The sequence below is a fragment of the Bubalus bubalis genome, chromosome 15 (assembly GCF_019923935.1).
Source record: "Bubalus bubalis isolate 160015118507 breed Murrah chromosome 15, NDDB_SH_1, whole genome shotgun sequence".
Lineage (NCBI taxonomy): Eukaryota > Metazoa > Chordata > Mammalia > Artiodactyla > Bovidae > Bubalus > Bubalus bubalis.
This window is the reverse complement of record NC_059171.1, coordinates 8,690,061-8,752,658: the sequence shown is the minus strand read 5'-3', so window position 1 is coordinate 8,752,658 and position 62,598 is coordinate 8,690,061. Positions and strand designations below refer to the sequence as shown.

At 39.6% G+C, this 62,598-nt stretch overlaps 1 protein-coding gene across 4 annotated transcripts; it reads left to right on the top strand.

Annotated features, from left to right (window-relative positions):
- The first annotated feature begins 22,723 nt into the window (after positions 1 to 22,723).
- On the top strand, positions 22,724 to 61,249 carry TMEM64 (transmembrane protein 64). Of its 4 annotated transcripts, XM_044928515.2 has the most exons (4): positions 22,735 to 23,759; positions 42,334 to 42,489; positions 47,712 to 47,810; positions 57,228 to 61,249. In XM_044928515.2, exons 1-4 carry the CDS (start codon positions 22,959 to 22,961, stop codon positions 57,414 to 57,416), a joined length of 1,245 nt encoding a protein of 414 aa, XP_044784450.2. In that variant the 5' UTR covers positions 22,735 to 22,958; the 3' UTR covers positions 57,417 to 61,249. The 4 variants fall into 4 exon arrangements, with proteins under 4 accessions (XP_044784452.2, XP_044784451.2, XP_044784450.2 ...); XM_044928517.2 differs by lacking the exons at positions 47,712 to 47,810; positions 57,228 to 61,249 and adding an exon at positions 33,917 to 33,984 and having other exon boundaries at positions 22,724 to 23,759; positions 42,334 to 42,482; XM_025265008.3 differs by lacking the exon at positions 47,712 to 47,810 and having other exon boundaries at positions 22,742 to 23,759.
- The last annotated feature ends 1,349 nt before the right edge of the window (positions 61,250 to 62,598 follow it).

Below are 62,598 nucleotides of genomic sequence, written 5' to 3'. Positions count from 1 at the left end.
ATCCATGTGTTGATCCTTTGATCATTATGTAGTGTCCTTCTTGTCTCTTTCACAGCTTTGTTTTAAAGTCTTTTATCTGATATGAGTATTGCTACTCCTGCTTTCTTTGGTCTCATTGCATGAAATATCTTTTTCCAGCCCTTCACTTTCAGTCTGTATGTGTGCGTTTTGAGGTCAGTCTCTTGTAGACAACATATATAGGGGTCTTGTTTTTGTATCATTCAGCCAGTCTTTGTCTTTTGGTTGGGGCAGTCAACCCATTTAGTTAAGGTAATTATTGATAAGTATGATCCCATTGCCATTTACTTTATTGTTTGGGCTCGAGTTTATACACTCTTTCTGTGTTCCTGTCTAGAGAAGATCCTCTAGCATTTGTTGGAGAGCTGGTTTGGTGGTGCTGAATTCTCTCAGCTTTCCTTGTCTGTAAAGCTTTTGATTTCTCCTTCATATTTGAATAAAACCTTGCTGGGTACAGAATCTGGGCTCTAGGTTATTTTCTTTCATCACTTTAAGTATGTCCTGCCATTCCTCCTGGCCTGAAGAGTTCTATTGAAAGATCAGCTGTTATCCTTATGGGAATCCCCTTGGTGTTATTTGTTTTTTTCCCTTGCTGCTTTTATATTTGTTCTTTGTGTTTGATCTTTGTTAATTTGATAATATGTGTGTTGGGGTGTTTGCCTTGGGTTTATCCTGTTGGGACTCTCTGGGTTTCTTGGACTTGGGTGATTATTTCCTTCCCATTTTAGGGAAGTTTCAATGAGTATCTCCTCAAGTATTTCTCATGGTCTTTCTTTTTGTCTTCTTCTTCTGGGACTACTATGGTTCGAATGTTGGGGCATTTAACATTGTCCTGTAGGTCTCTGAGAGGTCCTCATTTCTTTGATTCATTTTCTTTTTTCCTCTGATTTATCTATTTCTACCATTCTATCTTCTACTTCACAATCCTATCTTCTGCCTCCGTATTCTACTATTTGTTCCCTGAAGAGTGTTTTTGATCTCATTTATTGCATTATTCATTATATATGACTCTTTTTTATTTCTTCTAGGTCCTTGTCAAACCTTTCTTGCATCTTCTCAATCCTTGTCTCCAGGCTATTTATCTGTGATTCCATTTTGATTTCAAGATTTTGGATCATTTTCACTTCATTATTTGGAATTCTTTATCAGGTAGATTCCCTATCTCTTCCTCTTTTGTTTGGTTTGGTGGGCATTTATCCTGTTCCTTTACCTGCTGAGTATCCCACTGTCTCTCATCCTGTTTATATTGCTGTGTTTGGGGTGGCCTTTCTGTATCCTGGCAGTTTGTGGAGTTCTCTTATTGTGGAGTTTCCTTGCTGTGGGTGGGGTTGTATGGGTGGCTTGTCAAGGTTTCCTGGTTAGGAAGCTTGTCTTGGTGTTCTGGTGGGTAGAGCTGGGTTTCTTCTCTCTGGAGTGCAATGAAGTGTCCAGTAATGAGTTATGAGATGTCAGTGGGTTTGGAGTGACTTTGGGCAGCCTGTATTGAAGCTCAGGGCTGTGTTCCTGTGTTGCTGGAGAATTTGTGTGGTATGTCTTGCTCTGGAACTTGTTGGCCCTTGGGTGGTGCTTGGTTTCAGTGTAGGTATGGAGGCGTTTGATGAGTTCTTGTTGATTAATGTTCCCTGGAGTCAGGAGTTCTCTGGTGTTCTCAGGATTTGGACTTAAGCCTCCTGGTTCTGGTTTTCAGTCTTATTTTACAGTAGCCTCAAGACTTCTCCATCTATACAGCACTGTTGATAAAACATCTAGGTTAAAGATGAAAAGTTTCTCCACAGTGAGGGACACCCAGAGAGGTTCACAGAGTTACATGGAGAAGAGAAGAGGGAGGAGGCAGTTAGAGGTGACCGAATGAGATGAGTGGAATCAAAATAGGAGAGAGCGAGCTAGCCAGAAATCACTTCCTTATGTGTGCCCCACAGTCTGGACTGCTCAGAGATGTTCACGGAGTTATATAGAGAAGAGAAGAGGGAGGAAGGAGACAAAGGTGGCCAGGAGGATAAGGGGGGAATCAAAAGGAGAGAGACAGATCAGTAATCAGTAATCGGACAGCCAGTAATCAGTTCCCTAAGTGTTCTCCACCATCTGGAACACACAAAGAGATTCACAGAGTTGGGTAGAGAAGAGAAGGGGGAGGGAGGAGATAGAGCGACCTGGTGGAGAAAAAGGAGAGTCCAAAGGGGGAGAGAGCAGTCAAGCCAGTAATCCACTCCCAAATAAAAATGGATACTGAAGATTGGGTCCTTAAAGGTACAAAATAGATAACAAATACCAAAAAGCAAAGATTAAAAATCTAGAGTAGAGGTTGGATTTCAAAAATACAATATTAAAGAAAACAACACAACAAAGTCACAAAAATTATAAAAAATATATGTATATGAACTTTGCTTTAAAAAATGGGGTCTCTTTTTTTGCAAAGTAATAGTAGGTTATAAAAATAAAAATTAAAGGAGTAATAGAGGACTTAAATTTTTTTAATTAAAAAAATGATAGTAAAAATATATCTAGACTTTCTCTGGTGTTGTGGGCAGTGTGGGGTCAGTTCATTTTCGGATAGTTCCTTGGTCTGGCTTATATTTCTCAAGGTCTATAGGCCCCTTCCTACGTAGTCGTACGAACTACAGGGTTTTAATCTATTGCACCTGTCACTTCCAAGGCGGGTTCTTAGCTTCTTCTATTTGCTGGTCTCTTCAGTGTCTGATTTCCACCCTGACACAAGGGGGCGGTGGTGGACACTTTTTTAGGCTCGCTTGTTCAGTCGCGCTGTGGGCAGGGAGGGACGCTGCAAACAATAACACTGGTGTGTGCTCCCAGTGTCTCAGCCTCACTGGGCCTGCCCCTGCTCACGGCACATGTGCCCTCCCTGCGCACACTGCTCAGGCTCTAGGTTGCTCTGCCGGCAAACCGTCCAAGGCTGGCCCTGGGTTGCATGCACCTCCAGGTCTAAGCTGCTCAGGTTCAGGCACTCGGGTAGTCCTCAGAGGCGCAGGACTCGGTTGGGCCTGCATTTTGTGCCCTTCCCAGGGTCCAAGCAACTCAGGTGATGAGGTGCTGGTGAGCGCGGTCGCTGCGACTTATCGCCTCGCCCGTCCCTGCCTCTCGGTTTTCTGGGTGTACAACTGATGCACCTTCTCAGGCGGATGTTGACTGTCCAGAACCCCAAGAAGTCTTAGTTAGCAAAGAAGCCTGCTTGCAGTTTGGTAGATAATGCCTCTCTGGGGCTGCGATTGCCCCACTTCTGGCTCTGGCCGCCTGTCACCGGAGGGTCTGCAGCTGGCTGGCTCTGTTCAGTCCTTTGTTCTGTGAACGGGCCTGAGGTGTCTTAGGGTCAGGCTTTTCGCGTGGTAGCTATCCCACAGTCTGGTTTACTAGCCCAAGTTAGTTTCCTCAGATTGCCCTCAGGGCATTAAGGCCCGGTCCTTACTCTAAGCAATGCAGCCCGCACCTCCCTGCCCAGCCCCTGCTTGCTAGTGGTGCAGGTGTCTGCACTGCTTCTCTGCTGGGGGAGTTACCGTTGCACAAGTAATCTGTGTGCTTTAATTATTTATTTATTTTTCCTCCTGATTATGTTTCCCTCTGTGGTTCCAAGGCTCACCACAGACTTGGCAGTGAGAGTGTTTCCTGGTGTTTGGAAACTTCTCTCTTTTTAAGACTCCCTTCACAGGACAGAGCTCTGTCCCTACCTCTTTTGTCTCTCTTTTTGTCTTTTATATTTTTTCCTACCTTCTTCCGAAGACAATGGGCTGCTTTTCTGGGTGCCTGATGTCCAAATAGGAAAAGGAGTATGTCAAGGCTGTATATTGTCACCCTGCTTATTTAACTTATATGCAGAGTACATCATGAGAAACGCTGGGCTGGAAGAAGTACAAGCTGGAATCAAGATTGCCAGGAGAAATATCAATAACCTCAGATATGCAGATGAACACCACCTTATGGCAGAAAGTGAGGAAGAACTAAAGAGCCTGTTGATGAAAGTTAAAGAGGAGAGTGAAAAAGTTGGCTTAAAGCTTAACATTCAGAAAACTAAGCTCATGGCATCTGGTCCCATCACTCATGGCAAATAGATGGGGAAACAGTGGAAACAGTGTCAGACTTTATTTTGGGGGGCTCCAAAATCACTGCAGATGGTGATTGCAGCCATGAAATTAAAAGACGCTACTCCTTGGAAGGAAAGTTATGACCAACCTAGACAGCATATTCAAAAGCAGAGACATTACTTTGCCAACAAAGGTCCACATAGTCAAAGCTATAGGTATAATGCTCAAAGCATTCTTCCAGTTGTGACCACAGGACAAATTGTTGCATTGTTTTAACCTGAAAAATGGTTCCAGTAATGTTAGTGTTAGTCGCTTAGTCGTGTGCAACTCTGCCACCCCATGGACTGTAGTCCACCAGGCTCCTCTGTACATGGGATTTTCCAGGCAAAAATACTGAAGTGGATTGCCACTTCCTTCTCCAGGGGATCTTCCCAACCCAGGGATCAAACCCAGCTCTCCTTCATTGCAGGCAGATTCTTTACCATCTGGGACATGAGGGAAGGCCCAAATATTAAAGGTGGATTTTATAAACTGGGATGTGAGGAGGAATTATGAGCAATAATTCCTTCACTTAAGAAAAATTCTCTTTGTTAAACAGTTTTAAACCTTAAATTGGAGATTTTCACTGGTTAGAAGGGAATGTTATTTCATCAACTTGTAATAACAAATATACAAAAACAGGAGTCCAGATCCACAATAATCCTAACTTCTAATCTTTTGTATTCCATTTTAAAGGAGATAGATAGGTCCGATTATTTTGCGCAAACCAACAAAATTTAACCATAGTATTTTATTTTAAACACCAGTTTTTCTTATACATGGCTAGTATTAGTTCTTGTACTTATTGATAGTTATTAACTAAATTCAAGACCTATTCACCTTTATTTAACCAATTATTGAAGAACTGTTTTCCAAAGAACAGAGGAATTAGCAACATATTAAGTGTTCATATGATTTCTTGGTACTTAATAGTTATTGCTAAAACATATAGAATGTTTGCCCTTCAAGTTCTTTTTTCTTGTTATAATTTTTTGAATTGAAGTGTACTGGATTTACAATGTTGGGCCAATTTCTGTTGTACAGCAAAGTTAGTGTTATACACATATATGGATTCTTTTTATGTATATATTTTCCTTTATGATCTATCACAGGATATTGAATACAGGTACCTATGCTATACAGTAGGACCTTGCTGTTATCCATCCTATATATAATAGTTTAATCTGCTAATCCCACACTCCCAAGTCCTTTCTTCCCCTACCCCTCTCCCCTTTGGCAACCAAAAGTTTGTTCCCTAGGAGTCTGTTTGTTTTGTAGATAGGTTCATTTGTAGCCAAATTTAGATCCCATATATAAGTAACATCATACAGTATTTGTCCTTCTCTTGACTTACTTCACTAGTATGATAATCCTCTAGTCATCTCTATGTTGCTGCAAATGGCATTATTTCATTCTTCTTCGTGGCTGAGTAGTATTCCCTTGTGTATATTCATCAAAGATATTGACCTGTAATTTTCTTTTTGAGTGGTGTCTTTTTCTGGTTTTGGTGTCAGAGTGATGATGGCTTCATAGAATGTCATTGGGAGTTTTCCCTCCTCTTCAATGTTTTGGAAGAGTTTGAAAAGTATTGGTATGACTTCTATGTTTGGTAGAATTTGCCTTTGAAGCCATCTGGAACTGGACTTTTGTTTATAGGGGTTTATTATTATTATTATTGCTATAGATTCTATTTCACTTATAGTGATCAGTCTGCTCAAATCATCTATGATTCAGTTTTGATGGGCTTTATCGTTCTAGAAAGTTGTCCATTTCTTCTAGATTGTCAATTCTGTTGGCATATAATTGATCATAGTAATCTCTTAGGGTTTTTTGTATTTCTGTGGTATCAGTTGAGAGTTCTCCTTTTTAAATTCTTATTTGATTTGGATTCCCTCTTTTCTTGTTGGTGAGCCTGGTCTGAGGTTTGCCAAATTTATTTACCATTTCAAAGAACCAGGTCTTGGTTTTATTGATTTTATTCTATATTTTTAAATCTCTATTTCATTTATTTCCTCCCTGATCTTTATCATTTCCTTCCTTCTACTGTCTTTAAGTTTTGTTTGTTCTTTTTCTGAATCTTTTAGATGGTAGGTTTGGTTGTTAAATTGAGACCTTTTCTTGTGTTTTTCTTGAGGCCTGTAGTGTTATGAACTTCCCTCTAAGAATTTCTTTTGCTGCATGCATAGATTTTTTTGGTTGTGTTTTCATTGTATTTCTCTGATGGTATTTTTAATTTCCTTTTTGATTTCCTTGTTGGCTCATTGGAATTTTAGTAGCATGTTGTTTAGTCTCCAAAACAGGCATTTTTTCACCTCATTTCCTGTGGTTAATTTCTAATTTCATACCATTTTGGTTAGAGGGGAGAAGGAAATGACAACCCACTCCAGTATTCTTGCCTGGAGAATCCTGTGGAGAGAGGAGCCTGGTGGGCTACTGTGCATGGGGTTGCACAGAGTCAGACACGACTGAAGCGACCTAGCATACATGCATGCATTGGAGAAAGAAATGGCAACCCACTCCAGTATTCTACCAGGGACAGAGGAGCCTGGTGGGCTGCTGTCCATAGGGTCACACAGAGTCGGACATGACTGAAGCGACTCAGTATGCATGCATGGTAAGAGGAGAGGCTTGAAATTTCTTAAATTTGTTGAGGTTAGTTCTGTGCCCAAGTATGTGGTCAATCCTAGAGAATGTTCCCTTTATCCTTGAAAAGATTTGTATTCTGGTTTTTTAAAATGTAATATCCTGAAAATATCAATTAAATCTAACTGTTCTATTATATCATTTAATATCTGTTTCCATATTAATTCGCTGTCTGGAAGATCCTGTCCATTGATGTGTTCAGTTTCAGTTGCTCCATCGCCTCCAAACTCTTTGAGATCCCATGAACTGCAAGATGCCAGGCCTCCCTGTCCATCACCAAACTGCCAGAGTCTACCCAAACCCATGTCCATTGAGTTGGTGATGCCATCTAACCATCTCATCCTCTGTTGTCCCCTTTTCCTCCTACCCTCAATCTTTCCCAGCATCAGGGTCTTTTCAAATGAGTCAGCTCTTCACATCAGGTGGCCAAAATATTGGAGTTTCAGCTTCAACATCAGTCCTTCCATGAACACCCAGGACTCATCTCCTTTAGGATGGACTGGTTGGATCTCCTTGCAGTCCAACGGACTCTCAAGAGTCTTATCCAACACCACAGTTCAAAAGCATCAATTCTTCGGTGCTCAGCTTTCTTCACAGTCCAACTCTCGCATCCATACATGACCACTGGAAAAACCATAGCCTTGACTAGACGAACCTTTGTTGGCAAAGTAATGTCTCTGCTTTTGAATATGCTATCTAGGTTGGTCAAACTTTCCTTCCAAGGAATAAGCATCTTTTAATTTCACGGCTACAATCACCATCTGCAGTGATTTTGGAGCCAAAAAAAAAAAATAATAATAATAATGTTTGACACCGTTTCCTCTGTTTCCCCATCTATTTGTCATCAAGTGGTGGGACCAGATGCCATGATCTCAGTTTTCTGAATGTTGAGCTTTAAGTCAACTTTTTCACTCTCCTCTCACTTTCATCAAGAGGCTCTTTAGTTCTTCTTCACTTTCTGCCATAAGGGTGGTGTCATCTGCATATCTGAGGTTATTGATATTTCTCCCGGCAGTCTTGATTCCAGCTTGTACTTCTTCCAGCCCAGCGTTTCTCATGATGTACTCTGCATATAAGTTAAATAAGCAGGGTGACAATATACAGCCTTGACATACTCCTTTTCCTATTTGGAACCAGTCCATTTTTCCATGTCAGTGCTAACTTTTTGCTTCCTGACCTGTATACAGGTTTCTCAAGAAGGCAGGTCAGGTGGTCTGGTATTCCCATCTCTTTCAGAATTGTCCACAGTTTATTGTGATCCACACAGTCAAAGGCTTTGGCATAGTCAATAAAGCAGAAATAGATGTTTTTCTGGAACTCTCTTGCTTTTTCCATGATCCAGCGGATGTTGGCAATTTTATCTCTGGTTCCTCTGCCTTTTCTAAAACCAGCTTAAACATCTGGAAGTTCACGGTTCACATATTACTGAAGCCTGGCTTGGAGAATTTTGAGCATTACTTTTTTTTTTTTTTCTTTTTTTTTTTTCTTTTTAAACCTTTACATAACTGTATTAGTTTTGCCAATTATCAAAATGAATCCGCCACAGGTATACATGTGTTCCCCATCCCGAAACCCCCCTCCCTCCTCCCTCCCCATTCCATCCTTCTGGTTGTCCCAGTGCACCAGCCCCAAGCATCCAGTATCGTGCATCGAACCTGGACTGGCAACTCGTTTCATACATGATATTTTACATGTTTCAATGCCATTCTCCCAATCTTCCCACCCTCTCCCTCTCTCACAGAGTCCATAAGACTGTTCTATACATCAGTGTCTCTTTTGCTGTCTCGTACACAGGGTTATTGTTACCATCTTTCTAAATTCCATATATATGCGTTAGTATACTGTATTGGTGTTTTTCTTTCTGGCTTACTTCACTCTGTATATAGGCTCCAGTTTCATCCACCTCATGAGAACTGATTCAAATGTATTCTTTTAATGGCTGAGTAATACTCCATTGTGTATATGTACCACAGCTTTCTTATCCATTCATCTGCTGATGGACATCTAGGTTGCTTCCATGTTCTGGCTATTATAAACAGTGCCTGCGATGAACATTGGGGTACACGTGTCTCTTTTCCCTTCTGGTTTCCTCAGTGTGTATGCCCAGCAGTGGGATTGCTGGATCATAAGGCAGGTCTATTTCCAGTTTTTTAAGGAATCTCCACACTGTTCTCCATAGTGCTATACTAGTTTGCATTCCCACCAACAGTGTAAGAGGGTTCCCTTTTCTCCACACCCTCTCCAGCATTTATTACTTGTAGACTTTTGGATCGCAGCCATTCTGACTGGCGTGAAATGGTACCTCGTAGTGGTTTTGATTTGCATTTCTCTGATAATGAGTGATGTTGAGCATCTTTTCATGTGTTTGTTAGCCATCTGTATGTCTTCTTTGGAGAAATGTCTATTAGTTCTTTGGCCCATTTTTTGATTGGGTCATTTATTTTTCTGGAGTTGAGCTGTAGGAGTTGCTTGTATATTCTCGAGATTAGTGTTTGTCAGTTACTTCATTTTCTATTATCTTCTCCCATTCTGAAGGCTGTCTTTTGACCTGCTTATAGTTTCCTTTGATGTGCAGAAGCTTTTAAGGTTAATTAGGTCCCATTTGTTTATTTTTGCTTTTATTTCCAATATTCTGGGAGGTGGGGTCATAGAGGATCCTGCTGTGATGTATGTCGAGAGTGTTTTGCCTATGTTCTCCTCTAGGAGTTTTATAGTTTCTGGTCTTATGTTTAGATCTTTAATCCATTTTGAGTTTTATTTTTGTGTATGGTGTTAGAAAGTGTTCTAGTTTCATTCTTTTACAAGTGGTTGACCAGATTTCCCAGCACCACTTGTTAAACAGATTGTCTTTAATCCATTGTAAATTCTTGCCTCCTTTGTCAAAGATAAGGTGTCCATATGTGCGTGGATTTATCTCTGGGCTTTCTATTTTGTTCCATTGATCTATATTTCTGTCTTTGTGCCAGTACCATACTGCCTTGATAACTGTGGCTTTGTAGTAGAGCCTGAAGTCAGGTAGGTTGATTCCTCCAGTTCCATTCTTCTTTCTCAAGATCGCTTTAGCTATTCGAGGTTTTTTGTATTTCCATACAAATTGTGAAATTATTTGTTCTAGCTCTGTGAAGAATACCGTTGGTAGCTTGATAGGGATTGCATTGAATCTATAGATTGCTTTGGGTAGTATACTCATTTTCACTATATTGATTCTTCCAATCCATGAACATGGTATATTTCTCCATCTGTTAGTGTCCTCTTTGATTTCTTTCACCAGTGTTTTATAGTTTTCTATATATAGGTCTTTAGTTTCTTTAGGTAGATATATTCCTAAGTATTTTATTCTTTCCGTTGCAATGGTGAATGGAATTGTTTCCTTAATTTCTCTTTCTGTTTTCTCATTATTAGTGTATAGGAATGCAAGGGATTTCTGGGTGTTGATTTTATATCCTGCAACTTTACTATAGTCATTGATTAGTTCTAGTAATTTTATGGTGGGGTCTTTAGGGTTTTCTATGTAGAGGATCATGTCATCTGCAAACAGTGAGAGCTTGACTTCTTCTTTTCCAATTTGGATTCCTTTTATTTCTTTTTCTGTTCTGATTGCTGTGGCCAAAACTTCCAAAACTATGTTGAATAGTAATGGTGAAAGTGGGCACCCTTGTCTTGTTCCTGACTTTAGAGGAAATGCTTTCAATTTTTCACCATTGAGGATAATGTTTGCTGTGGGTTTGTCATATATAGCTTTGATTATGTTGAGGTATGTTCCTTCTATTCCTGCTTTCTGGAGAGTTTTTATCATAAATGGATGTTGAATTTTGTCAAAGGCTTTCTCTGCATCTATTGAGATAATCATATGGTTTTTATTTTTCAATTTGTTAATGTGGTGTATTACATTGACTGATTTGCGGATATTGAAGAATCCTTGCATCCCTGGGATAAAGCCCACTTGGTCATGGTGTATGATCTTTTTAATGTGTTGTTGGATTCTGATTGCTAGAATTTTGTTAAGGATTTTTGCATCTATGTTCATCAGTGATATTGGCCTGTAGTTTTCCTTTTTTGTGGGATCTTTGTCAGGTTTTGGTATTAGGGTGATGGTGGCCTCATAGAATGAGTTTGGAAGTTTACCATCCTCTGCAATTTTCTGGAAGAGTTTGAGCAGGATAGGTGTTAGCTCTTCTCTAAATTTTTGGTAGAATTCAGCTGTGAAACCGTCTGGACCTGGGCTTTTGTTTGCTGGAAGATTTTTGATTACAGTTTCCATTTCCGTGCTTGTGATGGGTCTGTTAAGATTTTATATTTCTTCCTGGTCGAGTTTTGGAAAGTTGTACTTTTCTAAGAATTTGTCCATTTCTTCCTCGTTGTCCATTTTATTGGCATATAATTGTTGATAGTAGTCTCTTATGATCCTTTGTATTTCTGTGTTGTCTGTTGTGATCTCCCCATTTTGATTTCTAATTTTATTGATTTGATTTTTCTCCCTTTGTTTCTTGATGAGTCTGGCTAATGGTTTGTCAATTTTATTTATCCTTTCCAAGAACCAGCTTTTGGCTTTGTTGATTTTTGCTATGGTCTCTTTTGTTTCTTTTGCATTTATTTCTGCTCTAATTTTTAAGATTTCTTTCCTTCTGCTAACCCTGGGGTTCTTCATTTCTTCCTTTTCTAGTTGCTTTAGGTGTAGAGTTAGGTTATTATTTGACTTTTTTCTTGTTTCTTGAGGTGTGCCTGTATTGCTATGAACTTTCCCCTTAGTACTGCTTTTACCATGTCCCACAGGTTTTGGGTTGTTGTGTTTTCATTTTCATTCATTTCTATGCAAATTTTGATTTCTTTTTTGATTTCTTCTGTGATTTGTTGGTTATTCAGCAGCGTTGTTGTTCAGCCTCCAAATGTTGGATTTTTTAATAGTTTTTCTCCTGTAATTGAGACCTAGTCTTACTGCATTGTGGCCAGAAAAGATGCTTGGAATGATTTCAATTTTTTTGAATTTACCAAGGCTAGCTTTATGGCCCAGGATGTGATCTATCCTGGAGAAGGTTCCATGTGCGCTTGAGAAGAAGGTGAAATTCATTGTTTTGGGATGAAATGTCCTATAGATATCAATTAGGTCTAACTGGTCTATTGTATCATTTAAAGTTTGTGTTTCCTTGTTAATTTTCTGTTTAGTTGATCTATCCATAGGTGTGAGTGGGGTATTAAAGTCTCCCACTATTATTGTGTTATTGTTAATTTCTTCTTTCATACTTGTTAGCATTTGTCTTACATACTGCGGTGCTCCCATGTTGGGTGCATATATCTTTATAATTGTTATATCTTCTTCTTGGATTGATCCTTTGATCATTATGTAGTGACCATATTTGTCTCTTTTCACAGTCTTTGTTTTAAAGTCTATTTTATCTGATATGAGTATTGCTACTCCTGCTTTCTTTTGGTCCCTATTTGCATGGAAAATCTTTTTCCAGCCCTTCACTTTCAGTCTGTATGCGTCCCCTGTTTTGAGGTGGGTCTCTTGTAGACAACATATGTAGGGGTCTTGTTTTTGTATCCATTCAGCCAGTCTTTGTCTTTTGGTTGGGGCATTCAACCCATTTACGTTTAAGGTAATTACTGATAAGTATGATCCCGTTGCCATTTACTTTATTGTTTTGAGTTCGAATTTATACACCATTTTTGTGTTTCCTGTCTAGAGAATATCCTTAAGTATTTGTTGGAGAGCTGGTTTGGTGGTGCAGAATTCTCTCAGCTTTTGCTTGTCTGAAAAGCTTTTGATTTCTCCTTCATACTTGAATGAGATCCTTGCTGGGTACAATAATCTGGGCTGTAGGTTATTTTCTTTCATCATTTTAAGTATGTCTTGCCATTCCCTCCTGGCTTGAAGAGTTTCTATTGAAAGATCAGCTGTTATCCTTATGGGTATTCCCTTGTGTGTTATTTGTTGTTTTTCCCTTGCTGCTTTTAATATTTGTTCTTTGTGTTTGATCTTTGTTAATTTGATTAATATGTGTCTTGGGGTGTTTTGCCTTGGGTTTATCCTGTTTGGGACTCTCTGGGTTTCTTGGACTTGGGTGATTATTTCCTTCCCCATTTTAGGGAAGTTTTCAATGAGTATCTCCTCAAGTATTTTCTCATGGTCTTTCTTTTTGTCTTCTTCTTCTGGGACCCCTATGATTCGAATGTTGTAGCATTTAATATTGTCCTGGAGGTCTCTGAGATTGTCCTCATTTCTTTTAATTCATTTTTCTTTAGTCCTCTCTGATTTATTTATTTCTACCATTCTATCTTCTAATTCACTAATCCTATCTTCTGCCTCTGTTATTCTACTATTTGTTGCCTCCAGAGTGTTTTTAATTTCACTTATTGCATTATTCATTATATATTGACTCTTTTTTATTTCTTCTAAGTCCTTGTTAAACCTTTCTTGCATCTTCTCAATCCTTGCCTCCAGGCTATTTATCTGTGATTCCATTTTAATTTCAAGATTTTGGATCAATTTCACTATCATTATTCAGAATTCTTTATCAGGTAGATTCCCTATCTCTTCCTCTTTTGTTTGGTTTGGTGGGCATTTATCCTGTTCCTTTATCTGCTGGGTATTCTTCTGTCTCTTCATCTTGTTTAAATTGCTGAGTTTGGGGTGTCCTTTCTGTATTCTGGCAGTTTGTGGAGTTCTCTTTATTGTGGCGTTTCCTCGCTGTGTGTGGGTTTGTACAGGTGGCTTGTCAAGGTTTCCTGGTTAGGGAAGCTTGTCTTGGTGTTCTGGTGGATGGAGCTGTATTTCTTCTCTCTGGAGTGTAATGAAATGCCCAGTAATGAGTTATGAGATGTCTATGGTTTTGGGGTTACTTTGGGCAGCCTGTATCTTGAAGCTCAGGGCTGTGTTCCTCTGTTGCTGGAGAATTTGCTTGGTATGTCTTGCCCTGGAACTTGTTGGCCCTTGTGTGGTGCTTGGTTTCAGTGTCGGTATGGAGGCGTTTGATGAGCTCCTGTCAATTAATGTCCCTTGGAGTCAGGAGTTCCCTGGAGTCAGGGTTTGGACTTAAGCCTCCTACTTCCAGTTATCGGTCTTATTTTTACAGTAGTTTCAAAACTTCTCCTTCTATACAGCACCATTGATAAAACATCTACGTTAAAGATGAAAAGTTTCTCTACTGTGAGGGTCACTCAGAGAGGTTCACAGCATTACATGGAGAAGAGAAGAGGGAGGAGGGAGTTAGAGGTGACCCAAATGAGATGAGGTGGAATCAATAGTGGAGAGAGTGGGCTAGCCAGTAGTCACTTCCTTATGTGCACTCCACAACTGGACCACTCAAAGATGTTCACGGAGATATACAGAGAAGAGAAGAAGGAGGCAGGAGACAGAGGTGGCCAGAAGGATAAAAGGGGGAAATGAAAAGGAGGGAGACAGATCCACCCAGTAATCAGTTCCCTAAGTGTTCTCCACCGTCTGGAACACATAGAAATTCACAGAGTTGGGTAGAGTAGAGAGGGGTTAGGGAGGAGATACAGGTGACCTGGTGGAGAAAATGGAGAGTCCAAAGGGAGAGGGAGCAATCAAGCCAGTAATCTCGTACCCTAGTGAAAAATGGGTCCTGAAGATTGGGTTCTTAAAGGTACAAAATTGGTAACAAATACATAAAAGCAAAAAATAAAAATCTAGAGTAGAGTTTGGAATTTCAAAAATGCGATGTTAATGAAATGAAGAAGGAAAAGAAAGAGAGAAAAAACGAACAATGAAAAACAAACAAGGTCGCAAAAATTATGAAGAAACTACAGGTACAAAATTGATAACTAATACCAAAAAGCAAAAATTAAAAATCTAGAGTAGAGTTTGGAATTTCAAAAATACAACGTTAAAAAAAAAAAAGAAGAAGAAAAATAAAGAGAGAAAACAAACAAACCAACAAAAACAATGTCGCAAAAATTATAAAGAAAATACAGGTACAAAATTGATATCAAATACCAAAAAGCATAAATTAAAAATCTTGAGTACAGTTTGGAATTGCAGATATACAATGTTATATAAAAGAAGAAGAGAAAGAAACAGAGGGAAAAAAAAGAAAAAGAAAGTCACAGAAATTATAAAAAAAAAACTATAGGTAGAAAATTGATAACATATACCAAAAGGCTAAAATTAAAAATCTAGAGTAGAGTTTGGAATTTCAAAAATACAATGTTAAAAAAAAGAGGAAGAAGAAAAATAAAGAGAGAAAACAAACAAACCAACAAAACAATGTCGCAAAAATTATAAAGAAAATACAGGTACAAAATTGATATCAAATACCAAAAAGCATAAATTAAAAATCTTGAGTAGAGTTTGGAATTGCAGATATATGATGTTATATAAAAGAAGAAGAGAAAGAAACAGAGGGAAAAAAAAGTCACAGAAATTATGAAAAAAAACTATAGGTACAAAATTGATAACATATACCAAAAGGCTAAAATTAAAAATCTAGAGTAGAGTTTGGAATTTCAAAAATACAATGTTAAAGAAAAGAAGAAAAAAAAAAAAACACGGTCAAAAATTATAAAATATATATATGAAGTTTGCTGAAGAAGAAAAAAAAATAGGGTCTTTTTTTTTTTTTTTTTGCAAAGTAATAGTTATAAAAGTGAAAATTAAAGGACAATAGAGGACTTAAAATTAAAAAAAAAAAGAAAGATTGATCGTAAAAATAGTAAAAATATATCTAGGTCTTTCTCTGGTTTTGTTGAATATTGTGGGTTCAGTTCATTTTAGGCTAGTTCCTTAGTCCGACTTATATTTCTCAAGATCTATAGGCCCCTTCCTATGTAATCCGTAGTAACCACAGGGTTTTAATCTATGGCCTGTAGCTTCCAAGGCGTTTCCCTCTGTTATAGCTTCTTCTGTTTGCTGGTCTCTTCAGTGTCTGGTTCCCGCCCTGACACAAAGGGGACAGTTGAGGACACTATTTTTTTTTTTTTTTTTTTATTTAGGCTCACTTGTTCAGCTGTGCTGTGGGGAGGGAGGGAGGGGTGCTGCAAACAGATGACACTGGCGTGCGCTCGCAGTGCCTCAGCCACACTGGGTCTGCCCCCGCTCACGGTGCGTGTAGCCTCCCTGCCCACACTGCTCGGGCTCTAGGTTGTTCCGCCGGGAACAATCATAGGCCGGCCCTGGGCTGAGCTCCCAGGTCCAAGCCGCTCAGGTTCAGGCACTCGGGTAGTCCTCAGAGGCGCAGACTCGTTTGCGCCTGCGTTTTGTGCTCTTCCCAGATCCGAGCAGCTCAGGTGATGAGGTGTTCAGCGGGCGCCAATGCTGCGACTTATCGCCTCCCCGCCACTCGGTTATCTGGGTGTAAAACCGGCGCACCTTCTCAGGCAGATGTTGACCGTCCAGACCCCCAAGAAATTTTAGTTAGCAAAGAAGCCTGCTTACAGTTTTATAGATAGTGTCTCTCTGGGGCTGCGATTGCCCCCTTCCGGCACTGGCTGCCTGTCACCGGAGGGGGAAGGTCTGCAGCCGGCTATCTCTGTTCAGTCCTTTGTTCTGTGCGCGGGCCTGGCGGTGTCTTAGGTTAGGGCTGGCTTTTCGCGTGGTAGATATCCCACAGTCTGGTTTGCTAGCCCAAATTATTTCGCTCAGATAGCGCTCAGAACATTCGGCCCGATTCTTACTCTAAGGGACACAGCCCGCACCGCACTTCCCTGCCCAGCCCCCGCTTGCTAATGCTGTGTGCAGGCGTCTGCGCTGCTTCTCCGCTGGGGGAGTTACCGTAGGGCTCACAATCTGCAATTTTTAATTGTTTATTTTCTTTTTTTTCCTCCCTTTTATGTTGCCCTCTGTGCTTCCAAAGCTCGGCACAGATTCGGCTGTGAGAAGGTTTCCTGGTCTTTGGAAACTTCTCTCTTTTTAAGACTCCCTTCCCGGGACGGAACTCCGTCCCTCCCTCTTTTGTCTCTTTTTTTGTCTTTTATATTTTTTCCTACCTCCTTTCGAAGAGTTGGGCTGCTTTTCTGGGTGCCTGATGTCCTCTGCCGGCATTCAGAAGTTGTTTTGTGGAATTTACTCGACATTTAAATGCTCTTTTGATGAATTTGTGGGGGAGAAAGTGTTCTCCCCGTCCTACTCCTCCGCCATCTTGGCTCCTCCCCCTGAGCATTACTTTATTAGTGTGTGAGATGAGTGCAACTGCAGGGGAGTTTGAACATTCTTCAACACTGCTTTCTTTGGGATTGGAATGAAAACTGACCTTTTCCATTCCTGTGGCCACTGCTGAGTTTTCTAAATTTGCTGACATATTGAGTGCAGCACTTTCACAGCATCATCTTTTAGGATTTGAAATAACTCAACTGGAATTCCATCACCTCCACTAGCTTTGTTTGTAGCGATGCTTCCTAAGGCCCACTTGACTTCACATTCCAGGATATCTGGCTCTAGGTGAGGGTGAGTGATCACACCATCATGATTATTGGGTCATGAAGATCTTTTTTGTACAGTTCTTCTGTGTATTCTTGCCACCTCTTCTTAATATATTCTACTTCTGTTAGGTCCATACCATTTCTGTCCTTTATCGAGCCCATCTTTGCATGAAATTTTCCCTTGGCATCTCTAATTTTCTTGAAGAGATCTCTAGTCTTTCTCATTCTATTGTTTTCCTCTATTTCTTTGCATTGATCGCTGAGGAAGGCTTTCTTATCTCTCTTTGCTATTCTTTGGAACTCTGCATTCAAATGAGTATATCTTTCCTTTTCTTCTTTGCTTTTCATTTTCCTTTTCTCCTTTGCTTTTCACTTCTCTTCTTTTCACAGCTATTTGTAAGGCCTCCTCAGACAGCCATTTTGCTTTTTTGCATTTCTTTTTCTTGGGGACGGTCTTGATTCCTGTCTCCTGTACAATGTCACGAACCTCTGTCCATAGTTCATCAGGCACTCTGTCTATCAGATCTAGTCCCTTAAATCTATTTCTCCCTTCCACTGTATAATTGTAAGGGATTTGATTTAGGTCATACCCGAATGGACTAGTGGTTTTCCCCAGTTTCTTCAATTTAAGTCTGAATTTAGCCATAAGGAGTTCATGATCTGAGCCACAGTCAGCTCCTGGTCTTGTTTTTGCTCTGTATAGAGCTTCTCCATCTTTGGCTGCAAAGAATATAATCAATCTGATTTTGGTGTTGCCCATCTGGTGTTGTCCATGTGTGGAGTCTTCTCTTGTGTTGTTGGAAGAGGGTGTTTGCTATGACCAGTGCGTTGTCTTGGCTGAACTCTATTAGCCTTTTCCTTGTTTCATTCTGTACTCCAAGGACATATTTGCTTGTTACTCCAGGTGTTTCTTGACTTCCCACTTTTGCATTCCAGTCCTCTATTATGAAACGGACATTTTTTGGGGGTGTTATTTCTAGAAGGTCTTGTAGGTCTTCATAGAACCGTTCAACTTCAGCTTCTTCAGCATTACTGGTCAGGGCATAGACTTGAATTACTGTGATATTAAATGGTTTGCCTTGGAAATGAACAGAGATCATTCTGTTGCTTTTGAGATTTCATCCACATACTGCATTTCAGATTCTTTTGTTGACTATGATGGCTACTCCATTTCTTCCAAGGAATTCTTGCCCGCAGTAGTAGATATAATGGTCACCTGAGTTAAATTCACCCATTCTAGTCCATTTTAGTTTGCTGATTCCTAAAATGTCAGTGTTCACTTTGCTGTCTCGTTTGACCACTTGCAATTTACCTTCATTCATGGACCTATGAATCAATATTGCAGGTTCCTATGTAATATTGCTCTTTACAGCATTGGACCTTACTTCCATCACCAGTCACATCCACAACTGGGTGTTGTTTTTGCTTTGGCTCCATCTCTTCCTTCTTTCTGGAGTTAGTTCTCCACTGATCTAGCAGCCATAATGAAGTGTCTAATCAAAGGAGTATTACAAGGGATGAAGCATCAGGAAACTATTACCAGAGTTGGGAAAGAGCTAGAAACTAAAAGGCCACTCAACAAAACCTTTGGACATGGAAGAATTCAGTTACTAAGAAAACATAGTGAAGCTGGGTTGGACAGAGATAAATACCTTGATCACCTCTCACTCTACTATCTTCCAGTCTTCTGGTGCCTCTTATTGGTCAAACCTAACTGGAAACCCAGAGTACAATGAAGATTGAGTGATGGCAAACTCCAGAAGTCAACCCCTGAGATTCACATCAAGGCAGGAAAGAGTAGAGAATGAATCCAGATAGTGGACCAGCAACAAATAACCAGCAGACAAGCACAGTCCCTACCATCTCCTTCATTCACTTAAACAGTATTTTGCATACCAGGGGCTGTTCTCAGGATATAGGGGATCATAAGACAGGAAAAGATGCTCATTTTCATGGTGTTTTCATTCTCCTTGGGAAGACAGATGCTAACACATTATCCACACAAGACTATCTCAAATGGTAGATGCAATGAAGGAAAGGAGTATTATGACTAACATATACGAGGTGATGGCATAAGAGCTTAAAGTGAATACTAAGAAGAAAGGAATAATAAGAAAGCTTTTTAAGAGGAAGGGGAAGAATACTGACACAAGCGAGATCAGCCAAGAAAGACTGTAAGCTTCTGAGGTTGAAACCAGTTTGCTTTATTTAAGAGAGAGATAGGAGGCCATTGTGACTGAAGGAAGGGTTGTAGGAGAGGAAGTAGAATGTAGGCAAAGGCTAGATCATAATGGTCTTTGTAGGTCAGGCAAGGAGTTGGGTGTTTTTGCGAAAGCAACAGAAAGGTTTTAGGCAGAGGGTGGGAAGTTAGGGTGTTTGCAGGTTAAGACATATCTAATTTCCATTTGTAAAATATAACTTTCATAATTTCACAATTTATTGAAAAATAAATTGTAGTGGGACAAGAATGGAAATATCCCATTATAGTTTACATTGCCCTGACCAGAGTTCCCATCTTCAGAAGTGGTATTTCCAAAGTGGTGGCACTGTCTGGATCACGATGGGCACCTGATACAAGAGTGGCTCAACCACAGGCTTGTTGGCAGCCCATGACATGGCTTAGAGCTATGAACTCTTGCAACTGAATTGTGCTCCTATGAAATGCAGATTATAGGATAAGAAAAGGGTTAACTAGCACTCAGTAGAGTGAGAACTGATCAAAGAGGCAGAGAAAAACAGAGATACAATGGGAATAAAAGAACAGCTTTTCTTTAGAGGTGCTTCAGTTCCTAATAGCTGCTCACATATGTACATAAATACTCCTGCTTCCAACCCTTTTAATTAAAGTGGCTTTTTGGTCTCTCTTTCTTGCATGCAAAATAATTTAATGAGTACAGTACTGTCCCCAAGGTTTCACTCTTCTCATTCACTAAGAAGTGACAAAGATTTACTCTGAGACAAACAACAACAAAACCCCTCAAATCTCAGTTACTTAAAACAACCAAAGTTGCCTTCTCACTGACTTTAAATAGCCCATCACAAGGTAGATGCAACACTATTCTGCATTATCCTTCCAAGACCAAGATTAATACAGCAAATACTCTGGAACATTGTTGATTGCCATGGCAAAGAGGAAAAGAGTTCTGGAAGGTCTTGGATCAACAATTAAATGTTGTATTCATAATTCAAGGGCAGAATGAGTCATGTATCTCATCCCAACCACAAGGAGGCTGGGAAATGCAATTTTACCATGAACCTGAAAGACAACAGAAGATATTTGGCACATCCACCACCATTGACTCACCCAAACCATGGCTTAACTGCTGTCTATATACCAATGTCAAAATTTCTAGGAGAGATGCCCCATTTTCTCTCTTTATCCACATTGTCAACCATCTACCAACATGCCACAACTGGATGATATCATAGACATTTCCAGTTTCACCTTTCTCACAACTTTCTGTACTTTCACCTTTCTCAGAAACTTTCTGTACTTTTTCTCTTGGTCATTGGCTCCATTATCTATCCACTACCTCAAATAGAAAACCCAGGTATTAGCTTTGACTCTTTCTCTCTCCTAACACCCAATCGGTGGCCAAGCCTATAGCTTCTAATTTATCCCCATTCTACTAACTCCATGACCATTACCTTACTTTAGTCCATCATGGATTCTTGCCCAAACAATTCTGTTAGCCTCCTGTCTGGCTTTCTTATCCTCCCTGTAAACTGTAACTTATTCATTCAGAAAAACATATAGAGTACTTACTGTTTCTTTACTTATTAAGATTAAATAAGTAATGGGCCTATGTTAAATAAATTCAGTCTAAAGAGGGAAACAGTGATGCAAACAAAAAATCTCAGCATAATGGACAAATATAATAAGTAGAAAGGAGAGTGAGAATGGGAACGAAACAACAAACTGGGTGTGACTGGGTAATGGGAAGGTAGTGTTGGAAGTTTCTAGAGAGGAAGTATAACTTTAGCTAAACAAGGAAGCTGCTCCTCCAGGTGAACTACAGGAATTAAAAAAGGTGAAGCAGCTTGTGCCTGATACCTTTGAAAAACTTTAACTGACTCTGGCCAAACCCAATGGCTTGAGAGGAATGACATGAAAGAGAAAGCAGGTACCTAATCAGTAGGTCTCAAAGTGTCCTGGTGGCTATTTGGCGGGTAATTGGAAGATCGTCCACTGAGACAAGAAACTCAAAAGAAACAGCAAATCTATGGGGAACAACACTTTAAACTATGAGATACCTTCTCGGGGCTGTATACTGATTCCAGGAATAGTGCCAAGGTTCTTCATTATTTTATTTAATCCTCACAACAGTTTTATGAGGTAAAATTGTACTATCATGTTCATTTTGCAGTTTAAAAACAAACACTGAGATTCAGGGGTTAATGACTTGACCAGTTCAGATCAGATCAGATCAGTCGCTCAGTCGTGTCCGACTCTTTGCGACCCCATGAATCGCAGCACGCCAGGCCTCCCTGTCCATCATCAACTCCCGGAGTTCACTGAGACTCATGTCCATCGAGTCAGCGATGCCATCCAGCCATCTCATCCTCTGTCATCCCCTTCTCCTCTTGCCCCCAATCCCTCCCAGCCTCAGAGTCTTTTCCAATGAGTCAACTCTTCGCATGAAGTGGCCAAAGTACTGGAGTTTCAGCTTTAGCATCATTCCTTGACCAGTTACTACGTCCTTTTTGCACCAGAGCTATGCTGAGTTTGAGATACCTACAGAAATTCCATCTAGGTGTGTCCACAAGCTGGAGTGCAAGGGAGGGACAGGAAGAGATAGACTTGGGGGTTATACCAAGTGGAATCAAATCTATGAGCTCAAATGAGAGGGCTCGGTGAGCTCTAAATAGAAGGAAAGAGCGCCTGAGGAACACTAACCTTAGAGTCTAGGCAAAAAGAAGAAAGGAAAGCAGCATGAGAAGGAGTCATCTGGTACGGCTAATCCTTAAGAATGTTCTTCGGTGTATCTTTTCGAGAAGTCGCTAGCCCAGGTGTCTGGCGCTCAATTAAAGACTTCTGGGTCAGAAGTGGCATTCTGTCGAGGTTGGGCTTTTATACCTAATTCCTTAAGTTCCTTAAGTACCAAACGACTACCTGAAACCTGCACGGAGATTTCACTAGCTGGGGAGGTAAAAATGAGCAAATCCTCCTTAACGCAGATGAAGAACTCTTTTCCCTCTAATATCACCACAGTGGCTGTGGATATAAACGATCAGAGGTTACTGCAGAAACAGCCAACAGGTATTGGGCGAGAATCCAAGCGGCTGGCTGACTGGGACCCGGCCTGTCACTGCCTTGACAGGCAGGCACGCATGCGCCTCCTAGGAAGGCCGGGAAGGCCCCTGCAGGGTTCCTCGCGCATTACCCAACTCTCCACCTCACTGCAGCCCCTGTCCTTCTCTGGCACCCCCATAGTCTCTGCGATTTCTCTCCTCCCAGAGGCTCCTTCAGCGCCTCAGCCCTCCAGACGCCGCCGCTACCCAGCCTCATTACCCTGGCGGGGGCGGGGCGCTGTCCGTCACTGGGGCAGGGCCAAATATAGCTCGAGCCAGGCCCCGCCCCCGCGTGCTGACGCCCCGCCCCCTCGGCCCCCGGAGAGGCGGCCTCCACTGTGTGGCGTCGGGAGTTTTCTCCCTCTTCACGGCGTCATCCTTCCGTCAGCGAGCCCTCAGCTTTCTTTCCCTGAGGCCCTCTCCTGCCCCTCGAGAGAACGCGGCGAGTAAGGCCACGCGCGCGGGGCGCCATGAAGGTCCGCCGCCTGACTAGCGCGGCCGCCGCGGCGGCGGAGCCGCAAGCCGGTTGAGGAGGGCCCGGCGCTGGGCCGAGGCATGTGGAGCGCCGGCGGCAGCCTGCTCCAGTCGCTGCCCCGGCTTCTGCAGTACGCCGCCGCCCTCCCGGGCCACACCGAGCCGCCGCCGCCAGCCGGCTGGGCCCTGCCGCGGGCGGCCGGCGGGGACGGCCCGGCGGAGCGTCTGCCCCCGCGCGGGGGCGGGGCGAGCGCGGCGGCGGTGGCGGCGGCCGCCCCGGGGGCGCTGCTCGGCGCCTGTCTGGAGCGCCACGCTCTGTCCGACGCCTCAGAGCTGCCGGGGCCGGGCGGGGCGTTAGCGGGCGGCCCGGGGGGCGGCGGCGTGGTGGTCGACGTGGCCGAGGTGAGAAGCTGGCGCTGCTGCTGCCTCGGCAGCACCTGTTGGTGCCGGAGCCTGGTGCTGGTCTGCGTGCTGGCCGCCGTGTGCTTCGCTTCCCTGGCCCTGGTCCGCCGCTACCTGCAGCACCTCCTGCTCTGGGCCGAGAGCCTCGACTCGCTGCTGGGGGTCCTGCTCTTCGTCGTGGGCTTCATCGTGGTCTCGTTCCCCTGCGGCTGGGGCTACATCGTGCTCAACGTGGCGGCCGGCTACCTGTACGGCTTCGTGCTGGGCATGGGGTTGATGGTGGTGGGCGTCCTCATTGGCACCTTCATCGCCCACGTGGTCTGCAAGCGGCTGCTCACCGCCTGGGTAGCCGCCAGGATCCAGAGCAGCGAGAAACTCAGCGCCGTCATCCGCGTCGTGGAGGGGGGCAGCGGCCTCAAAGTGGTGGCGCTGGCCAGGCTCACCCCCATACCTTTCGGGCTGCAGAACGCAGTGTTCTCGGTAAGTGGCGTGCCACTGGGCTGTTCTCCCAAGTCTTTTTGTTTGTTTTGAGCGATCTTGGGGCGGCCCTGGGAGGGTGCTCCGTCCTGTGGAATGCCGGCAGAGGAGTGACATTAATAGAAGTAGAAATTACTTTCTGACTTACCCTGAGACATTTCAAACAGATAAAGCCAATCTGTGTCGGGTCCCCTCAATAAGGAGATTTGGTAGAGAAAGAACTACTCCTTTTTTAACATATGAGTTTGGTTAGAAATGAGCTCTCTTAACTATGAGAGGAGAGGAGTAGAAATATCTATTTTAAACATTTGTCATCTTACTCTGTAGCAGCTGTCGCACCAGTCAGGGAATAAATAAAGGCTGGCTTTCCCTCTAACTTGCCAAAATGCATCCAGTATTTTAGCTCAAGTTTTTAACAATGTGGGGCTAACGGAAGAGTTTGGGTAAATAGAGGAGAAAGTAGACTCTATTTTGGAGTTTCCTAAAAATTTTAATAGGTTTTTTTTCATTGAGTAATTTGCTTTTTTAATACAGTGTAATAAGGGGAGAAGCCTCCTTTTTACCTTTCTTTGGAGGAACTTCATTTTAAAATCACTTGGTAGTGGATAAGACAGAATTGGACAGGTAACCTTTTTCCCAATTGAGAATATATTTGTCTTTTTATACACCTTGTACACTTTTTTTTTTGTCTTGTATTAACTAATGTACATCGCGTTGTAAATGATTGAGTAATGGAAACACTGCTAGTAAATGATTGAAGAATGGAATTCTGCTACTGAGGACCATCCCATGGGGAAAAAAAGGATCCAGTGTTGACAAACTTAGTGTCTTCAGCGCATGCTGTATGCTAAGTCACTTTAGTTGTGTCCATGGACTGTAGCCTACCAGGTTCCTCTGTCCATGGGATTCTCCAAGCAAAAATGCTAGAATGAGTTGCCATTCCCTTCTCCAGGGTATCGTCCTGACCCAGGATCGAACCTGTGTCTCTCATGTCTCCTGCATTGGCAGGCAGGTTCTTTACCACTGGCTATGTGCCCTTGCTTTCCTCTTTTTTAAGGTGAAGGGGTTAAACCAGTTACTGTGTTCTTCAAATTCAGTGATTCTGAAGTTCAAAGAATTTTCATATAGATGCCCAGAAACTCAACCCAACTAGACCTAAAAAAAAACTCTGTGTGAAGAAAGTTTTAGCACTCAAATCCACAGGAATCAATATATATTAGTGAACCTGACCAATTTGTTTCAAAAATAGTTATCTCTAGAAACTTTCTCATTTTGTTTTATGTTAAGAATATTTCTAACCAACCTACCCTTTTCTTTTTAAATGCCTTTTGCAAATCTCATGTTGATTCTAGCCAACTGCAGCAATGACTCGAGTGAGGCTTGAGGCGACATGGAAATAGATAAGGAGTTTTCTGTACACGGAAAATTTGATGTTTACAGGTGGTTTAGTATGTTCTCTTCCTTAAATTTTTACCTTTTCACAGCTTCCTATAAGCTTGAATTTTGACCCAGCCTTGGCTAATAATCGATCAAGTATCCTTAAACTTTGAAAGAGGGTTGGAACTAAGGAACCTGAATAGTTTCAATCTGTTAGTTTGCATCCTCTCCAGTATAGCTTATTTCCTTGTGCATTTTCTTGTCTACCAACTGTGTGCCTCCTGTCCTGGACTGCTTCCACGTATTATTTCTAATCTTTAAACTAGCTCTATGGAGAGTGATTATACATATATTATAGATTATTATCTAATAGTCCGGAACACAGGGCTGATGATCTGAAATTCTGCTGTCTCCATAGAATTCGCCATAGAATCTGAATCTGTTGCCCCTCGGTCAAGTTGCTTATCCTCTTTATGGTTCACTTTCTTAAATGCAAAATGGGAAAGTAATGTTACCTTCATCATAGGATTATTGAGACAATTGCTTAAATAAATGCTACTAAGCCTGGAATAACAAACATTCTGGCTTTTGTCGTCATTCAGTTCAGTTCAGTTCAGTTGCGTCCAACTCTTTGCAACCCCATGAACCGCAGCACGCCAGGCCTCCCTGTACATCACCAACTCCCGGAGTTTACTCATGTCCATTGAGCCGGTGATGCCATCCAGCCATCTCATCCTGTGTTGTCCCCTTCTCCTCCCGCCCTCAATCTTTCCCAGCATCAGGGGCTTTTCAAATGAGTCAGCTCTTCGCATCAGGTGGCCAAAGTATTGGAGTTTCAGTCCTTCCAATGAACACCCAGGACTGATCTCCTTTAGGATGGACTGGTTGGATCTCCTTGCAGTCCAAGGGACTCTCAAGAGTCTTCTCCAACACCACAGTTCAAAAGCATCAATTCTTTGGCGCTCAGCTTTCTTTATAGTCCAACTCTCACATCCATACATGACCACAGGAAAAACCATAGCCTTGACTAGACAGACCAAGTAATGGTCGACAAAGTAATGTCTCTGCTTTTGAATATGCTATCTAGGTTGGTCATAACTTTCCTTCCAAGGAGTAAGCGTCTTTTAATTTCATGTCGTCGTTACTGTTGTTATTATCCAGGATCACCTAGGTACTAAATAATTGTTTGCAGATAGAGTCTTAACCCATGACTCCATTTCTTCATTTTATATTTTGTCCTGGGTATATAATGTGGGCTCATTATAATTTGTTAATTAAAACTAAGTTTTAAAAAATAATCAAATATATTAAACATGTAATTTATACTTTGTACTTGGAAGTAATTTAAGGTAGTTAATTGAAAACGAACTTGACAAGAGGCAGATCTCAGTTTGGCCTTGTGGGGTCAAGAGAAAAGAAGGAAAAAAGAAAACGGGCCTCTTGAAATAGGTATTATTGGCATAGTTTAACTGAGGAAGACATGGAGGCATCCGGGAGCTTGTTCAAGATCACCCAGCTACCAAGTGGTGATGGTAGTGATGGTTCAGTAGCTACGTCATATCCGACTCTTTGTGACCCCACGTACTGCAGCATGCCAGGCTCCTCTGTCCTTCACTATTTCCTGGAGTTTGCTCATATTCCTGTCTGTTGAGTCAGTGATGCTATCTAACCATATCATCTTCTGCCATCGCCTTCTTCTTTAGCCTTCAATCTTTCCCAGCATCAAGGTCTTTTCCAATGAGTTGGCTTTTCACATCAGGTGGCCAAAGTATGGAAGTTTCAGCTTCAGCATCAGTCCTTCCAGTGGATGTTCAAGGTTGATATCCTTTAGGACTGACTGGTTTGATCTTCTTGCAGTCCAGAGGACTCTCAAGAGTCTTCTCCAGCACCACAATCCAGGTTCCTATGTAATGCTGTTCTTTATAGCATTGGACTTGACTTTCACCACCAGACACATCCACAACTGAGCATCGTTTCCATGCTTTATTCTTTCTGGAGTTATGAGTAATTGCCCTCCTCTCTTCCCGGTAGCTTACTGGACTCCTTAAATGGCAGTCCACTCCAGTACTCTTGCCTGGAAAATCCCATGAACAGAGGGGGCTGGTAGGCTATAGTCAATGGGGTTGCAAAGAGTTGGACACAACTGAGCGACTTCACTTTTTTTCTTCTCTTTCTGACCTGGGGTGCTCATCTTCCATTATCCTGTCTTTCTGCCTTTTCATGCTGTTTATGGGGTTCTCGCGGTAAAAATACGGGAGTGATTTGCTGTTTCCTCCTTCAGTGGGCCACGTTTTGTCAGAACTCTTCACTGTGACCCGTCCATCTTGGGTGGCCCTGCACAGCAGGCTCACAGCTTCACTGAGTTACATAGGCCCCTTTGCCTTGACAAGAGTGTAATCCATGAAGGGTCTCGAAGGACCAAGTGGTGGAGCTGAGTTATAAACCCCAGATTATCTGAAAAAGTTCATGGTACTGTGTCAAATTCTCACTCTTGGCCTTAAGCAAGGTGGCTTGTGGACCCATTGGATATAGTCTATTACATCTTGTTCATTTTTTCTTTTTAACTATCTACATAATAGCTTCTGCAACTGAAACTGTTTACTGAATTCACCCAGGGTATGTGAGTGAAAAGAAAGCTTAGTTAATGCTGATTTTTGTTTTAGCTTGGCTTTTGCTTCTGCCTTCTAGAACCTCTTTCTGATTCTATCCTTTCTGTCCTCATACCCCTATGGCTACCCAAAGCTGCCCCCTTTCCAGGCGTATTTCTTTTTCTTCTTCCCTACCTGTCTTTTAAAATTGTCCTTCCTTCTCTCTATTCCAGTTAAAGCTCATCTTCAGTGTCCATGATTGATTGACCTTTAATCAATGCTCATGAGGAAAGGTGGTGGTCATGAGAGGCACAGGGTTTGGAAATAGACAGTCCTTGACAATCTATGCTGAGTTATGAGGCTCAAATAAGCTAATGCAGGGAAGGCATTGAGTATTTGCCTGGCACATGCTCATTTCTCAAAAATTAATAGCAATTATTATTATGGTGGAGGTAGTTTTTATATTTTAGAGGCAGGAGCCGGGCTCTCCCTTGCTTGCTATCTGTTCTTAACTTTCTTTCCTGCTCCCATGTGTGCTAAAAAGGGATGAACAAATTGACACTTCACTTTTGAAATGGAAATTAAGTACATAACACTTTATAGTATGAATTGTTAGATCATAAGAAATATAATTTCTGAAGTACATTTTAGAATCATTTCTACTTTTTAAAATGTACTTATTTTTCCTGTGGGAAATAAAGGCCCCCACCTACCAACGTTTTTGATGTAATCTTGAATCTGTAGGTATTATTGTACATTAAGACAGATTTCTAGATGTGTTGTTTGTGAGTGTTTCTAAGTACTGTTCTTATCTGGGCACATATCTAGAATGACTGTTTCTTACTGCTTCACTCAGGATAGGCTAAATGGCACTACAACAACCCCCAAACCTCACTGGGTTGAAAAGCAAAAGATTTGTAAAAAGTGAAGCTTATGTTATTATTTATAGTGAAGGGAGATAAATTTAATTTATATTTTGAATTCCACTTTTATGATTTGGAGGGCTATATATGCTCCTAGCATTTATGACATATCCTTTAAAAAATGTTTTAATTAAGTAGACTCTATATATTGCATATGATGCCATATTTTTCCTCATGATTTCTCATAAATATATGTTCCTTAAGTATTAAAAAAAAAAAAGCAAAGGTTTGTTTCCTTACTTGGCGCAGATCCAGGTTCAGCTTTGTTTGGGGAAGGAGTCGGGAGTCTCTGCTTTATGTTATTTTTATTTGGGGATCCAGGTTGACGGAGCCACCATCTTTCACTTGGTGTATGTGACATAGTGAATTCTGTACTGATTTTTAATGCTTTCACCTAGAAGTAATCTCACTCTTTACTAGCCTGAACAAGTGACATGGCCACAGCTGACTTCACAGAGGCAATGTGTGTGCCTGGAAGGAGCGAGAAGTTGAGTGTTTGGCAGTAGTCTTTGACTCTGGCGCTTGACTTCTGGATCCTGCCTCCCAGATCCTTCAGTCCAGTCCACTGCCACAACCCTGGCAGCATTTCAGCCTCAGCCTCCTATCTAGTCTCCAGCAAGGATTTCCAGTTTTTTCTCCCTCCAGAATGATCTTTGTAGAATGCAAATCTAATCTTGGCACTCCCTGTAGGGAAACCGTCAAGTGGGTTTTCTTTTCACCTCAGGACATTTTCCCAACCCTCAGCTTACTTCTAGCCTCTCTCTTGCTGCTGCTGCTGCTGCTAAGTCGCTTCAGTTGTGTCTGACTCTGTGCGGCCCCATAGACGGCAGCCTACCAGGCCCCGCCATCCCTGGGATTCTTCAGGCAAGAACACTGGAGTGGGGTGCCATTGCCTTCTCCAAGCCTCTCTCTTATCATTCCACAATTACTAAGTACCCCTTAATATGTTAATGTATTTCATCCTCAACATTCTAAGAGGTAAACATGATTATTTCTGACTTAAACATAGCAGATTTTGTCTGTAGCCTCAAAACTTCAGGATTTCCTTTTTGTTGATAAAGTTGAAAACTGTAAGCATTCATAAAAATAACTATTTAGAAAGCATTAATGCATTATTGTAAAGTCTCTTGTAAGATACTCCCGTGGAGATATCTGGACTTCAACAGTTTAAAGCTACCACCTGTGAAATATCAACTTTAATCCAAATATGGTGGTTTGGTGGCGGTTGACTTGCTAGGTCGTGTCTGACTCTTGTGACCCAATCAACTGTAGCCTGCCAAGCTCCTCCGACCATGGGATTCTTAAGGCAAGAATACTGGAGTGAGTAGCCATTTCCTTCTCCAGTGGATCTTCCTGACCCAAGAATTGAACCTGAGTCTCCTGTATTGCAGGCAGATTCTTCACCACCTGAGCTTGGAGGGAAGCCCCTGTTAATCCAAATATATTACATAATAAGTGGTTCTAATGGGTAACAGTATGCATATTGGTGCTTGCAACTTCTAAAAAGGTTTGATGTTGTTGTTACTGTTGTTCCACAGGAGAGCCTAAAAATTATTCTCTTTTCACTTTGATCATAGAAAAACTTAATTCCACATGGGAAATGTTTTCATGGTTGAAACCTCAAATAAAAGCATAAAACATAGCATGGAAGATCCTCTTGATCATATGTTGTATAGCACTTTACAGTATGTAGAGAAAATTTACATATATTTTACATATATACTATCGCTTAATCATCACAACAGTCCTTTGAGGAGTTATCAGTGACTTACAGGCAGTTACATAGGGGACAAAATATCACATACTTGAAGTCAGACTTAGTTCTGACCTTTACTCTGACATCTTGAGCTACTCTTTGAGCCATGCTTTCTGTTGTGAAATGTGTTTGCCATTACCTGCTACATAGCTGTGATAAAATGTATAGCTTGCTCATTACTTACTATTTCCTTCTCTGCATCCTCTGCATTCCAAGATAAGGACATTGAAACTGAGAGAATTTTTTTTTCTTTTTAATTTAACCATTTTTTTATGTTGTACTTAGTAATTGCCAGGCACTGTTGTTCTAACATGTACACATTACTTATTTAATGTTCATATGAACCCTAATTCTCATATTAAACTAAGGCAGTTGAGGCAGAGTGGTGAAATAAATAGCCTAGGACCCATTTACCTAGCAGTTGGTAGGTACCATTTACCTAGCAGTTGGTAAATGGTAGAACCATGAACTTACCTGAGGCTCTGTTGTTGATCTGAGAAGATCAGCAGAGAACTTTCTGGTTTCTCAGAGATCTCGTGGTTCTAATTCCAGAGCACTAGCCCTGGGACCTCCCATGTGTCAGGCATTGGGCCAGGTTCTCCACAGTTGAATCAGGCATCATCCTAGGGAGATAACTGGAAAAAATATCAAAAGAATAATGTTTTGTGTGTGTGTGAGAATTACATGAAATTCAGATTTCAGCATCTGTAAATAATGTTATTGGAATATAGCTATGTTTATTCATGGATGTATAGTTTGTAGCTCTTTTTAAGCTAAAACATCAAGGTTGAATAGTTGTGACAAAAACCCTATGGCCTGCAAAGCCGAAAATATTTCCTACCTTGGACTTTACAGAAGTTTGCATTAGAGCTATAAACAGTCACTGTAGTAAAATAACCACCAAGTCCAAGCCCCTGAAACTGTAAGAGTCCCATAAGCTCCCATATATATCTTTTTACCTTTGTATTTAACAAAAGCCTTTAAAAAAAAAAAAATATATTTATATATATATATATATGTATTGTGGGTAAAATGAAAAATAAAAGGAAAAAAAAAAGAAATGAGTAAATATAAAAGTGGAAGACCTGACCCATCAGCCTGGCTCACTTCTCAGTAGAACCATTTTAAAGAATTTTATGTTACCAAACTGTTAGTTACTTTGGCTATTTTTATTAGCCCCGAGTAGGTTAGAAGCAGCAACAGAGAGTGTTTTGCGTGTTTAGGGGGAGGGCAGGGAGCTGTTAAACTGGTGTACTGGCTAAAATAATGATGGTAAAATAAGATTAAAAACAGAGTTGAAACAAATATAGCTAAACTGTATTGTATTTTCCTAGAATTTGCCTTGAGTAATCAAGAAAAAGATAAATTGCTTCTAATAATTCAGTTCACAATTGAACTGAAATTTACTGCAGTTAAATAAAAATATTTTATTGGCGAGTGACTATGAGACCAGAAAAATGGTAAAATCTTAGTCTCATGGACTGTTTGGGGACATTTAGTTCTGTCTCAGCTCCTGTGTGACTTTGGTGAAGTCATTTAATGATCTGGCCTCCAATTATCATTATTTGTAAAATTAGAGAGGTTAGACAGGGTCTCAGAGTTTACTCTTAAAAAGACAAAAGTTCTAAGTAACTATTTAACATTACTTTGTATGTAACAGTTTGGTGATGGTATGTTTTATAAAAATGTTTTTTCATCTTAAATTCTTATTCTGTGTTTGAGTCATAATACACACTGTGCCAGCTTAACTAATGATTAGTTCTTCTTGCTGTTAAAGCATACTGATTCTTCTTACTATTAAAGTATCCTGATTCATTGCCATTGGTACAGTTCAGATGGACTAGATGACAGAGACACAACCTGTTTTGAAGGAGCTTGGAGTCATTAAGTCTGAAGGTTGAGATATAATGACCAAGTTGAAAAATGCCTTGCCACCTCATCCGTAGACCTCACAGAACCATGGAATATAGCTGGCTGTTACTTCCTTAAAACTGTGTTCTCTTTGTGTTTCTTCAGTCATCTCACCAGCTTCTGTGGTTTTCATGGTCATATATAGGGTTAGAATTCACAAACCTGTATATCTAGCCTATTGTATTGTAGTAACAAATAGAGTATGTCTTATTACCCCTTCCTAGATTAAAATGTCTTTGGAGGCAGAGAGTCTTATTAAAACTTGTTTTAAAAGTGTTTTTTTTTTCTGCCTATGAATAAGTATTCATTGTAAAAACTTTAAAAAGTATAGTAAGTATAAGGAGGAAAATATTCAGCATTTTAGTGTTTATTTTTCTAGTCTTTTCACTTATTAGTGCATGTGTTTTTTTATAGAACATTGTGAGTGAATGTTGTAGATGATTTCTGAGACTTCTTACTGAATGTAATGAACATTTTGATCATTAAGTATAGTACAGAATGACTTTCATGACCACTCAGTCATTTTGTACTTTGCATGTTGATGAATCTGAACTTCATTCTTATGGCAATAGGAAAAAGTTTAAGCGGGATTGGATTTGCCCTTTTTTAAAAGATATCTGCAAAATTTAACTTAGGTTATGAGTGACGGTGGGTAGATCTAACGTATCAAGACCAGAGAGGAGGAGACTGAACAGGAATAGGAACAGATGATGGCTAGATTTCTTACAGATGTAGAAGGTAGAATCTGTAAGAAAGAGTAGATGATTGGTTGTGGGGATGAGGGAAGAGTGCTGTCTGTCTAGTTAGGGCAACTGAGATTGGAAACATGAAAAGAAGTATTTTGAGGAGGGAAGAGAATGATAGTGTTTTTCCTTAAAGCAGTTTTTAAAATTTCATGTTTCTGGAAGTGAAAGCTGATTGCCATTTGTTAACTCTTTCTCCCTCCTTTCTGTTTCTGAAATACTGATAGTATTTTGAGGATATACATTATAAAATATAATTTATCAGTAATAAGTAGATGAAAAGATCAAACTGCAGTCACTTTAACTTCTTTTGACCATTCCTTAAAAATTATTATGGGGATTCATGATTTTTTCTGCATAATATTACTAAATATATGTTTTAATTGAAATTTATACTAATATAACTTTGTCAATAACCAACATTGCTTTTATATAAACTAGGAAACACACCTCTACAGGAAGGTGTGATTTGCCAAAACTAATGTCGTTTCACAAAACTATGGATAAAATTTGAGGTCTTCCATACACAGATCACCTTTATATTCTTCATTCGATCTGTGTCAAGATATTCTGTGTAAAAATGAGAAAGTTTTTTAGTTTGTTAAAGCCTGTAAAGCCATTGTGTAAACAGTTGTAAATGGAGAAGGTAGAGGAACTGTGTAGGCAGGGTTGCCAGAGGAGCTGTGCTTTGTATCATGTCTGAGGTTCAGTGCGCATTCAAGTGATCATCTGTACATTCAAGTGATAATAAGAATAATAAGAGTTCTCTTATTATCAGCTTCAAAAATGTGTGTTCAGTGAAGAATCAGTTCTTACTCTTTAAGATTAAGGGTTTTTTTCCTCTCTTTTTTCTTCCCTTCAGATGGGCACTGTGTTTTCAGGATCTATCTGGTATTTGGTAATGTTCTACAGTAACCCTTACCCACCAAGGCAAGTGAATTACATCTCCAAGTAAATCACAGTACTTCTGGGAATAAGAATGTGTGTACTTTCACAGTGCTTCTGGAGTTCTGAAAGTATGGGACGGTGGCAATCAGGTAGCATTCACCATCCCTGAGACCCACACTGAAGTATTTCTGATCATAGAAGCTAACCAGCAGGATAACACTGACATCCTAGATTGAGATTTCTGAGTCTTTGGAGTAGGAAAACAGTCCTGAGTCAAGTCCCCAGGGTATAATAGGCAGGACTTCCCAGTAGGATTATTCTGGGTTCACATTTAATGTCTTTTGGGAAAGTAGGATAAGGAGACATATTTTTTTAAAGTCAGTGTGTAGGACTTCCCTGCTGGACCAGTGGTTAAGAGTCTGCCTGCCGGTGCAGGGCACACAGGTTCGATCCTTGGTCCTGGAAGATCCCACATGCTGTGGGGCAGCTAAGCCCATCTGCCACCGCTGCTGAGCCTGTGCTTGGAGCCCACGGGCAGGGGCTGCTGCAGCCCCCGCACTCTAGAGCCAGTGCTCCCCAACAAGAGACGCCCGCACCGCACAGCAAGGACTGCCCCCACTCACCACAGCTAGAGAGAGCCAGTGCGGACGAAAGATACTAAATAAATGATTTTACAGAATGTCCATGGGTAAAGGCTTTCTAGGGAAAGAGGTTGGATGGATCTCTTTGTGAGATCAAGTGCTGTACGTTAACTATGTTTGTCCAAGATTGGATGCAGATTCTGAGTATGATCTTGGCCTATAGGAAATGCCATATTAGGATAATTTAGAATCTGTTTATCTTTAATACACTTAGTTTAAAAACTGTGTGTGCCTGTGTACATTATTATTTTGATATATTGGCTAAATTATTTGATGTGCTAGCAAGACAGTTTTACTGTGATTAGCTGAAATTAGTTTCTTTGCTTTATTTAACTATGCAGCTTTCAAAAAAGAACTATTTGTAAATCATAACACTTCCTTTTTCTGTAGGGTGAGATTTGGTAATGAAAGATTTGGTAAACTTTCATGTATGCTTTGGACAAAGGTCTCATTAAAAGAGTTAAGTGGCAGAGTTGTTTCAGATTTATGATATCTGTTCTTAAAATCGCCATTTAGATATTATTGCTGTCATCCATAAATGTCAAATATATATTCTCTTTAGGAAAACTTTAATTACATTTAAAGATTATGAACTGAAGCTTTGCATTCTGACATTTTAAATACTTACTTAGAAAATAACTTGCATAACACATAATATTACTATAATATAATTTTATGACATTGATTTTTGTCTTATTTACTTACTTTATACATTGGACATGTTTAATTCTAAAGAAAGTTTTTCCATTACTGCAAGTGCCCCAAACTGGCAGAGGAACTTTCCTAAAACTTAGCCCCATTCATGTCATTCTTGGATTAGGTTCCTCAGAGCTTTTCTGCTGAGTACAAACTCATTCCCCTTTCACCCAGACCCCTCCCAAGTGTCCTCTCAAAGACTTGCCCTGTCTTTGTTCTGCAGGAGCGCCTTGCACTTTAAACACTCCAGACTACACAGCTGACTACTGATAACCCTGCGTTGCCCTCACCCTGAGTGGCATGCTGACCCCAGTCATTCCCTTCCTGGAACCCCTTCCCTTCTCCATTCCACCGTCTTTCCCTGTGAAGCCCATGTTCAGCTTGTGACGTTCAGTTCAAATTCCTCTTATCCCACAGTGTTGCCCTTTGGCCCCTACTCCTACAGAGATTTTAGTCCCTGTTTACTCTGTAATACTTCCCACGCAGTTCTTCTCAAGGCTCCCCTTCTGCCTGTGTGTACTTGTCAGTGTGCAAATTCTTCAAGGTAAAAGTTGTGTCATTGTGTCTATCTCTGGCAGATACCTTCCAGAGCATCTTGCAGTCACTGAGTCAGTCATTGTTTAGCGGAATCTTAACAACCAATCACACTGCAGAATTCTTTCTAAATCAGCAGTGGTGTGTCTGCTACTAATCACCTATGAGTAGAGATGAATGTAGCTTTACATAATTTTAGGTTAGACTGTAGTTGTAGAATAACCTATAACTCATTAAAACACCAGATTTTAATATTAATAAAAATAAAATTTAATAAAGTAGCCACTGGCTTTCTTATATAACAGCAATACCCAGATAAAGATATGGAAGTTATTCTCAAAATTAATGGCTATAGTAACAACTATGGGCTTCTCAGTTGGTGCTAGTGATAAAGAACCCACGTGCCAATGCAGGAGACATAAGAGATGCAGGTTTGATCCCTGGATCAGGAAGAACCCCTGGAGGAGGGCATGGCAACACATTTCAGTGTTCTTTCCTGCCTGGAGAATCCCATGGTCAGAGGAGCCTGGCGGGCTGCAGTGCGTAGGGTCACAAAGAGTCAGACATGACTGAAGTGCCTGAGTACACACACACAATATCTGTAACATAAAATGTTTAGAAATAAACTAATAAGAAATGCTTGATATATATAAATAAAACCAAATTTTAGTAATAAATATGGAAGATTTAAAGTAATTATAAAAACATTTCTTGATAAAAATACTGAATATTCTGGAGGTTGCATCTCTATCCAGATTAATTTATAAATTTATCTTAATCCTAGTATAATATTTACTAGTTTTTTGAATGACAGAGTGATCCTAAAAAGTATTTGCAAAAATGAATAGGTAAGAATAGTTATAGAAGTTTTAAAAAGAAGAGTAAGAAAAGGAATTTGAAAGTTAGAAATTCCTTGTGAGATATTAAACTGATAGTCTTTACAATAATTTGGTTTCAAAACAAGATTTAAGATATCAGTAGACATGTTGATGTATGGCAGAACCATCACAATATTGTAATTATCCTCTTAATTTAAAAATATATATATATATAAAAGATTATCAGTGGACAGTATTAGAACCCCAAATAGGCTCCTTTAAATACAGTGACTTTATTTATAATAAACATCACAAGTTGCTGAAGAAGTTACTGATTATTCAATAAATGATACTAGGAAAATTGGCTACTGGGGAACGGGAGGAGTAAGGATATATCATCAACCTTTAATTCTAATAAATTGCAGAAGGAATTGGTGGTAAATATTAAAGAGGAAAATATACTGAGAAAAGAAATATAGGAAGAAATTTAATAATGGGATCTGAAAAGACTTTCTGAAGCTAAAAGCAATGGAAGATCAGAGGAAACAATAATATTTGGTTATATAAATTTAGAAATGTTTGTATGTCTAAACAAAAAATAAGAGACAGTTCAGAGGAAAACATTTGCTACATATTATGGACAAAAGTTGGTGACAGCAGTGGTAAAGAACCTCCTGCCCGTGCAGGGGGCAGAAGAGACGCGGGCTTCCTCTGCGGGTCAGGAAGGTCCCCTGGAGAAAAATATGGCAGCCCACTCCAGTGTTCTTACCTGGAGACTCCTGTGGACAGAGGAGCGTGGCAGGTTGTGGTCCATAGGGTTGCAAAGAGTCTAACGCGACAGAAGCAACTTAGCACACAGCATGGACAAAGGTTGCCCTTACTATACAAAGAATAAATGTCATGAATAAATAAGAAAACACTTTAACATTTCAGTAAAAATGAATAAATGTGAACAAATAAAGCCATGAAAGAAATGTAAATAGAAAAGTGTATATTTAAAACTAACGTAAATTAAAATTACAGTAAGGAAGTAAGTCTTAGTCTCTCAGTCGCCCCCGACTTTGTGACCCCGTGGACTGCAGCCCACCAGGCTCCTCTGTCCATGAGATTTTCCAGGGAAGAATACTGGAGTGGGTTGCCATTTCCTTCTCCAGGGGATCTTCCCTACCCAGGGATCGAACCCAGGTCTCCTGCACTGCAGGCAGATGCTTTACCGACTGATCTACAAGGAAAGCCAGATTAAACAATATTTGAAATCATTTTTACCCCTCTCAAACTAATGCATGTGTGCATGCTCAGTCATGTCTGACTCTTTGCAACCCCATGGAACTAAGGAGGATTGAAATTTAAAACTTTTAATTGGCAAGAGTATGATGAAATGGTCACACATATGTTTCTCACTGATAAGAATGTCAATCAGTGTGAACTTTTTGGGAAAGCAGTTTTTACTGTTTGATCTAGTTATTCCATTCCTAATGATCTATCCTAAAATATGGAGTTGCATATTCTATTATTTCTTGCTGTGTAACAGATGACTCCAAAATTGAATAGGTTCAGATCAGATCAGTCGCTCAGTCGTGTCCGACTCTTTGCGACCCCATGAATCGCAGCACGCCAGGCCTCCCTGTCCATCACCAACCCCCAGAGTTCACTCAAACTCACATCCATCGAGTCAGTGATGCCATCCAGCCATCTCATCCTCTGTTGTCCCCTTCTCCTCTTGCCCCCAATCCCTCCCAGCATCAGAGTCTTTTCCAATGAGTCAATTCTTCGCATGAGGTGGCCAAAGTACTGGAGTTTCAGCTTTAGCATCATTCCTTCCAAAGAAATCCCAGGGCTGATCTCCTTCAGAATGGACTGGTTGGATCTCCTTGAAGTCCAAGGGACCCTCAAGAGTCTTCTCCAACACCACAGTTCAAAAGCATCAATTTTTCGGCGCTCAGCCTTCTTCACAGTCCAACTCTCACATCCATACCTGACCACAGGAAAAACCATAGCCTTGACTAGACGAACCTTTGTTGGCAAAGTAATGTCTCTGCTTTTGAATATGCTATCTAGGTTGGTCATAACTTTCCTTCCAAGGAATAAGCCTCTTTTAATTTCATGGCTGCAATCACCATCTGCAGTGATTTTGGAGCCCAGAAAAATAAAGTCTGACACTGTTTCCACTGTTTCCCCATCTATTTCCCATGAAGTGATGGGACCGGATGCCATCATCTTCGTTTTCTGAATGTTGAGCTTTAAGCCAACTTTTTCACTCTCCACTTTCACTTTCATCAAGAGGCTTTTGAGTTCCTCTTCACTTTCTGCCATAAGGGTGGTGTCATCTGCATATCTGAGGTTATTGATATTTCTCCCGGCAATCTTGATTCCAGCTTGTGTTTCTTCCAGTCCAGCGATTGTCATGATGTACTCTGCATGTAAGTTAAATAAGCAGGGTGACAATATACAGCCTTGACGTACTCCTTTTCCTATTTGGAACCAGTCTGTTGTTCCATGTCCAGTTCTAACTGTTGCTTCCTGACCTGCATACAAATTTCTCAAGAGGCAGATCAGGTGGTCTGGTATTCCCATCTCTTTCAGAATTGTCCACAGTTTATTGTGATCCACACAGTCAAGGGCTTTGGCATAGTCAATTAAGCAGAAATAGATGTTTTTCTGGAACTCTCTTGCTTTTTCCATGATCCAGCGGATGTTGGCAATTTGATCTCTGGTTCCTCTGCCTTTTCTAAAACCAGCTTGAACATCAGGAAGTTCATGGTTCACATATTGCTGAAGCCTGGCTTGGAGAATTTTGAGCATTACTTTACTAGCGTGTGAGATGAGTGCAATTGTGCGGCAGTTTGAGCATTCTTTGGCATTGCCTTTCTTTGGGATTGGAATGAAAACTGACCTTTTCCAGTCCTGTGGCCACTGCTGAGTTTTCCAAATTTGCTGGCATATCGAGTGCAGCACTTTCACAGCATCATCTTTCAGGAGTTGAAATAGCTCTACTGGAATTCCATCACCTCCACTAGCTTTGTTCATAGTGATGCTTTCTAAGGCCCACTTGACTTCACATTCCAGGATGTCTGGCTCTAGGTGAGTGATCACACCATTGTGATTATCTGGGTCGTGAAGATCTTTTTTGTACAGTTCTTCTGTGTATTCTTGCCATCTCTTCTTAATATCTTCTGCTTCTGTTAGGTCCATACCATTTCTGTCCTTTATCGAGCTCATCTTTGCATGAAATGTTCCTTTGGTATCTCTGATTTTCTTGAAGAGATCGCTAGTCTTTCCCATTCGTTGTTTTCCTCTATTTCTTTGCATTGATCGCTGAAGAAGGCTGTCTTATCTCTTCTTGCTATTCTTTAGAACTCTGCATTCAGATGTTTATATCTGTCCTTTTCTCCTTTGCTTTTCCCTTCTCTTCTTTTCACAGCTATTTATAAGGCCTCCCCAGACAGCCATTTTGCTTTTTTGCATTTCTTTTCCATGGGGATGGTCTTGATCCCTGTCTCCTGTACAATGTCATGAACCTCATTCCATAGTTCATCAGGCACTCTATCTATCAGATCTAGGCCCTTAAATCTATTTCTCACTTCCACTGTATAATCCTAAGGGATTTGATTTAGGTTATACCTGAATGGTCTAGTGGTTTTCCCTGTTTTCTTCAATTTCAGTCTGAATTTGGCAATAAGGAGTTCATGGTCTGAGCCACAGTCAGCTCCTGGTCTTGTTTTTGCTGACTGTATAGCTTAATAAACATTTATTATCTCACAGCTTCTGTCAGTCAAGAATTCCTGTACAGAATAGCTGTGCTTAGTTGCTCAGTCATGTCCAGCTCTTTGCAACCCCATGGACTGTAGCCCACCAGGCTCCTCTGTCCATGGAGATTCTCCAGGCAGGAATACTGTAGTGGGTTGCCATGCCCTCCTCCAGAAGATCTTCCCAACCCAGTGATCGAACCCAGGTCTCCCACATTGCAGTCAGATTCTTTACTAGCTGAGCCACAAGGGAAGCCCAAGAATATTGGAGTGGGTAGCGTATCCCTTCTCTAGGGGATCTTCCCAATCCAGGAATTGAACTTGGATCTCCTGCATTGCAGGTGGATTCTTTACTAACTGAGCTACCAGGGAAGCCCACAGAATAGCTGCTGCTAAGTCGCTTCAGTCGTGTCCGACTCTGCGACCCCATAGATGGCAGCCCACCAGGCTCCGCTGTCCCTGGGATTCTCCAGGCAAGAACACTGGAGTGGGTTGCCATTTCCTTCTCCAAGGTGCCTCTAATTCAGGTTGTCTCACAGTACTCAAGATGTTGACCAGAGCTGCAGCACCTTATGACACAACTGAGGACGAATCTGCTTCCAGGCACTCTCAGGTGGCTGTTGGCAGCTCTTATGTATTTACTAGCTTTTGGCTGAAGACATCAACTCCTTGCTGTAGCAGGGACCTCTCTGAAGAGCTGCTTACAGCATGGTAACTTACCTTCCTGAGGGAGAGATGGAGGTCTTGTTATTTTTGTAACCTAATCTTGGAACTAACATCTCAACTTATGTGATAGTCTGTTTGCCAGAAGAAAGCTCTAGGTCCAGCCCACACTCTAGGGCAGAGGATCACACAAGGGCATGAATACCATGAGATGGATTTACTGGAAATAGTTTAGATACTGACTGCCATACAGGTTATACACAAAGGTTTTCATACAGGTTTTAAAAAATTTGTAATAGCCAAAGAATACATAGTCACATGTACACAAAGAAACAATTAAGGAAGCAGTTTAAATGTTCCACAGCAAAAGAATGGTTAAATTGTGCTATGTAGTATAAATGTATAATAATACTTTGTACCTTTTTGAGGGCTGATCATGTGCCAGGCATTTGTTAAGATATTTACGCATATCGCATGTTTTACAGATGGAAAAACTGACATTCAAAGACTGTACTTAAATGTCATTTTAGAGTTAGAGTTACCTGGCTTCAGAACCCAGTGACCACATTGCTACTTAGGTATGCTTATGAAGAACATTTAGGGGCTTCCCTGGTAACTCAGCTCGTAAAGAATCTGCCTGCAGTGCAGGAGACCCCGGTTTGATTCCTGGGTCCATAACATCCCCTGGAGAAGGGTTAGGGTACCCACTCCAGTGTTCTTGGGCTTCCCTGGTGGCTCAGATGGTAGAGAATCTGCCTGCAATGCAGGAGACCTGGGTTCGATCCCTGGGTTGGGGAGATCCCCTGGAGGAGGGCATGGCAACCCACTCCAGTATTCTGGCCTGGAGAAGTCCTCGTGGACAGAGGAGCTTGGTGGGCTACAGTCCATGGGGTCGCAAAGAGTCTGAAACGACTGAGCGACTAATCACAAAAACAAGCATGAAGAATATTTAATGACATGAGGAAGACTTTAAAAACTGTTTTTACAAAGTGATGTGTGTGTGTCTGCACCTTTTATTTATGTGTAAGAAAAAAACAATAGTCACAAATGTCAGCTTTCCATGACAGAGCAATAGAATGTTAAAATTTTTCTTTAAACTTTTATTTCATTGTAGATCTTTTACATTCTATATATATTCCATGTATAATCATGTTTAAAAATCAGAATGCTTTGAAAAGTAGTTCAGCTCTCTCTGCTTTCAAGAGAAAACTGCTAGCAAGACTTGCATACACAGTTTTATGTGACACTGAAGTTTTACTTGGTAATGAATCATCCCATTTAATACTCCTCTAGATCACTGACCTCTCCTTACCCAACTATTTGGTGGCGTCTTCAGCTGGCCTGCTTCCTACCCAGCTCCTGAATTCTTACCTGGGCACCACCCTGAGGACCATGGAGGATGTCATTGCAGAGCAGAGCGCTAGTGGATATTTTGTTTTTTGTTTACAGGTGAGTTTAAGGCCAAGACTTGCCTTTTTTTGTTGTTTCTTAGTTTAAATCTAAGAAATTTCACTGAAAATAATTTGATTTTTTTTCTTTTTCACATCTATTCTTTCACCACTATTTCATATTTTGGCATTTACATTTTTAATCTTGTGAATATGTGGAAATACATAGAACTGAATTGACACTTATTGAAAATTTTCTAAGCACAAAAAAGGGAATGACAGAAATAGGGTTCTTTTTGCAGTGATTATTTTTAAAATCATGACTAAATCAAATATTCTGAATTTATATGAACTATTGTTAATACTGTGTTTCTAAAGGTAGTTTTAATGAGATTTGATGAAGTTGGGTTTTTAATCTTACTTTATATCTTAAAATTTTGAAGATACTGAACTTTTCTATTGATATTTTTTAGATTATTATACTGGAAATATAAATTTCTTTCTAGGACGATTAGATGTGAACAAATTTTTTTAGAAACTATTGCTTTATATAAAGTATAAAAGTATTATTCTATTTCAAGTTCAAATAATATTTGTATAATAGATTAGTACTACTATGCAAATTATAATATAGTTTGAGGTACGTATAATTTCATATAAGAGATTGATAAAAGAGGAAAATCCTGCTAGGTAGGCAGATTTATTCAGTGCCTTAAATTACATGCTGGAGGAGTTAAAACTTCATTTGCTTGTAACACATTTCATTCCTAGGATTTACCAAAATATAAAATTATTATTTTTGATAGTTTAGTAAGATGGTGATGATGATGATAGTTAATATTTATTGAATGCTTTAATGCCATATATTTAAGCTCATTTAATGCCTACCAAAACCTTAGTAGGTATATACTTATTATCTATTATCAAAGCCAATTGTGTGTTCAGTAATGTTACATTGGTAGCTTGAAATTGGTCATGACAGGGGGTATTTACAATTATGGAAATTGGCAAGTGTTCTAAATCAAGCCTGCCATCTCTGATCCCTAAGATCAGAGGTGTGTGTTTACCAGCACACCATTAGATAGTAATTTGTGCAAGGGATAGAATCAGGATCTGAACAAAGGCAGTTGGTTCTAGAGACCATGCTCGTAAGTCTACTGAGCAGATCATACCAGTTAGATAGCTGACTTAGTGATCTCCTGAACTGTAAGTTTTAATTTATACTGTTTTTGAATATACGGTATCATGTTACAGATTTACTCTTAATGCTATTATTCTCAAGTTTTTGAGGCACTATATTGTTTCAAAAATACTATGATAAAGTTAGAGGTAATTTTCTTTGTGCTTAGACAGTACAAATTTAGTAAACAAAATGAGCCCAGGAATATTTACATTAAACTATAAATAAGCTTGTCAGAGAAGACTTGCTTTAACATAAATTTTATAATATTTATGATATTCAGAAAATCAGTTTTTATTTTCCTTTACTGTTTTTTTCTTCACAGCTACATTTTCTAAAAGATAACCTGCTCTAGGTTTAGAGTTTTTGTTATAGTTGGTTTATTTTTATTAATGTAACATGCTAATCACATATTAAACTTTCTATGAGTTATGTCAGTCAGTCAGTCTGACTGTTTGCAACCCCATGGACTGCAGCACACCAGGCTGTGTCCATCACCAACTCCCAGAGCTTGCTCAAACTCACATCCATTGAGTCGGTGATGCCATCCAACCATTTCATCCTCTGTCGTCCCCTTCTCCTCCTGCCTTCAATCTTTCCCAGCATCAGGGTCTTTTCCAGTGAGTCAGTTCTTCGCATCAGGTGGCCCAAGTATTGGAGTTTCTGCTTCAGCATCAGTCCTTCCAATGAATATTCAGGACTGATTTCCTTTAGGATTGACTGATTGGGTCTCCTTGTAGTCCAAGGGACTCTCAAGAGTCTTCTCCAGCACCACAGTTCAAAAGCATCAATTCTTTGGTGCTCAGCTTTCTTTATAGTCCAACTCTCACATCCATACATGACTACTGGAAAAACTGTAGCTTTGACTAGATGGACGTTTGTCGGCAAAGTAATGTCTCTGCTTTTTAATATGCTATCTAGGTTGGCCGGAGCTTTTCTTCCAAGCGGCAAGCGTCGTTCAATTTCATGGCTGCTGTCACCATTTGCAATGCTTTTGGAGCCCCCAAAAATAAAGTCTGCCACTGTTTCCCCGTCTATTTGCCATGAAGTGATGGAACCAGATGCTGTGATCTTAGTTTTTTGAATGTTGAGTTTTAAGCCAACTTTTTCACTCTCCTCTTTCTCTATCATCAAGAGGCTCTTTAGTTCTTCTTCACTTTCTGCCATAAGGGTGGTGTCATCTGCATATCTGAGGTTATTGATATTTCTCCTGGCAATCTTGATTCTAGTTTGTGCTTCATTCAGCCCAGCATGAATGAATTCACATGATGTACTCTGCATGTAAGTTAAATAAGCAGGGTGACAATATACAGCCTTGATGTACTCCTTTCCCAATTTGGAACCAGTCCATTGTTCCATGTCCAGTTCTAACTGTTGTTTCTTGACCTGCATAGAGATTTCTCAGGAGGCAGGTAAGGCGGTCCGGTATTCCTATCTCTTGAAGAATTTTCCACAGTTTGTTGTGATCTACACAGTCAAAGGCTTTGGTGTAATCAATAAAGCAGAAGTAGATGTTTTTCTGGAATTCCCTTGCTTTTTGATGATCCAGTGGATGTTGGCAATTTGATCTCTGGTTCCTCTGCTTGAACATCTGGAAATTCACAGTTCATATACTGTTGTAGCCTGGCTTGGAGAATTTTGATCATTACTTTGCTAGCATGTGAGGTGAGTGCAATTGTGCAGTAGTTGAACATTCTTTGACATTGCCCTTCTTTGGGATTGGAATGAAAACTGACTTTTCCAGTCCTGTGGCCACTACTGAGTTTTCCAGGTTTGCTGGCATATTGAGTGCAGCACTTTCACAGCATCATCTTTTAGGATTTGAAATAGCTCAACTAGAATTCCATCGTCTCCACTAGCTTTGTTTGTAGTGATGCATCCTAAGACCCACTTGACTTCACATTCTGGGATGTCTGGCTCTAGGTGAGTTATCACACCATTGTGGTTATCTGGGTCATGAAGATCTCTTTTGTATAATTCTTCTGTGTATTCTTGCCACCTCTTCTTAATATCTTCTGCTTCTGTTAGGTCCATACCATTTCTGTTCTTTATTGTGCCCATCTTTGCATGAAATGTTCCCTTGATATCTCTAATTTTCTTGAAGAGATTTCTAACCTTTCCCATTCTATTGTTTTCTTCTGTTTCCTTACACTGATCACTGAGGAAGGCTTTCTTATCTCTCCTTGCTGTTCTTTGGAACTCTTCATTCAAATGCGTATGTCTTTCCTTTCTCCTTTGCGTTTAGTTTCTCTTCTTTTCTCAACTATTTATAAAGCCTCCTCAGACAACCATTTGCATTTTTGCATTTCTTTTTCATGGGGATGGTCTTGATCACTGTGTTCTGTACAACGTCACAAACCTCCATCCATAGTTCTTCAGGCACTTTACCTATCAGATCTAATCCCTTGAATCTGTTTGTCACTTCCACTGTATAATCGTAAGCGATTTGATTTAGGCCATAGATGAATGGTCTAGTGGTTTTCCCTAGTTTCTTCGACTGGGAGCTGACTATGGCTCAGATCATGAACTCCTTATTGCCAAAGTGTTATATAGTATCTATGTTAATGATTTATGTTTATAATCATCCCAAGGTACTCTAAGATTCTGATGTATGCTACATTCTCAGATACATTTTTTAGTATATTTAAGTAATTTTATGTTTTTCTAGTTTCCTGAAAACAATTTAAAACATTTTTTATGACATTGCAATTAGAATTCCTCATATTAGTAGCTTTCAGAAGATTTTCACTATTTGATACTTTATATTTCTATGCATCTTAGTAGATTACTCATATAATCAGTAAAATTGTAATAGAACAAAATAGTTCATGCATTTGTCAGTGGTACTTCTTAAAATATAGGATCTTCTTTTTTCTAAGGGATTTCTTACCCTTTAGCTTGAGTTGGAAAACTTAAGCTTAGGATACAAAACAAAAGGAAAAAAAAAACAAACACGTTTCTTAGCCCAGACATTTACAAAAAGCAACCACCACAAAGAAAATGTGAAGGCATATTTATGTCTCGATTTGATACATTGATGTTATTTATAGTTTATTTCAGGGAGTATTAAGTTTAGCTTAAAGAAGTATAGAACTCTGAACACGGAACTCTGCTCAGGATTTTGTGGCAGCCTGGATCGGAGGGGAGTTTGGGGGAGAGTGGATACATGGATATGTATGGCAGAGTCCCTTTGCTCTCTTCCTGAAACTACCACAACATTGTCAATCAGCTGTACTTCAGTATAAAATAAAAAGTTTAAAAGAAAATGGAGAGGAGAAAGATGTCATCTTGAAGGGAAAATTAGCATGGGGGGAATAAAAAAAGAATGAAGCACATGTTAAGGTTGAAAGAGTACAGTATCATGTTGTTCTTGTTGTTCAGTAGCTAAGTCATATCCAGCTGTTTTCTACCCCATGGACTGCAGCGTGCCAGACTCTCTCCTTTCTGGATTTTCTGTCTTGTTCCTCTGATTGATATTTCTAGTTTTGAGCCAGTACCATACTGTTTTGATTATTGTAGCTTTGTAATACAGTCTTAAGTCAGGGAGCCTGATTCCTCTAGCTGTTTTTCTTTCTCAAGATTGCTTTGACTATTTGGGGTCAAACTTCTTTTCCAATTTGGATTCCCTTTACTTCTTTTTCCTCTTTGATTGCTGTAGCTAAGACTTCCAAAACTGTGTTGAATGAATGTGGCAGTACTGGACATCCTTCTGTTGTTCCTGATCGTAGAGGGAATGCTTTCAGCTTTCCACCATTGAATATGATGCTAGCTATCAGTTTCTCATATATGACCTTTATTATGTTGAGGTATGTACCCTCTGTGCCCACTTTCTGTAGAATTTTTACATAAATGAGTGCTGAATTTTTTCAGAAGCTTTTCTGCATCTATTGAGAGGATCGTATGTTTTTCACTTTTCAGTTTGTTGATATGGCGAATCACATTGATCGATTTGAAGATGTTGAAAAATCCTTGCATCCCTGGGATGAATCCCACTTGATCATGTATTTTAATGTATTGTTTAATATGGATTGCTATTATCTTGTTGAGGATTTTTGCATCTATATTCAACAGTGATACAAGCCTGTAAATTTCTTTTTTTGAAGGTATCTTTGTCTGCTTTTGGTATCAGGGTGATGGTGGCCTCACAAAATGAGTTTGGAAGTTTTCCTTCCTCTGCAGTTGTTTGGAACAGTTTCAGAAGGGTAGGTGTCAACTCTTCTCTAAATGTTTGGTAAAATTCATCTGTGAAGCTGTCAGGTCCTGGACTTTTGGTTTTTTGGGAGGTTTTTAATCACAGTTTCAATTTTAGCACTTGTGATTAGTCTGTTCATATTTTCTGTTTCTCCCAGGTTCAGTCTAGGGAGATTGTGCCTTTCTGAGAATTTGTCTGTTTCTTCCAGATTGTCCAATTTATTGGCCCATAGTAGTTTCTTGTGACACTTGCTTTTCTATGGAATCAGTTGTAACTTCTCCTTTTTCATTTCTTATTTTATTGATTTGAGTCAACTCCCTTTTTTTCTTGATGAATCTGACTAAAAGTTTATCAATTTTGTTTATTTTTTCAAAGAACCAGCTTTTAGTTTCATTGATCTTTGCAGTTTTCTTTTTCTCTATTTCATCTATTTCTGTTCTAATCTTTATGATTTTTTTACTTCTAGTAACTTTAGATTTTGTTTTTTCTTTCTCTGGTTGTTTTAGGTGTAATGTTACATAGTTTACTTGAGATTTTTCTTGTTTCTGGAGGTAAGATTGTATTGCTATAAACTTCTCTCTTAGAATGGCTTTTGCTGCTTCCCATAAGTATTGAAATGTTATGCTTTTGTTTTCATTTGTCTCTAGGTATTTTTTATTTCCACTTTGATTTCTTTGGTGATCCTTTGGTTGTTTTGTAGCATATTGTTTAGCTGCCATGTGTTTTGTTTTTTTAGATTTTTTTTATATAGTTTATTTCTAGTCTCAGCATTTTGATCAGACAAGATGCTTGATTTTTATTTTCTTAAATTTACTAACGCTTGCCCTGTGGCCCAGCTTGTGATCAGTCCTGGAGAATATGCCTGTGCACTTGAGAAAAATGTGTAGTCTGCTGCTTTGGGATGGAATGCTCTATAAAGATCAAAAAAAGCCCAGCTCATCTGAAGTGTCAGTTAAGCCCTTTGATTCCTTGTTAGTTTTCTGTCCAGATGATCAGTCCATTGATGGAAGTGGGTTATTAAAGTCCTGCACTATGATTGTGTTACTGTTAGTGTCTCCCCTTATGGTTGTTAATATTTGCCTTACATATTGAGGTGATCCTATGTTGGGTACATATATGCTGCTGCGTCACTTCAGTCGTGTCCAACTCTGTGCGACCCCATAGATGGAAGCCCACCAGGCTCCCCCATCCCTGGAATTCTCCAGGCAAGAACACTGGAGCGGGTTGCCATTTCCTTCTCCAATGCATGAAAGCAAAAAGTGAAAGTGAAGTCGCTCAGTTGTATCCGACTCTAGCGACCCCATGAACTGCAGCCTACCAGGCTCCTCCGTCCATGGGATTTTCTAGGCAAAATTACTGGAGTGGGGTGCCATTGCCTTCTCCGGGTACATATATAGGTATTTATAATTGTTAAATCTTCTTGGATTGAACCCTTGATCATTATGTAATGTCCTTTGTCTCTTATAACCATCTTTTTATAAAGTATGTTTTATCTGATATGAGTATTGCTACACCAGCTTTCTTAAGATTTCCATTACCGTAGAATACTTTCTTCTCATCTCCTTACTTTCAGTTTGTAAGCGTTCCTAGATCTGAGGTGGGTCTCTTGTAGACAGCTGTATATATTGGGTCTTGTTTTTTTATCTACCCAGCTGGTTTATGTCTTTTGGTTGGTGCATTTAGTCCATTTACATTAAGGTAATTATTGATATGTATGACCCTATTACCATTTTCTTAATTGATTTTGGGTTTATTTTTCCTAAGTCTTTTCATTCTCTTGTGTTTCCTGACTAAAGAAGTTCTTTAGCATTTGTTGTAAAGCTGGTTTAGTGTTGCTGAATTCTCTTAACTTTTGTCTGTAAAGCTTTTGATTTCTCTATTAGATCTGAATGAGAGTCTTTCTGGGTAGAGTATTCTGGGTTGTAGGTTCTTCCCTTTCATCACTTTGAATATATTGTATCATTCCCTTCTGGCTTGTAGAATTTCTTTTGAGAAATCAACTGATAACCTTACAGGAGTTCCCTTGTATATTATTTATTATTTTTCCCTTATAGCTTTTAATATTTTATCTTTATCTTTAATTTTTGATTACTATGTGTCTTCATGTGTTCCTCCTTGGGTTTATCCTGCCTGGAACTCTGTGCTTCCTCGATTTTGTTGACTATTTCCTTTCCCATGTTAGGGAAGTTTTCCACTGTTATCTCTTCAGATATTTTCTCTGGTCCTTTATCTTTCTCTTCTCCTTGTGGAACACCTATAATGTGAATGTTGGTATGTTTAATGTCCCAGAGGTCTCTTAGGCTAGCCTGTCATCATTTCTTTTTATTATTTTTTCTATATTCTTTTTTGCAGCAAGATTTCCACCATTCTATCCTCAACATCACTTATCTGTTCTTCTGCATCAGTTATTCTGCTATTGAATCCTTCTAGTGTATTATTCATCTCTGTGTTTGTTCTTGAGTTCTTCTAGGTCTTTGGTAAACATTCCTTGCATTTTCTCCATTCTTTTCTGAGATCCTGGATCATCCTCATTATCACTATTCCTGAATTCTTTTTCTGTAAGGTTGCCTAACTCCACTTCATTCAGCTGTTTTCTGGGAATTTATCTTGTTCCTTCCTCTGGGATGTAATCCTAATTCTTTTCATTTTAATTAGCTTTCTATGATTGTGTTTCTCATTCTGTACCTGCAGGACTGTAATTCTTGCTTCCTCAGTCTGCCCTTTGGTGGATGAGGTTAAGAGGATTCTGCAAACTTCCTTATGGGAGGGACTGGCTGTAGGAAATCTGGGTCTTGCTCTGGTGGGCAGAGCCTGCTCAGTAAACCTTTAATACAGTTGTCTGCTCGTGAGTGAGGCTGTACTCCCTCCCTGTTAGTTGTTTGGCCCAAGGTGACCCAGCCCTGGAGTCTGCAGGGTCTGTGGTAGGGCTAATGGTGACTTCCAAGAGGACTTAACGCTACCAAGGAGCACCTCTCATGACTGCCGCCGCCAGTGCCCTCATCCCCACAGTGAGCCCCTGCCGACCCCCACCTCAGGAGACCTCAGATACTCCCGGGTAGGTCTGGCTCAGTGTCTTGTAGGGTCACTGCTCCTTTGTCCTTGGTCCTGGTGAACACAAGGTTTTGTTTGTGCCCTCCAAGAGCCGAGTCTGCTTCCCCAGTCCTGTGGAAGTCCTGCAGTTAGATCCCACAGGCCTTCAATGTCAGATTCCCTGGCATCTCCTAGTCCATTTCCCAGATGCCCAGGCTGGGAATCCTGATCTGGGCCTAGAACTTTCACGGCTTTGTGGGAACTTCTTTGGTATTATTATTCTCCAGTTTGAGGGTCATCTGCCTGGTGGTTGTGGGAGTTTGATTTCATTGTGATTGTGCCCCTCCTACCATCTCGTTACAGCTTCTCCGTTGGACCTGGGGTACCTTTCTTTGAGGGATTCCAGCATCCTTTTGTCAATGATTGTTCAAAACATAGTTGTGATTTTTTATGCTCACGCAGGAGATCTCATTGTTGCTTCTTGACCCACATATAGGTTTCACAGGAAATGAGTAAGGTAGTCTGGTACTCCCATCTCTTTAAGAATTTTCCATGGTTTGTTCTGAGCCACACAATCAAAGGCTTTAGCATAGTCAGTGAAGCAGAAATAAACCTATCTCTGGAGCTCCTCCCTTGCTTTCTCCATGATCCAGTGAATGTTGGCAATTTGATCTCTGGTTCCTCTGCCTCTTCGAAACCCAGCTTATACATCTGGAAGTTTTCAGTTCATGTACTGCTTTAGCCTAAGGTGAAGGATTTTGAGCATAACCTTGCTGTCCTGTGACATAAACACAATTGTACAGTAGCTAGAACACTGTCTGGCATTGCCCTTCCTCGGGATTGGAATGAAAACTGACCTTTTCCAGTCCTGAGAGTAGCCACTGCTGAGTTTTCAAAATTTGCTGACATATTGAGTGCAACACTTGAACAGCACTTAGTCTAAAACCTTTCAGGATTTTAAATCATTCAGCTGGAATTCCGTCACCTCCAGTAGACTGTTCATAGTAGTGCTTCCTAAGGCTTACTTGACTTCATATTCCAGGATGTCTGGCTCTAGGTGAGTGATCACACCATCATGGTTATCCAAGTCATTAAGACCTTTTTTGTCTAATTCTGTGTATTCTTGCCACCTCTTCTTAATTTCTTCTGCTTTTGTTAGGTCCTTACCATTTTTGTCCTTTATTGTGTCCATCTTTGCATGAAATGTTCCCTGGATATCTCCAGTTTTCCTGAAGAGATCTCTAGTCTTTCTGATGCTGTTATTTCCCTCTGTTTCTTTGCACTCTTCATTTAAAGGGGTCTTAACTCTCCTGCTGGCTTCCCTGGTGGCTCAGAGGGTAAAGCGTCTGCCTGCAAGGTGGGGAGACCTGGGTTCAATCCCTGGGTCGGGAATATCCCCTGGAGAAGGAAATGGCACCCCACTCTGGTACTCTTGCCTGGAGAATCCCATGGATGGAGGAGCCTGGTGCATGGGGTTGACAAAGAGTCGGACATGACTAAGTGATTTCATTATCTCTCCCTGCTATTATCTGGAACTCTGCATTCAGATGGGTATATCTTTCCCTTTCTCCTTTTGCTTTTGCTTCTCTTCTTTCTTCAGCAATTTGTAAAGCCTCCCCAGACAACCACTTTGCCTTCTTGAATTTCTTTTTCTTTGGGATGGTTTTGGATACTGCCTCCTATACAGTGTCACCAACCTCTGTCCATAGTTCTTCAAGCACTCTGTCTGCCAGATCTGATGCCTTGAATCTATTCACTACCACCAGTATATAATCATGAGGGATTTGATTTAGGTCATACTTGAATGGCCTAGTGGTTTTCTCTACTTTTCTTCAATTCAACCCTGAGTTTTGCAATAAGGAACTCATGATCTGAGCCACAGTCAGCTCCAGGTCCTGTTTTTGCTGACTGTATAGAGCTTCTGCATCTTTGGCTACAAAAAACATATTTAGTCTGATTCTGGTATTGACCGTCTCATGATGTCCAAATGTAGAATTGTCTTTTGGGTTGTGGAAAGTGTGTGTGCTGTGACCAGCGAGTTCTCTTCATAGAACTCTGTTCACCTTTGTCCTACTTCATTTTGTACTCCAAGGCCAACCTTGCCTGTTTCTTCAAATATGTCTTGACTTTCTGCTTTTGCATTCTAATCCCTTATGATGAAAAGGACATCTTTTTTAGTGTTAATTCTAGAAGGTGTTGTAGGTGTTCATAGAACTGGTCAACTTCAGCTTCTTCAGCCTCAGTGATTGGGGCATAAACTTTGATTGCTGTGATGTTGAATGGTTTGTCTTGGAAACAAACTGAGACAATTCTGTTGTTTTTGAAACTGCACCGCAGTACTGCATTTTGGACTATTTTGTTGACTATGAGGGCTACTTCATGTCTTCTAAGGGATTCTTGCCCACAATAGAACAAAAAAAAATCTGCCTGCAGTGCATGCAACCCAGGCTTAATCCTTGGGTGAAGTAGGTCTCCTGGAGAAGGGAATGGCCCACTGCAGGATTCTTGCCTGAAAACTTCCATGCACAGAGGAGCTTGATGGGCTACAGTTCACAGGGTCAAAAAACATTCGAAGTTCCTGTGCACTATTGTTCTTTATTGTGTTGGACTTTACTTTCACCACCAGACACATCCACAGCTGAGCATCGTTTCTGCTTTGGCCAGCCTCTTAAGTCTTTCTGGAGCTATTTCATTGCCCTTTACTCTTCCCCAGTAGCATACTGGACACCTTCAAACCCGGGGAGCTCATCTTTCATTTCATATCTTTTTGTCTTTTCATATTGTTTATGGGGTTCTCCTGGCAAGAATCCTGGAGTGGTTTGCTATTTCCTGCTCCAGTGGACCATCAGGTAGTACTCTTCACTGTCATCCATCATCTTGAGAGGCCCTGCATGGCATGGCTCATAGCTTTATTGAGTTACACAAGCCCCTTTGCCATGACAGAGCTATGATCCATGAAGGGGTTAGTATCATAAGCTTCCTCATATTTGGTAGAAGTAAGCCATAAATTTGCCTCCCAATATAGCCACCTAAGCCACCGAAAGAGAATCCAGAGTGTCCATTAACATTAGAGCAGTACCACATAGATATTCAGAGGAAGGCACAACTCTTCATTGTACTGAAATCCAACATAGATTCCATGGTTTGTCAACTTAGTCTTTTCCATATATTTTTGTGTGTATTCATCAACCAAAACCCAATCCTGGATAAATCCAAGTTTTGATCTGCTCTTGCACCTGCTGTTTTGGGGAAGTAATGCATCTAAGCAGACTGGTGATATTTAATTCATGGCTGCAAGCCTTCAGCTGGTATCTCAACACTGCTGTATATTCTGTTCCCTTCGTCTTCCCATTTCCCCATTTTCCTTATGACTTTCAAACTTATCCTCACTCCCCTCACAAATTCTTCCTTCTGCCCCAACTTCCTTCTTCGTTCACAACAGATTACCGTTCTTGCTTAACAGAAAAATCCAAAGCCTTCAAATGGGAAACCCCTCAATTTACAGCTGTGAAATCTCCTAACCTTTTGTTCTGCTTATACTCTTGGCCTGCTTTTCAGTTAACAGTGGAAGAAATCACTTTCTTGTATAAGGCTGTCTTTCTACTTATGTTTGATTCTTTTGTTTTAGTAGGGAAACTTTGTAAAAATGTTTGGTTTTGTATTATTTTAACACTTCACTGGGCTGTTAGGAAGAGTCAGTATAAATTTCCAACCCCTGGGCTCCAGAAAGACATCTGGAGAAAATCCCATGTAAAGATGTAGCCAATTCACCCTTGTGGGGGAACCTGAAAAATTCTCTCACTAGTTCTAAACTTACTTTCTATGGCCTTGCCAAATCCTTCCCTCAAGCTTTCATCACTAACCTTCTGTAAATCAGATACACTTTCCAGTTCTCATCTTAGCAAGCTAAGACTCACGACTATGCTTTTTAAAAACGTTTTCTTCTCTTAGCTTCTTTGACACCACTATCTTGAGCTTTTTCACTGTTTTCCTGGCTCATTTATCAGCACCTCCTCCTTTTACTCCTAACTTGGTCCTCCTCAAGACTCTAGCCAAAGCTTTTTAGTCTCACTCTGAAAACTTTTCTTCTTGGCAAATGCAGTTACTATAGTGGCTACTATTATTAAGGACATTGTGAGGACTCCCTAATATGCATCTTCAGCTTAGTCTTCTTTCCATACCTTTAGACCTTTTCACAGAATTGCTTTGGATATCTAATTGGCACCTCAAATTCAGCATATCCAGAGCAGAACTTAGCATCTCATTCACACCTTCTCCCAACTAGGTAACTAACTAACATTTTTTCATCTCTTTTTATGGTATTACCATCCACATAGTATCAGACTTAGGGTGTTCAATAAGTATAACTTATATTTTCCAGAGAGATAACATACTAGAGAACAATGACAAGATTTAAAGGCCTATGTTTAAAATAACTGATTTGAAGGGAATCCTTCTGCAGTGTTGCTGGGAATGTAAATTGGTACAGCCACTACACAGAACAGCATGCGTGCTAAGTCGCTTCCATCACGTCTGACTCTGTGCGACCCCATGGACCGTGGCCCACCAGGCTCCCCCGTCCCTGGGATTCTCCAGGCAAGAACACTGGAGTGGGTTGCCATTTCCTTCTCCAATGCATGAAAGTGAAGAGTGAAAGTGAAGTCGCTCAGTCGTGTCCGACTCTTAGCAACCCCATGGGCAGCAGCCCACCAGGCTCCTCGGTCCATGGGATTTTCCAGGCAAGAGTACTGGAGTGGGGTGCCATTGCCTTCTCTGATATTCCTATGTGGAATTTAATTTTTAAAAAAAGATACAAATAAACGTATTTACAAAACGGAAACAGACTTACAGACATTGAAAACAAACTTACAGTTACAAAAGAGGAGATGAGTAGAGGATAAATCAGGAGCTTGGGATGAACACACAAACACTGCTCTACATAAGGTAGACAACCAGCCAAGGACCTACTGTACAGCACAGGAAACTACTCAGTATTCTGTGATAACCTACGTGAGAAAAGAATCTAAAAGAGAATGAGTAGACACCTGAAACTAACATGACACTGTAAATCAGCTATAATAACATTAAAGAGAGAAAAATGTTAACTATGGGTGAAAATTAATTATCTTTGTCGCCTGTAGCATAAAAAATAAGATAAAATAACTACTTTGCTTAGAATTGTATTGCGTGTGTACTCACTTAATGTACATCCATTGTACAAGTTCCAGGTTCCTTCATCTCCTTAAGCTACCTCACCATCAGTGTGAGGTAGGTCACCACCTTCACCTCTACCCTCAGCATTTGTACCTGGAGTATTTCTCCCATAAAAATATAGGTAGGCTTAATTGAAACAGTATTGTATTTCAGGATCACTATGCTTAAAGCAGCTTTTGAAAGCATGCTGAAACATTAAACATCTACTGAGAATATTTTGCTCCAAACCCTGAAGAACTGCTTTACAAATGAACTTTGGAATAAATGTCATTTAGAAGATGTAGACTGCTTAGACAGTCATTGAGCTGAATTGTCTGTAGAATGTTTAAGTACAGAGGGAGCACAACTTCTGGACAGCGGGAGAAGCCCACGTGGTTTCAAGGCACTTACTTGAAATCAGGTCACTAAGTGAGCGGCTGAACTGAGACTAGAGCCTTGGTGCTTTTTCTGTTCCTTTTATTGGAATTTTCCCCCTTACCATGTTCCTGTGTTTTTATTTTGAAAAGTGTAGACAATTTCATGTTCACAGTCTCTTGTTAATTTCTTTTAAAGCTTATTGGCATTTCATTTTTCAAGCATTTTAATATTTTTCATTTCAGCTGCACCAGGTAGGTCATTTGCAAATGGTAGTGTTTCTAAGTCAACTTAAAAATACCTACAGACATTTATAGTTTTGCACAGAAGTAATACTACATTAATTACATTAACAAAGTTTAGCCAACTTTATTGTAGAAATATATATATTTTTTTATTCCTTGAAGGAAACTTTTTGATACAAAGAAAGAAGCTTGACATCAAACAAACATCATTTAATATGGACTAAAAGGGATATATGCTTGCTTTGTGTTAACCTGACACTGTTATGAACACCTTGTAGATTTTGGCCCTCCACACCCAGCAGACAAGAAATAAATGACACTTTGTGTAAACTATTTAAAAATGTTACCTTACTGTATTTGAAAACTGTCCTGTTTGAAACATTTCTGATGATATTTATTGGCTTGGAAATGTTCTGCCTTTTTACTATGTAAAACATTGCTAACTGTAATGTTTTATTTTTATTCACAGATTATTATAAATATCCTGTTTGCAATATTTCTAAGACAACATTTATTGGCTTAGAAAGTTCTCCCTTTTTACTATGTAAAATATTGTTAACTGTAATTTTTATTTTTATTCACAGATTATTATAAGTATAGGCCTCATGTTTTATGTAGTTCATCGAGCTCAAGTGGAATTGAATGCAGCTATTGTAGCTTGCGAAATGGAACTGAAAACCTCTCTGGTTAAAGGCAATCAACCAAATATCAGTGGCTCTTCATTCTACAAGAGGACCCTAACATTTTCTGGAGATGGAATCAATATTGTATAATTCTAATGAAATGTGTAATTATCAAGAGCCTAGTGTGCTGTCCAAGATCTAGCAGTTCCCTTACTGCTGGGCAGGGATGCAAGTTTTAATTGTCTTATGGCACACACACACACACAGACGCACACACACACACACACAAATGACTAGTTTTTAAATTGCACAGTTTTTAAAAACAGGAATCATTTTCTGGATATGTAAGTGTAAATGTCGATGCACCTTTGGCTGCAGCTCTTTATCATTTATTATGCCCTTAGTGGCCTGTAAGTCTGCGCTTTAGGTTTTGGGGTTTTTGTTTGTTTTTTTTTTTTTGTCATTATTTTCTTTATGAGTACTTATGAACAGAAAAATAATCCAAATATTTTTCTGTTTAGTGTCTTCATTTATAAAGATTATGAATAGTTGTATGTGTCTTTCCTGCTTATAAAAATGAGTAAAAGTATGTAATTTTAAATGTATAATATTATTGGATGTTCTTTGCTTTTGTAGTGTTTCCAGAAAGGATAAATGATGTCTTGTTGTGTTTTTTTTAATGTTTTAGTTGGAACCACTTTGCTTTCCTTTTCCTTGCTAGTTAGAAAACAGACATGAACTTTTGTTTAAATGTATTTTTGCAAGGATCAAATTGTTACACCTATACACCCAAGTTTAAATCCTACATTGTGGGACTGAAGTGCTCTTAAGATACCTTTTTTTATTTTTGCTGTGTAATATGCAAAGCGAAAGGGAAATTATTTAATGCGTAGTGGCTCAAATTAGAACTTGTGTTCTAATTTCACGTCATTGGCTTTAGCCTCCTTAGGTCTTCCATCAAAGGGCTGTCCTATTACAGTCTTACTGAAAATTTTATTAAAATAAACTTCTTTTCTTTTTGTATTCATTATTAGGCTTTGAAATAAAGATGTTATTCCTTTAAAGTGGTGGCTTGCAATCACTGAAGATGTCACTCTGGTGGCCTTGTTTGATCAAAATGCCTATCTAAAAAATTAAGCTTTAAAATCAGGTTTATAATTCTGTTGAAGTACATATATATTTGTCCCCATAGTCTTCAGCTTTAAAACTGTAAGTAATGTTATCTTGATGCCCAGATTTGTATTATATATTTGCCCTACTATAGAGTAGGCTTATTTTGTTTGTTTTTTGGTACTTGTTTTCCTCTGATAAGACTCAGGAATTCTGAAATGTGAAATTAAGTCTCAGTTCTTTTTCCTGTAGAATGAATTGAGTGTATTTATTAATAGTACTTATGTGTATAGAATATAATAATTTGGTATATGATTCATATGACATTCATTTATCACCTTATATTTTTAAAGAAGCTTAATTGTGATCTTAATGATTAGTTTATTTTACAGTGGAGATTATCAATATGAATGCAGATTTTCTGGTATGTATCTGTTTTTTAGCTATGAAGGTGCCACCTTATCAGAGACCTCCCATTTGCCTTTTCATTAGGGTAAAATCTTTACCCTGATTTACTAAAGTGCAAAAGAATTATTTAGAAGCAATTATTTTAATTTTATGCTACAGATACATTTAATCATTTTAGTATATAAATTTCTGCCCTGTTGCAGGTATAATTATTTCCCTTTCCTTCATAATGAATAAGTTTTCTCACCTTTGAATAGCAGTGAAGTTTGTTTTTATGTCTATACCAAGTTCTTTTGGTATAGTCCAGATGATTTTATAGGGACCTGGGTCTATAGCAGTCAACTGACCTACAAATCTTTCCTTCTTTTATTGATAGAAAAATACCATTGAAATGTTATTCTTTTTTTAAATCCTAATTAATTGTTTAGTTTCTTTAGTAATTATTTTAGTTTAATTATCCTAATAAACAATGATTTGATTTATTCTTGTCTAACTTGAAAGTATTTATCTTGTGCTTTCTGTTTGTTTAGTTTTTTTTATAAAGAAATTAATAATTTAAGATCACTACTTTCATACACTTGTATTACACTTCATGTATTTTGAAGTGCATTTATTTACTTTGGCATTTTGTAACTTGAATAATTTTGCCAAATGAAAAACTTTTGGTAGTTTGTCATGAGTTTTTCCAACTGTTGCATTTTGCTTAGTACTTAAATATGTAAAGGTAAAAGAGAAGTAATTTTTCTATATTCTTCCAACATGATTTTATATAATAAAATCATCCATTTTTACTTAAAATAGTATGGATGTACTATTTTTAAAGCATTAATCTAAAACTGCAGTTTTCCTTTTGTTCATCATTTCCAGCCTCCACATAAACTGTTATCCCTTATAGTCATGCTATTTGATAGCTGCATTTGGTTGCTGTTTTTTTATTAATATATGTGCTGTCTATAAATTGTACAAAACATGCTGTATTGACAAAACATATACAATGTTATATTCATTCCATCTTTAACCCACATGCCAGTTTTCTGGCAGCAAGAAATTTCTATAGGATCCTTTTTATGTTGCCCTAATATTGCCTCCAGTCATAGAGTATATATTAATATATATATTATATATTGGATTTCTTAAATATATATATTTACATATATATAAATAATATATATATTGGATTTTTTTATTTCTCAAATCATTTAAGATTTGGATTCTCAAATCATTTAAAGTACAGTTAAAGTTGCTTTATGCTTATTTTTAAAAGCACGCAATACACTTGTTTCAAACCTTTTGAAAGATATGTGCTGTTTTTAATTCTTTGGACCTTTTTCTTAGTTTTCCACATTTTCTGGTTTATTATTAATGATTTTGCTTACTCTTTGCCAAGTTTTATCTTGTGAATTATTTTTAAACAGCAACTTCCCCTTTTAAAAACATGTACATAATAATTTACTACATGTTTTCATGTCCATTTTCATTTGATCATGTGATTTGTGAAATAACTTGAAATCTATACTTTGGTTTGTGAAAATAATAGAACCAAATCTCTGTCGTTAGAATGTATATTTTGAGTTGATGTTCAGAAGTGAGTTTGTGGATTTGTTCAGAGCCAGCCATACTCTCCTTGTATGTACTTTGTAACCAGTTGCAAAACTTTCTAAGAAGACTTTCCCATGATTAGATCAAGCTTATGACTATAAAGCATTTCCTTCCTTGAGAAGCTATATAATTCAGTATCTACTCTTATTTACCATTGCTGTAACTGAGCTAAGTGGTGGAGGCTATTAGCATATACCAGTATGCGTTTGTTAATGTGCAATGCCAATTGGAGCTATTCTTAGGAAAGGTGCTGTGGCTTATGTACATCTACAGTTGTAGGACTGTCTTTAGAATGCTGAAAGTTGCTAAGTATATGCCAGGTTGATACAGGTAAATTCTGAGGTACATGGTAAATCCATGCTGTTCAAAACCAGTCACCATGTGCAGAGAAAAAGAGAGGTTTAATGAGGACCTCAGGAATAATGATACTAAGTTATTGACTTAAGTGATGGAATTTTGTTTCAAACACAAGCCACTTAGTGTACCAGAATGGTAGTCAGAGTAACACTAGTTGGTTTTTAAATTTTACATTGCTGATTCTGTTAATAATAAACTGCTTAGGATATACTTTTTTAATGGTCATGTCTTTAACCTGAAAAACTTAAGTGGAATACTTGTTCCACAGGATATTTAAAACTAAGGAATTCCAATAACCTCGCATATTTTGAAAGTAAACTGTTAACTGATTCAGCAACTGAATTATAACTTGGTACTTCCGAATGGCAAAGTGATTGCTGTAAACTATTTTCTAAGGTAGCTGAAGGTTTAAAATAGATAATTCTAAAGGTAAATCAGTAAAATCTCTTGATAATTGGTATCCTAAATCACTTGTGTGCCTGAGAAAATAAAGGTTATGTTTTATTTTCCTTTTCTCTTCTCTTACTTCCCCTCTATAATTTAATGAATTTAGGGTCATTTGCAAGGGGAGGGAGCAATTTAGGAGGAATGGTGGACATGTTTCTAAAAGTGATAATGCTCATAATTGACCCTAGATGAGGGTGGTTATGGTTATGACAGAGGCCCTGTGGAGAAATGATTTTGGTGTCTTACATTGGCACTCAATCTTCAGTGTGTTTTTTTTCTGACATCCCCAAATCATGAAATGCTACCTGCCAGTCAAATAACAGTTAGTCATTTGCCCAGGCTATAGAAAGCTTTATGATGCCTTTCATAATGTTAAACGACTTTTACCAGTCTTAATTTCCTATTGATGTCTACCCTGTTTCTATGACTATTTCCTAAGGGCCCGTTCCAGCCACCATAAAACTTTCTTCTTAGTACTTGGAATGACATTGTCCTTGTTGGTTTGTTCAGTTCGGTTGCTCAGTCGTGTCCGACTCTGCGACCCCATGAACCATAGCATGCCAGGCCTCCCTGTCAATCACCAACTCCCGGAGTTCACCCAAACCCATGTCCATCGAGTCAGTGATGCCATCCAACCATCTCATCCTCTGTTGTCCCCTTCTCCTCCTGCCCTCAATCTTTCCCAGCATCAGGGTCTTTTCCAATGAGTCAGCTCTTCACATCAGGTGGCCAAAGTATTGGAGTTTCAGCTTCAACATCAGTCCTACCAATGAACACCCAGGACTGATCTCCTTTAGGATGGACTGTTTGGATCTCCTTGCAGTCCAAGGGACTCTCAAGAGTCTTCTCCAACACCACAGTTCAAACGCACCAATTCTTCGACATTCAGCTTTCTTTATAGTCCAACTCTCACATCCATACATGACCACTGGAAAAACCATAGCCTTGACAAGACAGACATTTGTTGGCAAAGTAATGTCTCTGCTTTTTAATATGCTGTCTAGGTTGGTCATAGCTTTCCTTCCAAGGAGTAAGTGTCTTTTAATTTCATGGCTGCAGTCACCATCTGCAGTGATTTTGGAGCCCAGAAAAATAAAGTCTGACACTATTTCCCCATCTGTTTGCCATGAAGTGATGGGACCGGATGCCATGATCTTTGTTTTCTGAATGTTGAGCTTTAAGCCAACTTTTTCACTCTCCTCTTTCACTTTCATCAAGAGCTGATCCCGTACTGTTGTATGTACATTTTTCCTAGACGTTTTAGATCAGAATTGCTTGCTAGAGCACAAATAGGCTACCACACATTGCAGGCTGCCTTCAGCTGTGGTGATACAGTGGAGCACTCATTGAATAAATATGTTGGCAGTGTGTGTGTATTCGTTATGCAAGGCTGTACAGTACTTTCTGCCAT

Excerpts from the sequence above, each read along its gene's own strand:
- TMEM64 (XM_044928515.2), top strand. The coding sequence starts at position 22,959 with ATGTGGAGCGCCGGCGGCAGCCTGCTCCAGTCGCTGCCCCGGCTTCTG. Across the intron at positions 23,760-42,333 it reads TGCAGAACGCAGTGTTCTCG|ATCACTGACCTCTCCTTACC; the intron begins GTAAGTGGCGTG and ends ATACTCCTCTAG. Across the intron at positions 47,811-57,227 it reads TTTGGAACAGTTTCAGAAGG|ATTATTATAAGTATAGGCCT; the intron begins GTAGGTGTCAAC and ends TTTTATTCACAG.